General features: G+C 47.1%; 1 protein-coding gene across 1 annotated transcript; it reads right to left on the bottom strand.

The window, feature by feature from the left end:
• Positions 1–12,518: 12,518 nt before the first annotated feature.
• On the bottom strand, positions 12,519–50,627 carry LOC119946662 (ribonuclease P protein subunit p40-like). Its single transcript, XM_038768080.1, is given in 9 exon segments — positions 12,519–12,657; positions 12,736–12,934; positions 24,576–24,637; positions 24,777–24,884; positions 31,203–31,349; positions 44,747–44,831; positions 44,834–44,995; positions 48,980–48,998; positions 50,517–50,627. Coding segments are annotated over 9 exon segments (1,032 nt in total).
• Between the last annotated feature and the right edge of the window lie 21,462 nt (positions 50,628–72,089).

Raw genomic sequence — 72,089 nt, 5'->3', positions numbered from 1 at the left:
CAAGGCTATTCTGAACTGATTACATTCCTCCTCTCCCTCTGTCTGATCCTGCAAGGGTTGGATCCTGCAAGGGTTGGACTGGAAGAAGCTTAGGGACAGTGCTCTGTACAATCAGTCAATCAATCAATCAATGAGAAGCTGCGTGCCCTGGTGGATAAAACAGACCTGGGAGTCAGAAGGGCTTGGGTTCTAATTCTGGTTCTGCCACTTGTCTGCTAGGTTACCTTAGGCAAGTCACTTTAGTTCCTCTTGTGCTCAATAACCTCTTCAGTAAAATGGGGATTAACACAGTGAGCCCTCTGCCTAACGGGGACTGTGTCCAACCTAATTAGCTTGTATCTACGCATGCACTTAGTACAGTGCCTGACACATAGTAAGCACTTAACAAATACCAAAAAAAGGTATTTACTGAGTGTTGACTATGTGCAGAGCACTCTACTACGTTCTTGGTAGAGTACAGTACCACAGAGTTGGTAGACATAACCCCTGCTAACAACAAGCTTTCAGCCTATGATGCTGAGAGTGGAGTGAATTAGGGGTACAAATCCAAGGACAAGGGCAACACAGAAAATGAAGGGAGAGGGAGAAGGAAAAGCCTCATGGAGGAGATTCATTCATTCATTCATTCAATCACTCTTATTTATTGAGCACATACTATGTGCAGAGCACTGTACTAATCGCTTGGGAAGTACAAGCTGGCAACATATAGAGATAGTCCCTATCAATCATCAATCAATCATATTTATTGAGGGCTTACTGTGTGCAGAGCACTGTACTAAGAGCTTGGGAAGCACAAGTTGGCAACACATAGAGATGGTCGCTACCCAACTGTGGGCTCACAGTCTAGAAGGGAGAGACAGAGAACAAAACCAAACATATTAACAAAATAAAATAAATAGAATAGATATGTACAAGTAAAATAAATAAATAAATAGCGTAATAAATATGTACAAACATATATACATATATACAGGTGGTGTGGGGAAGGGAAGGAGGTAAAGCAGGGGGGATCGAGAGGGGGAGGTGGGGGAGACGAAGGAGGGGGCTCAGTCTGGAAAGGCCTCCTGGAGGAGGTGAGCTCTCAGTAGGGCCTTGAAGGGAGGAAGAGAGCTAGCTTGGCGGATTTTGGGAGTGAGGGCATTCCCGGCCAGGGGGATGAAGTGGGCCAGGGGTCAACAGCGGGACAGGCGAGAACGAGGCATGGTGAGGAGATTAGCGGCAGAGGAGCGGAGGGTGCGGGCTGGGCTAGAGAAGGAGAGAAGGGAGGTGAGGTAGGAGGGGGAGAGGTGATGGAGAGCCGTGAAGCCGAGGGTGAGGGTTTTCTGCCTGATGAGTAGGTTGATTGGTAGCCACTGGAGATTTTTGAGGAGTGGAGTAACATGCCCAGAGCGTTTCTGGACAAAGACAATCTGGGCAGCGGTATGAAGTATGAATTGAAGTGGGGAGAGACAAGAGGTTGGGAGATCGGAGAGGAGGCTGATACAGTAGTCCAGACGGGATAGGATGAGAGCTTGAACGAGCAGGGTAGTGGTTTGGATGGAGAGGAAAGGGCAGATCTTGGAAATGTTATGGAGCTGAGACCGGCAGGTTTTGGTGATGGCTTGGATGTGAGGGGTGAACGAGACAGCGGAGTCAAGGATGACACCAAGGTTGCGGGCCTGTGAGACGGGAAGGATGGTAGTGCCATCAACAGTGATGGGAAAGTCAGGGAGAGGGCAGGGTTTGGGAGGGAAGACAAGGAGTTCAGTCTTTGACATGTTGAGTTTTAGGTGGCAGGCAGACATCCAGATGGAGATGTCCTGAAGGCAGGAGGAGATGCGAGCCTGGAGGGAGGGGGAGAGAGCAGGGGCAGAGATGTAGATTTGGGTATCATCAGCGTCGAGATGATAGTTGAAGCCATGGGAGCGAATGAGGTCACCAAGGGAGTGAGTATAGATTGAGATCAGAAGGGGACCAAGAACCAAACCTTGAGGAACCCCCACAGTAAGGGGATGGGATGGGGAGGAGGAGCCTGCAAAAGAGACTGAGAATGAACGACCGGAGAGATAAAAGGAGAACCAGGAGAGGACGGAGTCTGTGAAGCCAAGGTTGGATACCGTGTTGAGGAGAAGGGGGTGGTCCACAGTGTCGAAGGCAGCTGAGAGGTCAAGGAGGATTAGGACAGAGTATGAGCCATTGGATTTGGCAAGCAGGAGGTCATTGGTGACCTCTGAGAGGGCAGTTGCCGTGGAATGTAGGGGATGGAAGCCAGACTGGAGGGGGTCGAGGAGAGAGTTGGTGTTGAGGAATTCGAGGCAGTGCGTGTAGATGACCCGTTCTCTACCCAACAACGGGCTAACAGTCTAGAAGGGGGAAACAGACAACAAAACAAAACATGTGAACAGGTGTCGTCATCACAAATGTGATTTTAATAAGGAGCGAGATTATGGATATGCCAGGGTATCCAGGCCAGATGCAGTACACGGGTGTGGGATGGGCAGCAAAATAGATGAGATTGAGGAACAAATAGTAGATTGGCCTTAGATTGGCAAAGTGAGTGTGCTGGGTTGTAGTGTGAAATCAGTGAGGTAAGACAGAAGGGTGCAAGGTGATTGAGTGCTTTAAGGCCAATTATAAGGTTTCTGTTTGAAATAGAAGTGGGTAGGCAACCACTGGAGGTTCTTGAGGAGTGGGGAAACATGGACTGAACATTTTTTAGAAAAATGGTCTGGACAGCAGAGTGAAGAACAGATTGAAGAAGGGAGAGATAGGAAGCAGGGAGGCTGAGGCTGATGCAGTTAATCAAGGTGGGATAGAGTAAATGCTTGGATCAACATGGTAGCAATTTGGATGGAAAGTAAAGGGTGGATTTTGGTGATGTCCTGAAGGTAGAACCAAAAGGATTTGGTAACAGACTGAATAATAATAGTAATGGCATTTAGTAAGCGCTTACTATGAGCAAAGCACTGTTCTAAGCGCTGGGGAGGTGATCAAGTTGTCTCACGGGGGGCTCACAGTCTTAATCCCCATTTTAGAGATGAGGTAACTGAGGCACAGAGAAGTTAAGTGACTTGCCCAAAGTCACACAGCTGACAAGTGGTGGAGCTGGGATTTGAACCCATGACCTTTGACTCCAAAGCCCGTGCTCTTTGCATTGAGCCACGCTGCTTCTCTATATGTGGATTAAATGAGAAAGATGACTCTCAGCATCAAAGTTACAGGCTTGTGAGCTGGAGAGGATGGTGGTGCTGTCTACAGTGATGGAAAAGTCACAGGAGGGCAGTGTTGGGGTTGGAAGCTAAGGAATTCTGTTTTGAACACATTAAATTTGAGGTGGCAAGAATACAAGCACCAGAAGGAAATTAGAGACTGCAGAGAAGGAGAAAAATCAGGTAGGAGATGTAGATTTAAGAATCATCCTCAACAAATATTACTGCTGGATTGATTTGATGAGTGAGTACCATATCTAAATAACTTTCATTTGGTTGAAAATGAACTGCTTCCATTTTGACTTAGTAGGAAATTGGAGATTTGGAATTGTTCTTCCCAACCAATTGTCCCAGGATTGTGCAGCCTAAGTATCTGTGTGGAGAGTGGGTGGTAACTATAATAATAACAATGATGGCATTTGTTAAGGGCTTACTATGTGCCAAGCAGTGTTCTAAGCGCTGGGGGGGGATACAAGTTATCTTAGTCCCCATTTTACATATGAGGTAACTGAGGCACACAGAAGCTAAGTGACTTGCCCAAAGTCATAAGCTGACAAGTGGAGGAGCTGGGATTAGAACCCATGACCTCTGACTCCCAAGTCTGTGCTCTTCCCACTGAGCCACACTGCTCTGGTAAGAGGTGGGGGGGTGGAGGGCTGGGGGGGGCGGGAGCCTGTTCCAAGCCCTACCCACCAGCCAGCACACGCCACGATTTGAAGGAATGACTGAAGGCCTCAAAAACACAAGCTGGAAGTGTTGATTTTGCTCCCAGCATAAAGCTTCCAGGATTAATCCCAAATATGAACTTTCCATACAAGAAGAAGTGGCTCCCATTTTCTGGGTTACCAGGAACAACAACAGTAATAATAATGATAATAATGATAACGGTGTTTTTTGTTTAACAGTTTGTTCATTATTTGTTAAACAAAACCTCAGTACTGAACTCGTGGAATTCCAGAAAGTTCTGAATGAAAACAGCAGTTGAACAGGGAATTGTTTAGAACCTAGGACTCAGATTCTCTGGCAGCTGAGTAATCTTTCCTCTTGGCAGAAGGACTGCAGTCCACAGCTCCAAGTGCTTGAGCTACAAGCAGCATGATCACTGTAGTTCAACAGTTTTGAAGAGCCACAGACCCTCCCAGCCTCTCTTCTTCACTGGCTTGGCTTTCCGTTTGATTTGGTCGAAGAAAATCTTGGCAACAATAATAATTATAATAATGATGGCATGTTAAGCGCTTACTTTGTGACAAGCACTGTTCTAAGCACTGGGGGGGATACAAGGTAATCAGGTTGTCCCAACTGGGGCTCACAGTCTTAATCCCCATTTCACAGATGAGGGAACTGAGTCCCAGAGAAGTTAAGTGACTTGCCCAAAGTCACACAGCTGACAAGTGGTGGAGCCAGAATTCAAACCCAAAGCCTCTGACTCCCAGGCCCAGGCTCTTTCCACTGAACCACGCTGACTGTAAGTGAGATCTGCTCTGGTGTAAGTTTAACTTGACATTCATTCATTCATTCAATCGTATTTATTGAGCACTTACTGTGTGCAGAGCACTGTACTAAGCGCTTGGGAAGTACAAGTTGGCAACATAAAGAGACAGTCCCTACCCAACAATGGGCTCACAGTCTATAAGGGGGAGACAGAAAACAAAACAAAACATGTGGACAGTATTTTATTCCTTGGTTGGGGAAGTATGATGCCTAAATCAAATGCCTTAAGCCAATTACAGACTTTGGAGAGAGGGTTGAGCCTGCTTAACAGACATTTCAGAAATGCCTATGTTACTTCTTAAATGGGTCATAACATTATCATGTAAGCCTGTCCTTTGGCAGAATGGATTTTGGAGGCATGTCAAGTCTTTAGATCCTTTGGAAAATCTGTTCTGATTCAGCTTTGTTCAGTAGACTTCTTTCTTTGTCTCACTGACTAGATCCTGAAGTGTTTCTTTATCTTGGAATCACACTTTATCACACTTCACCTGTAGTGGTGAGGGGTAAGAAAAACTTATTGCAACCAGTGACTCCAGGTACCATGTTGACTAGTTAACATGGATGTCTGAAGTAGGGGATAAGTTAGTTAGTGTCCTTTCTTCCTGGGGCTAGGGAGAGGGCTCCAACTGGAGAGGTCAAAAATAAATAGACATATATACAGAAATGCTAAGGGGGAGGTAGATATAAATAAGTTTGTATGTTCATCAAAGGAAACTGCCAATTGACATTGCAGAGTTCAGTTCATCTGAAAACATTTAATAGCCCCCTTTTCCTCAGCCCCCCAACCTTCCACATCACCTTAACTTGCTCCCATTGCTGTTCCCTCCCAGACCAGAGCACTTATGTATACATGCATATATCTATAATTCTATTTTATACTGATGCCTGTTTACTTGTTTTGATATCTGTCTTCCCCCTTTTAGACTGTAAGCCCCATATGGGCAGGGATTGTCTCTCTTTATTACTGAATTCTACTTTCCAAGACCGGAAAAGGAGGAGGTGTCGGTTTCCTTCTCGCCCCCCAATGTCGCTTTCGCACTATCCCTCCTCCCCCTTCCCTTTCCTTCCCTTCCTTTGAAGCCCACATTATTCGCCTCTACCACCCCCTCCAGATTCTTGTAGCCGTCATCTACCGCCCTCCGGGCCCCACTTCCAACTTCTTTAACGACTTTGACCCCTTCCTCACATTCCTTCTCTCCTTCTCCATGCCCACTCTGATCCTCGGAGACTTCAATATCCACATGGATATCCCTAACGACTCCTCTGCCTCCCGCCTTCTATCTCTACTTGACGCTGCCAACCTCTTCCTCCACCCCACCTCACCCACTCACCAACTTGGTCATACCCTCGACCTCATCATCTCCTACCGCTGCACTGTGTCCACCCTCACCAACTCTGTGATCCCTCTCTCTGATCATAATCTTCTCACCTGCCTCCTCACTCACACACCTTTCCCCTGTAAATCCGTATTACTCCCTCACAGAGATCTCCGCTCTCTGGACCTCACCCATCTTTCGGAGCGCCTCACACCCCACCTCGCCGCCCTCTCCTCTCTACCCATTCTTGATGATCAGATTACTGCTCTCAACTCTACCCTTTCTACTCAGCTAGACTCGCTCGCTCCCCTTTCCCTTCGCCGCTCTCGCACCACTAACCCACAGCCCTGGATCACTGCCACTGTCCGCCTCCTTCGCTCTTATGCTCGAGCTGCCGAACGCTGCTGGCGAAAGTCTAAACACCATGCCAACCTCGTTCACTTCAAGTTTATCCTTTCCTGCCTTAACTCAGCCCTCTCTTCTGCCAGACAAAACTATTTCTCCTCCCTTATTGACACCCATGCCCATCACCCCCGCCAGCTCTTCCGTACATTCAACTCCCTTCTCAGGCCCCCGGTTCCTCCCCCCTCCTCCTTCCCTCACCCCCAACGATCTGGCCTCCTACTTCATTAACAAAATTAAATCCATCAGGTCCGACCTCCCCAAAGTCTCTTCCCCCCTTTCTCCAACCCCCCGGCTCTCAACACTCTCTGCTACTCTCCCATCCTTCCCAGCGGTATCCTCAGAGGAACTCTCCTCCCTCCTCTCAAGTGCTACTCCGGCCACCTGTGCTTCTGACCCCATTCCCTCTCATCTTATGAAATCTCTCGCTCCATCCCTTTTCCCCTCCTTAACTTCCATCTTCAACCGCTCACTCTCCACTGGTTCCTTCCCCTCTGCCTTCAAACATGCCCATGTCTCTCCCATCCTAAAAAAACCCTCTCTTGACCCCACCTCACCTTCTAGTTATCGTCCCATATCCCTCCTACCATTCCTTTCCAAACTCCTTGAACGAGTTGTCTACACGCGCTGCCTAGAATTCCTCAACAACAACTCTCTCCTCGACCCCCTCCAGTCTGGCTTCCGTCCCCTTCATTCCACGGAAACTGCGCTCTCAAAGGTCACCAATGACCTCCTGCTTGCCAAATCCAACGGCTCATACTCTGTCCTAATCCTCCTCGACCTCTCAGCTGCCTTTGACACTGTGGACCACCCCCTTCTCCTCCATACATTATCTGACCTTGGCTTCACAGACTCCGTCCTCTCCTGGTTCTCCTCTTATCTCTCCGGTCGTTCTTTCTCAGTCTCTTTTGCAGGCTCCTCCTCCCCCTCCCATCCTCTTACGGTGGGGGTTCCCCAAGGTTCAGTGCTTGGTCCCCTTCTGTTCTCAATATACACTCACTCCCTTGGTGACCTCATTCGCTCCCACGGCTTCAACTATCATCTCTACGCTGATGACACCCAGATCTACATCTCTGCCCCTGCTCTCTCCCCCTCCCTCCAGGCTCGCATCTCCTCCTGCCTTCAGGACATCTCCATCTGGATGTCCGCCCGCCACCTAAAGCTCAACATGTCGAAGACTGAGCTCCTTGTCTTCCCTCCCAAACCTTGTCCTCTCCCTGACTTTCCCATCTCTGTTGATGGCACTACCATCCTTCCCGTCTCACAAGTCCGCAAACTTGGTGTCATCCTCGACTCTGCTCTCTCATTCACCCCTCACATCCAAGCCGTCACCAAAACCTGCCGGTCTCAGCTCCGCAACATTGCCAAGATCCGCCCTTTCCTCTCCATCCAAACTGCTACCCTGCTAATTCAAGCTCTCATCCTATCCCGTCTGGACTACTGCACTAGCCTTCTCTCTGATCTCCCATCCTCGTGTCTCTCTCCACTTCAATCCATACTTCATGCTGCTGCCCGGATTATCTTTGTCCAGAAACGCTCTGGACATATTACTCCCCTCCTCAAAAACCTCCAATGGCTACCGATCAATCTGCGCATCAGGCAGAAACTCCTCACCCTGGGCTTCAAGGCTGTCCATCACCTCGCCCCCTCCTACCTCACCTCCCTTCTCTCCTTCTACTGCCCAGCCCGCACCCTCCGCTCCTCCACCACTAATCTCCTCACTGTACCTCGCTCTCGCCTGTCCCGCCATCGACCCCCGGCCCACGTCATCCCCCGGGCCTGGAATGCCCTCCCTCTGCCCATCCGCCAAGCTAGCTCTCTTCCTCCCTTCAAGGCCCTGCTGAGAGCTCACCTCCTCCAGGAGGCCTTCCCAGACTGAGCCCCTTCTTTCCTCTCCCCCTCGGCCCCCTCTCCATCCCCCCGTCTTACCTCCTTCCCTTCCCCACAGCACCTGTATATATGTATATATGGTTGTACATATTTATTACTCTATTTATTTATTTATTTATTTATTTTACTTGTACATTTCTATCCTACTTATTTTATTTTGTTGGTATGTTTGGTTCTGTTCTCTGTCTCCCCCTTTCAGACTGTGAGCCCACTGTTGGGTAGGGACTGTCTCTATGTGATGCCAATTTGTACTTCCCAAGCACTTAGTACAGTGCTCTGCACATAGTAAGCGCTCAATAAATACGATTGATTGATTGATTAGTACACTGCTTTGCACACAGTAAGTGCTCAATAAATGATAGAATGAATGAATGAATAAATAAATCTTGGGTGAGTAGCTTAACTTCTCTGAGCCTGTTACCTCATCTGTAAAATGGGGATTAAGAATTTGAGCCCCACGTGGGCCATGGACTATGTCCACCCTGATTAACTTGCATCTACCTCAGTGCTTAGTACTTTATTACTAAGTTCTAAGTACTAAGTTCTTGGTACTTTCTTCTTCCCAGTCTTCATCCAAACTGCCACCTTGTAGACCACCCTGTCTTTAGCCTTTCCCCTCTTCAGATCATACTCCATTCTGCTGCCTGGATCATTTTTCTAAAATATCACATTTCACACCCCTCTCCACTCAAAAACCTCCAATGGTTCCACTGTCATCTTCCCGTCGAGCAGATATTCCTGGCTAAATAAATATCAATGATTGACTGAGAGCTTACTTTGTGTAGAGCACTGTACTACGTTCTTGAGAGAATACAACACAGTTGGTAGACACTATCTCTGTTCTCAAAGAGCTTTCAGTCTAATGAGGGAGACAGACCTTAAAAAAAATTACAGATAGGAGAAGTGGTAAAGTATACGGTGTTTTGATCCCTTTCTCACATTCCTTCTCTCTCTATCTCTACACTGGTCCTTGGGGACTTCAATATCCATATGGATACTCCTGTCAACCCTTCTACTGTTCACTTTCTATTATTCCTCTACTCCACTGACCCCATGCTTCACCACATCTCAAGAACTTACTAACTTGGACACAAACTAAATTTCATCATCTCTAGTCACCGTGCAATCTTCACCTCTAGTCACCGTGCAGCCTCTACCCTCACCAATTCTGAAATCCCTTTATCCGACCACAACTTCCTTATCTGCCTTCTCTCCCACATACCTCGCCCTGCAAATCTGTGCTGCTTCTGCATAATGATTTCAGCTCTTTTGACTGGAACCAATTTTCTCAAGTCATTGTGTCCCACTTTGTCTCTCCATAACTAAGCTTTCCCTTGGCAACAAAACTGACGCCCTCAACACCACATTCTCTAATGAACTCGTTTCACTTGCTTCCTTACTGGTTGGCCAATTACGTACCACTAACTCATAGCCCTACATCTCTTTCACTGTCCACTTCCTTCACTCCTGTGTACAAGCAGCAGAGTGCTCCCTGGTTGAAGGCCAGGTACCCTCCCAACTTCGTTTATCTCTACAAGGATGCTTGCCGGTTTTAACTCTGTCCACAACATTATTTCTCCATCCTTTGACTCCCATGACCACTCCTCTCTCCAGTTGTTCCAGATGTTTAACCCCTTCCTCAAACGCCCCACTCCCGAACCCCACCATATTTTGCCCCTAATGACCTGAACACATACTCATTAAAAAAACTGAAACCACCAGGCATGATCTCCCTAAAATCTCTCCTGCTCATCTAAAGTCCCTCCTTCCACTGGCCCTTTCTTCAACTCTCCCACCTTTCCCAACAGACCTCAAAAGATCTCCCATTTCTTCTCAAAATCCAGGCCATCCACTTGTGCCCGAACCCATCCCTTCTCTCTTTATCATACGTATGATAAATACGATTGATTGATTTATCAAAATAATTGTCGTCTCCCTTTCCTCCCTGACTGTTACCTTCTATCAACCATATTTACTGAGCACTTAATGTGTGCAGAGCATTGTACTAAGTGCTTTAGGAGAGTATAAGAGTTGGTAAACATGTTCCCTGACAATAAAGAACTTCAACTCTTTCAACTGATTCCTCCCCGACAGCTTTCAAACATGTTCTTGTCTCCCCTACCCTGAAAAAAATCCCTTCCTTGTCTCCACGGCTCCATCCTACCATTCCTCTCCAAACTCCTCAAAAGAGTTGTCTACACCAGCTGCCTCTACTTCCTCTTCTCCAATTCTCTTCAACTCCCTCCGATCTGGCTTCTGCCCCCTTTCTCTATGAAAACCATCCTCTCAAAGGTCACCAAAGGTCACTCAAAGGTCCTTCTTGCAAAAACCATTGGCCTCTACTCTATCCTAATCCTCCTCAACCTCTCAGCTGTCGACAGTTGACTAACTGCTACCCTTGGGAATGCTATCCAACACTGACTTCAATGTCACTGTCCTCTTGTGGTTCTCCTCCTATCTCTCTGGCCACTCTTTCTCAGTCTCTTTTCAAGGGCTTCTCTTCTGGGAGTTCCTCAAGGCTCAGTTTGGGGTTCATTTCTACTTTCCATCTACACCCACCCCTTGCAGAACTCTTGCACTCCCATGGCTTCAACAACCACGTCTAAAGCAGATGATTCCCAAATGTACATCTCCAACCAAGATCTCTCTCCTTCCATGTGATCTTCAATTTCTACCTTCAGGACATCACTGTTTGGATATCACACTGTCATCTCAAATTTAACATATCCAAAACAGATCTCCTCATCTTTCCACCCAAACCTGGTCCTCCCCATGACTTTCTCTTCATTGCAGACAGCACCACCATCCTCACAAGCCTGTAATTTCGACATTATCTTGGATTTACCTCTTTCATTCAACCCACATATTCAATCTGTCACCAAATCTTGTCAGTTCTAACTTTACAACATCACTAAAATTCACCCTTTCCTCTTCATCCAAAATTCTACCATATTGGTCCAAGGACTTATCCTATCTGCCTTAACTACTGCATCAGCTTACCTGCTGACCTGCCTGCCTCCAGTCTCTCCCTAATCCAGGCTATATTATCTCTCTTCTGTCCAGACTGCTTTTCTGAAAAAGGTTCAGTTTGTTTCCCCACTCAAGAACCTCCAGTGGTTGCCTCTCCACTTCTGCATTACACAGAAAGACTTTATCATCAGCTTAAAGCACCTAATCACCTTGTCTCCTACTTCACCTCCAGCCTACTCAGTTTGCTTCTCTAATGCCAACCTACTCAACTGAACCTCAATCTCGTCTATCTTGCTACCAACTCCCTCCCCATTCCTATCAGACAGGCAGTCTCTCTACCCAACACCAAAGCCTTATTAAAAGCATATCTCCCCTAACAGGCCTCTCCCAAGTAAGCTGTCATTTTCTCTTCTCCTGCTCTTTTGAAACACCATTGCACTCGGATTTGCAAATGGGTCTGCACCCTTTATTCACCTCCACCCTCAGACCCACAGCACTTAAGTGCATATCCTTAATTAATTTTTGTATTAATCTGGACTGTTTTTGAAGCAAATGAAGGAAATGATCACTTCTACAGCTCCAAATTGTTGCAAGAGGTCATTTAACACAAAAAAGTGAGAGCTTTGCCTCGAAGAAGTAGCTTTTCTACACCTTACTCCACTGTTGGACTCTCTGCCATTGGGCCTTATTGCCTCAGCCTACCAGTTGGGGGATGGGATTTGCAAGCCCATCAACCAGATTGCTTCTACAGCATGATGTGGTTTGTGACAGGGGAAGAGGGTGGGGGAGTGGAGGGAGCAGCTGTTGGGGAAAGTCAGTGGCTGTTTGCTGGGCCAGGGCAGAGTGCAGCCAGGACTGACTGCTGCCTCCCCACTTCCAAACCCCTAGACATGGGCTCAGCTCCCAAGTGTCCTCAGATGCTTCTTCCCCGCCACAAAAGATCTGGCTTGGTCCTTCCCCTTGTTTTGGGATGCCTATAAGGAGACTCCAATCCCTCCCATGGTTTCTCCCAACATGGGACAAGTCTGCTGGGCAGCAGGCTTCCTCAAAGATGCCTGCAGCTCCTTGGGGCTTCCACAAAGCTGAGCAGATCTGAGGTTCTCTGGGCTGTCCCAGCCAGGGATGGAGTCTCACCATCCTGGCGAGTGTCCAAGGAAGGGTGGCCCAGGCGTAGCAAAGCCCCACCAGTTGGTCCAGGCCTGAAGCAGAACTGAACAGAGAAGGGGCACAATAAAGTCGCTCTCTCCAGCCCTCTCAGCTTTTACAGTAGCTGCTCCAAAAACAGGTATACTGTCTGAAGAAGTATGAGACTGGTGATCATACACAAATGAACCTTCTCTACCTCCATGTTTGGCTGCAAACAGCAATAGGGTAACAACAAACTGAAGGACTGATTGTTCCTAACACAAAAGAAAAACAGGCACATTTGTATCTGCCCTACTGCAGTGAATTAAGAGTAAGCCAATACAGATACCTACATTTTGGTATTATTAAAAATCTTGCCAAGCCAGTCAAAAACTTCCTGTGCACTGCAGGATTCTTCTGGCTTTCCTCTCAGCTCATTACTTTGAAGCACTGGACACCGCAAATCTTTAAGTATACTTAATTTTATTTTTGGCTGGTGTGCCTGAATCTGGTATGTGGAAAAATATGACATCATCATTGATTCTTCTCCACCTAAATAACAAAAAAGTTGTTGGAAAGTTGCAATTCTAAACATACCAAGCACTGGAACATCCTGAAACCTTTCACTTGTGTTTGTGAATGATGGGGAGGGGTGCTGTCTAAGGCAGCACTTCAGTCATTTAGTGCTATTCACTGATCCTCTGTCAACCTAGAAAGATGTTAATCTTCTTTTCTTCCTTTTTCCTTTCTTTCCTTGGAAAGAACTGCGGTTTTAGGTCTAACTGATGGCGGCGGTTGTTCCGGATGGCCACCAAGTCGCCGGGCGACTAAAGAATTAGTCAGACAGCATGTGACTGCTGAAAGTTTTAATAAAGTTTTATTGGTAAGGCTGAAGACCGAACAGGGGGTATTGCACCCGGCGGGCTCATTTCCTTAAGGGAAAAGGCCCCAAAGACTGAATGGGGGTAACGCACCCGGCGGGCTCATTTCCTTAAGGGAAAAGGCCCCAAAGACCGAATAGGGGGTAACACACCCGGCGGGCTCATTTCCTTAAGGGAAAAGGCCCCTAAGACTGCATAGGGGGTAACGCATCCGGCGGACTCATTTCCTTAAGGGAAAAGGCCCCGAGTGCCGATACAGCAGGCTCATATACCGCTGTTGCTGATCACAGTGATTGGTAGATTTGAAAACAGTGGGAACTGGATTGGTGCAGATTTGGTACAGAGCTGGGCGGAGTCTACCTCCTTATTTGGTTCCTGGACCCAGCCAGTGGGCTGCAGGGTCTAAGGCCCATACCAGATATGTCAACAGAACCGTGTACATTCAAACAATATCTGCAACCTTTCCATGGTGCGTGAGGGGGCCCCCATCATTTCCCCCTCAAAGATATATGACCTTTATTCCTAAGGGGTTGCTGAGGGTCGATGGTCCATCTTCTGGAGCAGCTTCATGCTGACAGTGGGGGATGAACTCATAACTAGATGTGTTCAGGGTCGTATGGGTGTACCGCAAACCAGCTGTGAGCCTGATGGTGAGATGGCGGTGGTGTCACAGTCAGGGTGATTTCTCATAAAGCCTGTAAGATGGGGGCAGCATCCCCCTCAGGTTCCTAGTTGACTTCTGTCCCGTGGGTTGGTGCTCTTCCCCGTGGAGCCGGAGGTTGCCAATTCGGTCACAGGTGTATTGTGAGGGAGTGGCCTCCTGGGGAGAATCAGAAAAACCTGGGACAAGAGGTGTCCTCGGTTTTGGTGTGGGCTGCCTGTCCGCGTTTTCAAGGGGTAAGTCCCTAAGGTCTGGTCTGCTAGAGTAACTCTCATCAATTTTGTTTAGGCAATCATGAACTGGGGCTGGCCAGTCCCCTTCCCCATCTTCCGGAAGAGGGAGAAGCGTTGCTGGGTTCAAGGAGTTACAGGTCTTTATGATAACGTCAGGTGTGTCAAGAAGGAGGGCTTGATATTGCAGCAAGTGGCCTCCCATGAGCCAGTGCTTGCCCCTATTTCCTAGAACTGCTAGGACCCAATGTGGGGTATAGACGGTAAGGGTTTAGACCAAAGTCAGGTTTCTGCTCTTCTGTACCGCTACGGCAGTGGCTGCTACCGCATGGAGACATTCTGGCCAAACAGAGGTGACACTATCCAACCACTTGGAAAAATACGCTACCGCCCAAAAGTCTGACCCCAAGGATTGACTTAGAACTGCAGCACAGTGGTGTCGCTGCTCGTCTACATATAAGGCAAAAGGTTTGGCTAGGTCAGGCCAAACAGTTCCTGCTGGTATAAACATGGTGGGGTGGTGGGGGGGAGTTTGGCGACAAGATTTTGAGATGCCATCAGTCACCACCACCCTTACTCCAGGTGGATGGGTAGGACCTCAAAAACTGGGAAGGACAGAATAAGTGGCCCCCGTATCAATAAGAACATTTATAATCTTACCGGACACTTCCACGCTCACCCCGGGTTCGGCCATGGAGATGGTTCCTGCCGGGGCCCGGCCGTTCCCTGGGCCACATCAGTCCAGGCTCTCAGATGTGCCAACAGCCAGGAACTGGCCAGCCTCAGGGTCGGCGCTTGCCTCCAGTAGTGGGCAGTTCTGCTTCCAGTGCCCGTGTCCCCGGCAGAGGGGACACGGTCCAGGTGGCTGGCAGTCGTGACCAGGTCTCCGTGCCTGGGGGCACTTCCGAGCCCAATTGCTAGACTGGTGGCACACAAAACAGGGCTTCCCAGACGCTGGGCCACAGGCAAGCACCGTTGCCGCATCGGGCAACCTTCCAGGGTGGACCGACCCTTCATCAAGGCCGCTACAAGTAACTGGGCCTGCTCTCTGCCCTTCACTTTGGCCCTGTGGTCCTTCTCATCTCAGGCTGCCTGGTCATAGTTGTTAAAACTCTAAAGGCAGCCTCTATCAACTGATTCGTGAGAGTTTGTGGCCCCAACTGCTCCTTCTGTAGTTTTCGGTGGATATCTTCAGCCAATTAATAAAATACAGATTTAGAATGACACTTCCCTCTACCAAGTTGGGATCAAGCTGGGTGTACTTTCGATTAGCCTCCGCCAGCCTGAGTCTAAACATGGCAAGGTTCTCGGTAGAGTCCTGGGTCACAGCTCAGACCTGATCATAGTCAACTTGCTTCCTAATTCCTTTCTCCATGCCCGCCAGTAGGCATGTAATCATATGATCCTGGAGCTGTCTATCAGTACTCTCCCACTGATAACTGCACTCTGGTTTGGAGCGAGGGACAGCTATAAAGCAACAGGTTAAGATCTTCCCATAACAGATCGAACTGCAGGGTCAAACTCCGGAATTCTTCCCGAAAGCACTTGGGGTCTGCAGAATATTGTCCCAATTTCTGTTTTGCCATTTCCAATTCGCTCAAAGAGAAGGAAGCCTGTACCCGCACTATCTTTCCCCTCTCCCCTGTGACCTCCCTCAAGGGGAGTATCCTTTCCCCTCCTTCCAGAGGGGCATAGCGTGTGCTTTCCCAGGTGCTGGAAGGGCTTAGGGCCCTTGAGGAGGTGGACTGGTATGGAGGAGGACGGAACAAAGGGTTGGGCCCTGTAGTGGTGGTGTTTCCCATCCCCTCAGGGGCCTGAGGGGGTGCCGAAGGTACCTGAGATTCCCAGCCAGAGGGAGGGGGAAAGGCATCTTCCCGGGGTCCCCTGCAGAGGAGAGGATCATCCAGTATATCTGAGGAATCAGACCTTAGGGCTGGACCCCCTGGAGGGGCCCAGGAAAAGCACATGTGGCAGTTTTTTTCTTCAGGGCTTTGTGACAAAGCCATAAAAGCTTGGACATACGGGATTTCTGACCATTTCTCTAACCGCCTGCAATATAAGAAGTCCAGCTGGAGAACAGCATGATAATTTAGTGACCCATCAGGAGGGCCAGACCTCCTGATCCTCTAATTTATACTGGGGCCATTTTGTGGTGCACACACAAAAAAATCAGTTACTGGCATTTTAAATCACCCAAACCAAATTTGTCCTTATTAAAACGTTCCTCTTTTTAGGTGATTGAAAAGAAAAAAACTTCCCATAATGGGTGGAAAACGTTCCTTTTTTGAGGTTCTGTGTTTGTTTCAGGTTAAGACCGACCCGGCTGGCCTTTCTTCCGCCCTAGTGAACCTGGGAACTACAGGCTGCGTCCGCGAGAGCAGACAAGAACAATTCCGGTTCTGTGTCTGTCTTGGGCTATGTCCGAGCGCCACATGGCATCCCACTGGCGCTGGAATACCCAGACCGTCTCCTGACGAGAGATCCCAGACCCAGATCCCAGATTTTTTTCCCAGACCGACCCGGTCGGCCTTCCTTCCCCCCTAGTGTACCCAAGAACTACAGGATTCCTCCGCAAGAGCAGACAAGAACAATCCCAGTTCTGTGTCTGTCTCAGATTATGCCCATGCACCGAGTGGCGTCCCACTAGTGCTGTAATGCCTGAACCGTCTCCTGATGACAGGTCCTTTCCCAGACCGACCCGGTCGGCCCTCCTTGCCCCCTCGTGTACCCAGGAACTAGAAGGTGCCTCCGCGAGAGCAGACAAGAACAATTCCGTCTCTGTGCCTATCTTGAGTTATGCCCCAGCGCTGCGTGGCATCCCACTTGCCCAAGCTGTGGTCCCTCCAACTCAAAGTGTCCCCTGATGAGAGGTCCCTTTCCCAGACCGCCTCCTGACAAGAGGTCCTTTTCCCGGACTGCCTCCTGACGAGAGATCCTTTTCCCGGACCGCCTCCTGAGAGAGGTCCTTTTCCCGGACCGACCCGGTCGGTCCTTCCTTCCCCCCAGTGTACCCGGGAACTAGAGGGTGCCTCCGCGAGAACAGACGACAACAATTAAAAAAAAAGAACTCACCACTCCGATGGCTTCAGGCTGTGCTGTGGTAAGCCAGGACGGCAGCAGTTAGATCTACTGGATCTCCCCGTACGGGCCACTAAAATAATAATAATAATAATAATAATAATAATAACAATAATAATAATAATAATAATGGTATTTATTAAGCGCTTACTATGTGCAAAGCACTGTTCTAATCGCTGGGGGCATACAAGGTAATCAGGTTGTCCCACAGGGGGCTCACAGTCTTAATCCCCATTTTACAGATGAGGTAACTGAGGCACAGAGAAGTTAAGTGACTTGCCCAGAGTAACATAGCTGACAATTGGCGGAGCCGGGATTTGAACCCCTGACCTCTGACTCCAAAGCCCGTGCTCTTTCCACTGAGCCACAATGCTTTGGTTGTTCTGGATGGCCACCAAGTCGCTGGGCAACTAAAGAATTAGTCAGACAGCATGTGACTGCTGAAAGTTTTAATAAAGTTTTATTGGTAAGGCTGAAGACCAAATAGGGGGTAATGCAACCGGCAGGCTCATTTCCTTAAGGGAAAAGGCCCCAAAGACTGAATAGGGGGTAATGCCGCCGGCAGACTCATTTCCTTAAGGGAAAAGGCCCCGAGTGTCCGATACAGCGGGCTCATATACCACTGTTGCTGATCACAGTGATTGGTAGATTTGAAAACAGTGGGGACTGGATTGGTGCAGATTTGTTCCAGATTTGGTACAGAGCTGGGCGGAGTCTATCACCTTATTTGGTTTGGTTCCTGGACCCAGCCAGTGGGCTGCAGGGTCTAAGGCCCATACCAGATATGTCAACAGAACCGCGTACGCTCAAACAATATCTTCAACTTTTCCATGGTGCGTGAGGGGGCCCCCATCATAACCACTAATAAGTAGCAACTTCCACTGGCCAAATTACCAGTGTTTACATAATTAGTTTTATCACTGCCTGTGGTTAATATGGGCTAGTTAGCCTGAATAAAATGAAAGCCACACTTCTATGCAAAACAGGACGCCCGGGACTCCGTTACCGAGAGGCCCTCCAGCCATCACACCTCGGGGCTCCCGCTGCTCCCGGAAGGATCCTCTCCTCAGAGCGCCGCCACAGACGCCCGGGACTCTGTTCCCGAGAGGCCCGCCCGCCCGCCATCACACCAAGTGGACCCCGCTGCTCCCGGAAGGATCCTTTCCTCAGAGCGCCGCCATAGACGCCCGGGACTCCATTCCCGAGAGGCCCGCCCGCCATCACACTGCGTGGCCCCCGCTGCTCCCGGAAGGCTCCTCTTCTCAGAGTGCCGCCATAGACGCCCCCTGCTTCTACCCCCCTCCCCCCACTTAAGCGACCTTCCTTATAGTGCTCCCCAACCCCCCTTCCGGGTCCGGTCCTGACTGACTCTCCCCCTCTCTGCCCCCCACCCCGGGAAAAAGGCCCCTTGTTATCACCAAGTTACATTAACGACAACCTCATTCGCACCTACTCAGCCTTTCTGTCCCGGCACCGACCGGGGCCCACGTCCTCCCCCGGACCTGGAATGCCCTCCCTCTAACCATCTGCCAAACTAGCTCTCCTCCTCCCTTCAAGGCCCTACTGAGAGCTCACCTCCTCCAGGAGGCCTTCCCAGACTGAGCCCCTTCCTTCCTCTCCCCCTCGTCCCCCTCTCCATCCCCCGCATCATACCTCTTTCCCTTCCCCACAGCACCTGTATATATGTATATATGTTTGTACATATTTATTACTCTATTTATTTATTTTACTTGTACATATCTATTCTATTTATTTTATTTTGTTAGTATGTTTGGTTTTGTTCTCTGTCTCCCCCTTCTAGACTGTGAGCCCACTGTTGGGTAGGGACTGTCTCTGTATGTTGCCAGCTTGTACTTCCCGAACGCTAAGTACAGTGCTCTGCACAAAGTAAGCGCTCAATAAATACGATTGATTGATTGACTCACTGAACATTGTCAGTGAAGAGACTATGTTTAAAAAACCAAAAACTGAAATGTGGGAAAAGATGCATTTCACCCCCAACGTTTTTCTTCAAAAAGTTGGCGGCGGCCACCTGCGAGTTGGATTCCCGGGGCCTGCGGGGCCGCCAGCCCGGGACCCTGCCCGGCCCCGGCCCCGGCCCCGCCGCCACCACCACCTCCCACCCCCACCGGGGCCCGGGCAGACCCTCGTGACAGATGAAGAAACTGAGGCGAGGTGAAGTGATTTGACCACACAGCAGACAAGTGGTGGAGGCGGGATTAGACGGCCCCTGCGGCGGGGGTGGCGGAGGCGTGTGGTCCTTCCTGGCAACAATGATCGCGGCCCAGAGCCTTCGGTGGTCCGGCCCTGCCCCGCCTCTTCCACCTCCTCCTGCTGTTGGGTTCTGGGGCGGTGACGGCGGCCTCCTGCGAGCTGGACCCCCGGGGCCTGCGGGGCCGCCAGCTCGGGACCCTGCCCGGCCCCGGCCTTGCCGTCGCCGCCTCCCCTGCCCCCACCTCGGGGCCCAAGCAGACCCTCGTTACATACCAGCCCGCACCCTCCGCTCCTCTGCCGCCAATCTCCTCACTGTGCCTCGTTCTCGCCTGTCCCGCCGTCGACTCCCGGCCCACGTCATCACCCTGGCCTGGAATGCCCTCCCTCCGCACATCCGCCAAGCTAGCTTTGCTTCCTCCCCTCAAGGCCTTACTGAGAGCTCACCTCCTCCAGGAGGCCTTCCCAGGCTGAGCCCCCTCCTTCCTCTCCCCCTCCTCCCACTCCCCACCCCCCGCCTTATCTCCTTCCCCTCCCCACACCACCTGTATATATGTATATATGTTTGTACGTATTTATTACTCCATTTATTTATTCATTTATGTATTTATTTGTGCATATTTATTCTATTTATTTTATTTTGTTACTATGTTTTGTTGTCTGTCTCCCCCTTCTAGACTGTGAGCCCACTGTTGGGTAGGGACCGTCTCTATATGTTGCCAACTTGTACTTCCCAAGCACTTAGCACAGTGCTCTGCACACAGTAAGCGCTCAATAAATACGACTGAATGAATGAATGATGCAAATAAAGGTAGAGTGTTTTTACTAAATTATACCTAATTAGATGGATTAGGAAACTACATGGTTCTCTATTGTGAAGTCCTAAGGCTGGAGCCTGGGTGTGTTGTGTGAGGCTGGAATGTTGGAAGAGGGAGCTTGTGTGGGGTCAAAATGAGCCATCCTAGTTTCTGCAGAGAACTGCTAGAGTCACCCTGGTCAGAGTATATGCCAACTCCAAGTACATCCATTCCAGACTGGGGAGGAGTGAAGAGAGGAATGTCCCAACCCAGTTCACCTTATCTCCTCCCTCCTACCCTGTTGGGGGGTGGGGTGAGGGAAGACAGGGAAGGGGATAGAAGCCTGGGATCTGACCCAGAGCCAGGGAGGACTGAGAGAAAGAGGGAATCCACACCAGTTCTTGACCCACATGGGGATCCCAATCTTAAAGGTAAGAAGGTACAGGAATTCCATCCCTATTTTACAGATAATGAAACTTAAGCACAGAGAAGTGACTTGTCCAAAGTCACAAAGCAGGCCAGTGGCAGAGCCACGATTGGAAACTAGGTTGTCTGATTCCCAAACCCATGCTCTTTCTTCTGGTCCTCTGCTTTTCTTCTGGCTGTTTATCCACTGTGAACTAGAAATAGAGTTAGACCCATTGGCTCTTTGGAAAGGGGTAGAAAGGTCCAGCCTGTGTGGCAGGCAGTAGGGAGGAGTGTGACATTTTCCCCAGGGAAGTGATGACCAGAAACTGAGAGATGTCAAGGAAAAGGCTTCCAAATTCTATGCAATGCCAAGCCAGATTTCTGATGCTTTTCCTGGCGCTAGAGAAGCACCGTGGCTTAGTGGATAAAGTAGGGGCCTGGGAGTCAGAAAGACTTGGACTCTAAGCCAGGCTTTGCTAAAATGTCTGCTGGGTGAACTTGGGGAAGTCACGTAAAAATAAAAAAAAATAATAATAATATTTGTTAGGTACTACAATGTGCCAAGCACTGTTGTAAGTGCTGGCGTAGATACAAGATAATCAAGTTGTCCCACGTGGGACTCACAGTCCTTTCCCATTTTACAGATGAGGTAACTGAGGCACATAGAAGTTAAGTGACTTGCCCAAAGTTACAGAGCTGATAGGTGGTGGAGCTGGGATTAAAACCCATGACTTCTGACTCTTTCCACTAAGCCATGCTGCTTCTCTCAACTTCTCAAATTAACTTCACTGACCTCAATTACCTCACCTGTAAAATGGGGATTAAGAGGGTGAGCCCAAGGGGGACAGGAACTGTGTCTAAGCTGAGTAACTTGAAGCTACCCCAGTGCTTAGAACAGCGGTTGGCATATAGTATTTGCTTAACAAGTACAATCATTATTACTTATTATTATTATTCTCTCCCTCATTCATTCACTCAATCGTATTTATTGAGCACTTACTGTGTGCAGACCACTGTACCAAGCACTTGGGAAGTACAAGTTGACAACATATAGAGATGGTCCCTACCCAACAACGGGCTGACAGTCTAGAAGGAATGAATATGATTCATTCAATCATATCTATTGAGCACTTACTGTATGCAAAGTACTGTACTAAGCACTTGGGAGAGTCAAATATAACAACAAAAAGACACACTCCCTGTTCACAATGAACTGAGGGTCTAGAGGGGGAGATAGACATTAATATAAATAAATAAATAGATAAATAAATTACATATGTGCTGTGGGAATGGCTTCTCCTCTTCCACTTGCTCCTTCATTCATTCATTGAGAAGTAGCATGGCTAAATGAACAGAGCAGTCAGAAGGTCATGGGTTCTAATCCCAGTTCTGCCATGTGTTATCTGAGTGACCTTGGACAAGTCACTTGACTTCTCTGGGCCTCAGTTACCTCATCTGTAAAAGGGGATTAAGATTGTGAGCCCAGGGACCGGATTACTGTGTATCTGTTCCAGCACTTAGAACAGTGCTTGGCACCTAGTAAGTGTTTTAACAAGTACCATAACTTTTACTATAATTACTATTATTATTATCATCATTATTTTTATCCTCCCTCCCATCCCTACTTTTTCTAGGACCTTTAGATGCCTAAGGGCTTTGTAGAGCTGTTATGTTTCTGTGCACACCAAGGTAAAAGGTCTGTGAAACTGGTTCAGTTCCTTCTATCAGTATTTCACCCAGAGTCTCTCACACTGGAAATTAATTTCCATGTTGGTTCTGCTACCATGCCTCTCCTGGACAAGAGGAAAAACAAACAAAAACTCCTTACTCTTGGCTTCAAGGCTCTCCACCACCTTGCCCCCTCCTACCTCACCTCCCTTCTCTCCTTCTACAGCCCAGCCCACATCCTCCTCTCCTCTGCTGCTAAACCTCTTCACTGTGCCTTGTTCTCACCTGTCCCGCTGTTGACCCCTGGCCCATGTCCTTCCCCTGGCCTGGAATACCCTCCATCCACACATCTGCAAACTAGCTCTCTTCTGCCCTTCAAAGCCCAACTGAGAGCTCACCTCCTCTAGGAGGCCTTCCCAGACTGAGCCCCCTTTTTCCTCTCCTCCTCCCCATTGCCCCCTGGCCCTACCTCCTTCACTTCCCCACAGCACTTGTATATATTTGTACGTATTTATTACTCTATTTATTTTATTAATGATTTGCATATAGCTATAATTCTATTTATTTTAATGGTTTTGACCCCTGTCTACATGTTTTATTTTGTTGTCTGTCTCCCCCTTCTAGACTGTGAGCCCGTTGTTGGGTAGGGACCATCTCTGTATGTTGCCAACTTGTATGTCCCAAGAGCTTAGTACAGTGTTCACACACAGTAAGCACTCAATAAATATGATTGAATGAATGACTGAATGGAATCCCTAGTGGTAAAAGCCTATGCCCTCAACTAAAAACAAGATCCTTACCAGCTGTCCTTGTACTGCCTTTGTAAGCTTCTTCTTCCACTCTTGTACTCATACTGCTGAGAATACTGGGCAGAAATCCAAAAACTTGGCTGACTTCAGTCATTTTCACTCTAGTGTGCACTGTCTTCTCCTCAACACTACTACTTTACCTTCCTCCTTGACTCCCAGGAACAGTCTTTACCAACTAAACCAAGCCTCTAACTCAATCATCAATGGAATTTATTAAAAATAATGATAGTATTTGTTAAGCGCTTACTATGTTTCAAGCAATGTTGTAAATCCTGGTGTAGGTGCAAGGTAATCAGGTTGTCCCATGTTGGGGTGGAAGCCTTAATCCCCATTTTACAGATGAGGTAACTGAAGCACAGAGAAGTTAAGTGACTTGCCCAAAGTCACACAGCTGACAAGTGGCGGAACTGGGTTGAGAACCCATGACCTCTACTCCCAAGCCCATGCTCTTTCCACTAAGCCATGCTGAACACCTACTGTGTGCAGAACACTATACAAAATCTTTACTGACTCCACCACACTTTCCAGTTCCCTTTCCTGTCCAAATTCCTCAAGAAGCAGACCTAGTGAAAAGAACATGGGACTGGGAGTCTCTAAACCTGAGTTCTAGTCCTGGCTCTGCCACATGGGCGTTTGTGTGTTCTAGAGCAAGTCACTTAACTTCTCTGTGCCTTAGTTTCCTCATCTATAAAATGGGGATTAAACACCTGTTTTCCTGCTCCCTTAGTCTTGGGTGGTCCATGTCTGATCTTCCTGTATTGAAGCTAACAGTACATGTCATAGTAATAATAATTGTAGTATTTGTTAAGCACAGACTCTATATCAAGCACTGTACTAAGTACTTTAGTAGATACATGATAATCAAGTCCACCATAAGGCTCAGGGTTTCAGTAGAATGGAGAAGGGTATTGCCCATTTTGCACACGAAGTGAGGTGACTCGCTCAAGGTCACACGGCAGGTAAGTGGTGGAGCCAAGATTAGCACCCAGGTCTTTAAATTCCAGGCCTGGGCTCTTTTCATTAGGTCATGCTGCTTCAAACACTTAAGTAGTCACTTACAAATACTAAAGTTATTAAAGGCCTATAATAATAATAATAATAAATATTATGGCATTTGTTAAGCACTTACTATATGCCAAGAACTATTCTAAGTGCTGGGATAGATACAAGGTAATCAGGTTGGACACAGTCCCTGTTCCACATAGGGTTCACAGCCTTAATCCCCATTTTACAGATGATGTAACTGAGGACCAGAAGTTAAGTGACTTGCCCAGGGTCACACAGCAGACAATTAGCAGAGCAGAGATTAGAGCACACATCCACTAACTCCCAAGCCTGTGCTCTTGCCACTAGGCCACGCTGCTCCCCATATGTTTCCAGGCACCTAGTACTGGGTTGGACACAAAACCATCAGTGTAATCAAAAGAAATAGAAGATTTCAAATATTCATTATATTTCATGGCTTTTCTCCCAGAATATTGAGATAGGCAGCCTTGAAGTCCAACTTCTTCACTTCACTTGAAGTGACTTCACTTGAAGTCACTTTATAGGGAGACAAAATTAGACTCCCTATAGAAAATTATGGTTTACATGAGAAATATAATACAAAATCATGATAGTTTTCACTTAGTTAAATCTGAGTAAAAGAAACAAAGTCTTCAGCAGTTTTGCATCCTTCAGATTAAAAATATTACCTGTTAGCAGCACAGCAACAGTATTATCCTGTTCAATATTTGTACTGTAAGGGCATAGCATGAACCTGAAATGGAATAGAAGTCCAGAGAGAAGTGGTTATAAAAACTGGTTACAAAATAAGACCCTAGTAGTATTTATCTTGGACTCTACCAAGACTGACAAAACACTTCAGCCTTATTGGACTCCCTAAATGAGGCCCAGCATCCTGGTCCAGCAGGCAACTAAAAAACTGAACCCTTAACTTGGTCACCAACTTTCCAGCTCCCTCACCAAAATTAAAATTAGGGTGAAGAAGGCAGGACTCTGGCCAAAATGCCCCACTGGAAGAAGAGGAGCTAGGGGGACTTGTGAAAGTGACTGTGAGGGAGCTGGGAGCTCAGGACGGGAGACCACTCAACAGCACTTTTTCCGAACAACTCTTCCTGGGTCTCACCTTACACAGCAGAGTCCCTGCACCATCTGTAAGCTCCTTGAGGGCAAGGGTCATCTACATCTATTCTTTGGTATTGAATTCTCCCAAGCACTTAGTATAATGCTCTGCACATAGTTAGCACCCAATTCAGTGGGTTAGCACCACTGAATGCTACTGGAGCAGAGCAGCATGATTCATGGCCTCAGAAGGGGATTACCATTTTATAAATTTCCTCTACCTACACAGGATGGCAATGTGTGGGTGTGATCTTAGACAAGTCACTTAACTTCTTGATGCCTCAGTTTCCTCAACTATAAAATAAGGATTCAGTAACCGCTTTTCCTCATATTTAGATTGTAAGACCTATGTGTCCTGATTACCTTCTATCTATCCAGTGCTTAGTACAGTGGTAAGCATATAGTAAGGGCTTAATAGTTACCACTATTATTATTATTATTATTATTATTATTAGCATGATTTCCAAAGGTTAAGATGTGTAGTCTCTTTAAAATGAGTAAACCAGGTTTTATTTATGTTCTGACAACTGGAGTTTTGAGTAGCTAATCAGTTTGTGAAATAATTGGTTCCAATTTAGAGCTTAAGGAAAAATTACCATTTGTGAACCATCTCCCTGAATGTCACCATTTTTAGTATACCTTGCTCAATAATTATTATTTTAACTCATTATTTAATGTAATGTCATTCTTTCCCTCTAGACTGTAAACTTGTTGTAGGCAAGGAATGTGTTTAACTCTTTTGTACTGTATTATCCCAAGCACTTAGTTAAGTGTTCTGAATATAGTAAGCAAAATATGTTTGTAGAGATTTATTACTCTATTTATTTTACTTGTACATATTTACTATTCTCTTTATTTTGTTAATGATGTGCATCTAGCTTTACTTCTATTTATTCTGATGACGACACCTGTCCACATATTTTGTTTTGTTGTCTGTCTCCCCTTTCTAGACTGTGAGCCCGTTGTTGGGTAGGGACCGTCTCTATATCTTGCCAACTTGTACTCCCCAAGCGCTTAGTACAGTGCTCTGCAAACAGTAACCACTTAATAAATACGATTGAATGAATGAATGATTATCTCACTTCAAGGTGGAGAGGAGTATTCACTTTACTTGTAAACACAAGTAAAATGAAAGTATTTATTTGACTTGTAAACACAAGTAAAATGAAAGTATTTATTTTACTTGTACATGTTTACTATTCTATTTGTTTTGTTAATGATGTGCCTATAGCTATAATTCTATTTGTTCTGGCGGTATTGACACCTGTCTCCACGTTTGATTTTGTTGTCTGTCTCCCCCTTCAATCAATCAATCAATCAATCAATCAATCAATCAATCAATCAATCAAATTTATTGAGCGCTTACTGTGTGCAGAGCACTGTACTAAGCACTTGGGAAGTACAAGTCGGCAACATATACAGTCCCTATCCAACAGTGGGCTCACAGTCTAAAGGGGGGAGACAGAGAACAAAACCAAACATACTAACAAACTAAAATAAATAGAATAGATATGTACAAGTAAAATAAATAAATAGAGTAATAAATATGTACAAACATATGTACATATATACAGGTGCAGTGGGGAAGGGAAGGAGGTAAGATGGGGGATGGAGAGGGGGATGAGGGGGAAAGGAAGGAAGGGGCTCAGTCTGGGAAGGCCTCCTGGAGGAGGTGAGCTCACAGTAGGGCCTTGAAGGGAGGAAGAGAGCTAGATTGGTGGATGGGCAGAGGGAGGGAATTCCAGGCCTGGGGGATGACGTGGGCCGGGGGTCGATGGCGGGACAGGCGAGAACGAGGCACGGTGAGGAGATTAGCAGCAGAGGAGCAGAGGGTATGGGCTGGGCTGTAGAAGGAGAGAAGGGAGGTGAGGTAGGAGTCCAGGGTGAGGAGTTTCTGCCTGATGCACAGATTGATTGGTAGCCACTGGAGATTTTTGAGGAGGGGAGTAACATACCCACAGCGTTTTTGGACAAAGACAATCCGGGCAGCAGCATGAAGTATGGACTGAAGTGGGGAGAGACATGAGGATGGGAGATCAGAGAGAAGGCTGATACAGTAGTCCAGACGGGATAGGATAATCAATCAATCAATCAATCAATCAATCATATTTATTGAGCGCTTACTATGTGCAGAACACTGTACTAAGCGCTTGGGAAGTGCAAATTGGCAACATATACAGACAGTCCCTACCCAACATTGGGCTCACAGTCTAAAAGGGGAGACAGAGAAAAAAAAATACCAAACATACTAACAAAATAAAATAAATAGAATAGATATGTACAAGTAAAATAAATAAATAAATAAATAGAGTAATAAATATGTACAAACATATATACATATATACAGGTGCTGTGGGGAAGGGAAGGAGGTAAGATGGGGGGATGGAGGGGGGACAAGGGGGAGAGGAAGGAAGGGGCTCAGTCTGGGAAGGCCTCCTGGAGGAGGTGAGCTCTCAGCAGGGCCTTGAAGGGAGGAAGAGAGCTAGCTTGGCGGATGGGCAGAGGGAGGGCATTCCAGGCCCGGGGATGACGTGAGCCGGGGGTCGATGGCAGGACAGGCGAGAACGAGGTATGGTGAGGAGATTAGCGGCGGAGGAGCGGAGGATGCGGGCTGGGCTGTAGAAGGAGAGAAGGGAGGTGAGGTAGGAGGGGGCGAGGTGATGGACAGCCTTGAAGCCCAGGGTGAGGAGTTTCTGCCTGATGCACAGATTGATTGGTAGCCACTGGAGATTATTGAGGAGGGGAGTAATATGCCCAGAGCATTTCTGGACAAAGATAAATCCAGGTAGCAGCATGAAGTATGGATTGAAGTGGAGAGAGACACGAGGATGGGAGATCAGAGAGAAGGCTGATGCAGTAGTCCAGACGGGATAGGATGAGAGCTTGAACGAGCAGGGTAGCGGTATGGATGGAGAGGAAAGGGCGGATCTTGGCAATGTTGTGGAGCTGAGACCGGCAGGTTTTGGTGACGGCTTGGATGTGAGGGGTGAATGAGAGCGCTGAGTCGAGGATGACACCAAGGTTGCGGGCTTGTGAGACAGGAAGGATGGTAGTGCCGTCAACAGAGATGGGAAAGTCCGGGAGAGGGCAGGGTTTGGGAGGGAAGACAAGGAGTTCAGTCTTGAACATGTTGAGTTTTAGGTGGCGGGCAGACATCTAGATGGAGATGTCCTGAAGGCAGGTGGAGATGCAAGCCTGGAGAGAGGGGGAGACATATTTATTACTCTATTTTTTTATTTATTTATTTTACTTGTACATATCTATTCTATTCATTTTATTTTGTTCGTATGTTTGGTTTTGTTCTCTGTCTCCCCCCCTTTAGACTGTGAGCCCACTGTTGGGTAGGGACTGCCTCTATATGTTGCCAATTTGTAGTTCCCAAGCGCTTAGTACAGTGCTCTGCACATAGTAAGCGCTCAATAAATACGATTGATGATGATGATAATCTGAGTGTCATCAGCGTAGAGATGATACTTGAAGCCGTGGGAGCTAATGAGGTCACCAAGGGAGTGACCTTCTAGAATGTGAGCCCGTTGTTGGGTAGGGACCGTCTCTTTATGTTGCCAACTTGTACTTCCCAAGCGCTTAGTACAGTGTTCTGCACACAGTAAGTGCTTAATAAATACAATTGAATGAATGAATGAATGAGTGAATGAGTGTAGATGGAGAATAAAAGTGGACCCAGAATTGAAACATGAGGAATGTTCACAGTTAGGGGGTGGGAGTGACAAGTGCAGTTCCTACCTTGCATAAAATAGTGCATCAAACTTAATGGCCTTTGGCTTATCACTTCCTGCAACTGCAGCCAGATTCATTCATTCATTCATTCAATCAATCATATTTACTGAGTGCTTACTGTGTGCACTAAGTGCTTGGGAACTACAAATCGGCAACATAACAAAACAGAAATACCATCAGAATAAATAGAATTATAGCTATACACATCATTAATAAAATAGAACAACAGATAGGTAAAAAATATACAAAGATGAATATTTGTGTAGATATTTGTATAGATAGCCAGATGTACAGATGTACAGATAGGTTCTAAGTGAAGACCAAATGATAATACATATTGTTTTCTTCTTTATATTTTCATGGTGACTGATTCACTAATACTCTGTTGTTTGACTCTGTGTTTGACTCTGTGGGAGCCAGACTTGCAGCTCCCACTGAGCTACTCACAACCCAGATACTGGAAGTGAAACAGGGCCATGCTTTTGCTGTGGCTGGGATGGAAAAAAAAGGTAAGCTAAAGACCCTGGCATTAATTTGACCCCTGGACCCCACTTCTTGAGACTGTTTTTAACATTGACGACCCCAATCTACTTCCTAAACTAACACCCTTAAGAAACAAACATGACCCCCAGCCTTCTGCTTATCACATCCTACCACAGTGGAGGGGTCACCATCTTAGCTATTGGAGAAAAAAGAAAACTGGAGAAGAAAGGAAATTGCACTGTCATCCCAAATTGCCAAAAAAAAACAAACCCAGGCAAATTATTTGGTAGTAACAGATCAGTGCATATCTGGTAGAAGGCCCATGTTACGGTCAACAAGAATAGTGTAAGGAGGTGGAAACGAGACATAGGTTGCTGTTCACTGTCCTCCAAAGGAAACACAAAGAAATCCCAGACCCAAAGAACCCCTTAGGCTGGGGATGCCATGCCGGTCCTGCTCATTAAGGACCTGAACACTGGATGAGTTATCACCTTGTGGTAGGAAAACTCTATGTGTGTTTTGGGTGGGGTATAGCTGTGTTTGTTGCTATAGTTGAATCTTTGATTTTCAATTGACTGCATGATATATATTAAAATATATAGTTTCTAAGTTGTGGTGATCATTCCCACAGGTGACCCCAATATATGAATTTCAGATAAAAAGTTGGCCACTCAGGACTCAACAGGGAGGCAGAGGAGCCCATGGAAGAGACCTCTGAGAATGAACTTGCTAACCATTTAGTAGGTGATAAACACTGTTTTAACACTGGGGTAGATAAACGTTTATCAGATTTGACAGAGTCTCTGTCCTAAATGGGGCTCCATGCTTTAAGTCCCCATTGAACTGAGGCCAATGTCACACAGCAAACCTATTTGGCAGAGCCAGGGCTAGAACCCAGGTCCTTCCGACTCCCAGGCCCATGATCTATCCACTAAGCCATTCTGCTTCACTTAAGGTGTACGTTCAATAAGTTGTTCTGATGCTATTATTTGTAAGTATTTGTAAGTCTGCTTTCCCTATTAAAGAGTAAATTCCTTGTTTCAGAGAACGAATCTTTACTTTTGCTGTACTTTACAAGTCCTTAGTATAGGGGGCATTCAATATATACCATTAATCCTACTATGACACACCCATTTTAAGTGATATTAAATAGAAGTTAGCTACCCTACATTGTAACCTCTCTGATTTTTAAAGTGGATGCATTGGTTCTGAAATACAATGAATGCTTTGACTTAAGACACAGTTTTCAGGAACCATGAGTCCAAGGTACGTCCTGAACTTTGTGGTTTTAATTAGTAACAAAACCATGCTTATAATTTGGGGATTTAATTTCATTCCAACCTACATGTGCCCAAAAATTATTGATTCGTTATCATCATTTTTAGTCATTTTTTAATTGGCTATTAATGTCGTGGATATCTTAATGGACAAAGGAAGCTTTGAGCTCTCTAAATAAATTCAACATCTCCCCAAACACAGTTGTACTTCTTTTTTCATTTTTTTTTGATAAATGTTTTCCCTGGAGTTTCATGCCTATATTGATCAGTCCCAGGAGTCTCCTTGGAAGAGAGGGGATAAAATGAAGGATTACCAGAGAGGGGGGCATTTTGTTACTTCAGGTAATAACAGAGTCGCTATCTCAATGAAAGCACAATATCTGAAGGCAAGTAAACAAGCAATCTAGAAAAACTAAATTTAGTTTCTTCATTTCACCAGCATTCACAGGAATCACTGACCTTTCTTCTCAAAGGTGTTAATAAATTCATGATCAACTAATTTATAAAGAGATAAATTCTTCACCAGGTAATAAGGTTCAGTAACCATGATGATATTTTTCAGCTCTTTTGGTGGTACAGTACATTCAGGAATCAGAAGATACCTATTTGCGTGAAAAATCAAAATAATATTTTTTCCATAGCAAAAAATCCATTAGGGCCATGCCTATCAGTCCCCAGAAGAAACTGGGTTTGTCTGAGTATTTAAAAAGCAGATTTTAAAAAAAATCAAGATTTCTTTTTCCCCATCCAGACTGTAAACTCACTGTGGGCAGGGAATCTGTCTACTAATTAGTTGAAAAGCAGTGTGGCTCAGTGGATAGATCACTGGCTTGGGAGATAGTAGGACCTGGGGTCTGATCCCAGATCTGCCACTTGTCTGCCATGTGATCTTGGGCAAGTCACTTAACTGCATCAGCCTTCTCTCCGATCTCCCATCCTCGTGTCTCTTCCTACTTCAATGCATACTTCATGCTGCTGCCCGGATTGTCTTTGTCCAGAAACGCTCTGGGCATGTTACTCCCCTCCTCAAAAATCTCCAGTGGCTACAAATCAATCTGCACATCAGGCAGAAATTCCTCACCTTGGGCTTCAAGGCTCTCCATCATCTCACCCCCTCCTACCTCACCTCCCTTCTCTCCTTCTACAGCCCACCCCACATCCCCCGCTCCTCTGCCGCTAATCTCCTCACTGTGCCTCGTTCTCGCCCATCCCGCCAGCGACCCCCGGCCCACGTCATCCCCCTGGCCTGGAATGCCCCTCCTCTGCACATCCACCCAGCTAGTTCTCTTCCTCCCCTCAAGACCCCACTGAGAGCTCACCTCCTCCAGGAGGCCTTCCCAGACTGAGCCCCTTCCTTCCTCTCCCCCTTGTCCCCCTCTCCATCCTCCCCATCTTACCTCCTTCCCTTCCCCACAGCACCTGTATATATGTATATATGTTTGTACATATTTATTACTCTATTTATTTATTTATTTTACTTGTACATATCCATTCTATTTATTTTATTTTGTTAGTATGTTTGGTTTTGTTCTTTGTCTCCCCCTTCTAGACTGTGAGCCCACTGTTGGGTAGCGACTGTCTCTATATGTTGCCAACTTGTACTTCCCAAGCGCTTAGTACAGTGCTCTGCACACAGTAAGCGCTCAATAAATACGATTGATTAATTGATTGATTGACAACTTCTCTGGGCCTCAGTTACCTCATCTGTAATATGGGGATTAAGAGTGTGAGTCTCATGTGGGACAAGACTGTCCAACCTGATCAATTTACATCTACTCCAGCACTTAGAAAAGCACAGTCCATACCAAGTGCTTAACAAGTACTGTAATTATTAACTGTTATATTGTATTCCCTTAAGCACTCTGTACACTGTGAGTGATTGATTCTTCCTACTACACTTCTTCATTTAGATAATCAATTGGTGGCATTTGAGTGCCTATTGTGTGCAGAAAACTAGTGAGGTCTTCGGAGAGTACAATGGAGGTTTAAGGCATGGTTTCTGCCCCCAAGAAGCTTAATCAATTGGAGATATTTAAAATTAGTGGAGGCAGAAGAGAAAAATGGAGATGCAACTGAAACCCTTAGTTCCCCCTCGATGACACTGCCGACTTCTCTACTTACAAAACTGAAAGCATTAGGCGTGAGCTCCCAGTAGTCTCCCCTCGCCTTCCCAACTTCCTCCCACCCCCACATCTAGTCTCTCATACTTCTTGGCCTCCACTGCTTTCAAAATCTACCCTCTCTTCCTGTGCCTCTGACCCCAACATCCCTATTCACTTTCTAATAATATTCTTCATGTCCAAAACAAAACACCCCATCCTCCTTCCCAAACTTTCTCCTCCCTGCAGAACTGTCCCATCACTATAGACAACACCAGCACCCTACCTGTCTCACAAGTGCATAATTTTGGTGTTATCCTCAACTCATCATTCTCATTCAACCAATATATTCAGTCTGTCACCAAATCCTGTCAGTTCTTCCTTCACAACGTTTCTAGAATCTACCTCTTCCTCTCCATCCTAACTGCTACCAAGTTGATGTACTTATATCACTTTGTACCTTTGGTAGTCACCTCACTCTCTGCCCCACAGCACTTCTTTATATATCGGTGAATTATTTATATTAATATTGGCCTTCTCCTCTAGACAGTAAGCTCTTTGTGGGAATCAAATGTGTCTACTGACTCTGTTGTATTTTATGCTCCCAAGCGCTTAGTGCAGTAAGTGCACTAGGCCTTCCCTGACTGAGCCAGGCATTCCCAGACTGAGCCCCTCCTTCCCCTCCCCCTCCTCCCCTTCTCCATTCCCCCTGCCTTACCTCTTTCGCCTCCCCACAGTACCTGTATATATGTATATATGTTTGTATGTATTTATTACTCTATTTATTTATTTAATTTGTACATATTTATTCTATTTATTTTATTTTGTTAATATTTTTTGTTTTGTTCTCTGTCTCCCTCTTCTAGACTGTGAGCCCACTGTACGGTAGGGACCGTCTCTACATGTTGCCAACTTGTACTTCCCAAGCGCTTAGTACAGTGCTCTGCACACAGTAAGCACTCAGTAGATACGATTGAATGAATGAATGAATGAATGAACTGGATTGATCCATCTTGACTACTTCATCACCTTCCTAGCTGACCTTCTTGCTCTAGTCTTTTCCTTCTCCATTTCATACTTCACTCAGCTGCCCAAATCAGTATTCTAAAAAAATCATTCTCTGCACTCCTTGAAAACCTCTGTCTCCTTCAGACTCCTCATCATTGACACTCAGTTTTATCACTCCTACTTAACTTCAGTCATTCTCCATTAGAACCCAGCCCACATACTTCACTCCTCTAATGCCAACCTACTTATCTCATTTTCATCTCCCTTGAACTCCCTCCCCCTTCATATCCAACAGACTACCACTCTCCCCATCTCAAATCCCTACTGAAATTATCTCCTCCAAGAAGTCTTCCCTGATTCACCTCTCTTTTCAACATCCTACTCACCCCCCTCCCATCTGTATCATCGATGAACTTAGGTCTGTACCCTTTAAGCACTTTGAAGCTCACACCTCACTCCCACAGCACTTTTGTACATGTCCTTATATGCTGTTGCTTCCCCCACAGGATTGTAAACCCCTACAAGGCAGGGATCATGTCTACCAACTCTACTGTATTGTACTCTTCCAACTACTTAGTTCAGAGCTCTGGACCCTACTGCACCACCAAGCTAAATGCCCCATTTCTCTCCCCCGTTCAGATCTAAACTCCAAGAGAAACAGGGATCCTAGTGGATTGACCACGAGCCTGGGAGTCAGAAGGACCTGGATTCTATCCCATTACTGCCATTTGTCTGCTGTATGACCTTGGGCAAATCACTTAAATAAATTTCCTGTGCCTCAATTACCTCATCTGTAAAATGGGGATAAGACTGTGGGCTCCACTGACATGGACTTTGTCCAATCTTATTAGCTTGTATCTACCCCTGCACTTACTACATTGTGTCTGGCAAGGAAGCAGCGTGGCTTAGTGGAAAGAACACAGGCTTGGGAGGTTCTAATCCCGGCTCCGCCACTTATCAGTTGTAGAACTTTGGGCAAGTCACTTAACTTCTCTGTGCCTCAGTTACTTCATCTGACAAATGGGGATTAAGACTGTAAGCCCCACGTGGAACAACCTGATTACCTTCATTCATTCATTCAATTGTATTTATTGAGCACTTACTGTGTGCACAGCACTGTACTAAGCGCTTAACAAATACCATCATCATTATTATTATTATCTTACCAAATACTACAAAAAACAGAACCAAAAAAACCAACCTCCTCATAAGGGTTGAACACATTTTCTGTATTCACTTCCTCTCCACAAACTCTCTTCTTTGGCCCTCAACAATCCGGTTTCTATATCCTTTATTCGACTACAATTGCCTTCTCCAAGATCATCAACATCATCATTTCCTTCCCAAATCTAAACAACCCCACCTCACCTCCAAAGTACGTTCCCTCTACACAGGTGCTCACACCAGAGCACTGTTGGTAGAAATCCAAGGACCAGGCTTATTTCATGTGTGTCTGTTTACTGTTGTATTGTACTCTCCCGAGTGCTTAGTACAGTGCTCTTTACATTGTATGTGCTCAATAAATACAATTTAGTGAAAATCCACTTCAAGTACATTCTTACCCAGTAGGTCTCTACCTCCACTCTGCTAAGCTAATTGATTCCTATGCCCACTGCCTGCACCAATTACTCCATACTTTAAACTCCCTCCATAACCCCCACATCCCCATCACACTTCTCAGAACCGGTGACCTTGACAACTGCTTTGTTGACAAAGCTAGTATATGCTATCAAGTGTGACCTCTCCCATATTTCCCTTTCACTTCCCCAGTTCCCTCCTACCCCTCCCATCCACTCTCATCAATCCCAGAGGTATCAAAAGATCTCCCCACTGGTTCTGAAATCCATCTCCTCTCCCTGCAACTCCAACCATCCCTGCACACCTTCTAATTTTTGCTCACTTCTTTCCTCCTTGATCACTACCTTCCCCTGCTCATCCTCCACTGGCTCCTTACCCTCTGCTTTCTAACACAACCACCTGCCAAACACACCCAGCTGTTTCCTATCAAAAAAAAAAAAGGATCAGTCCCTCAACTCCATTGCCCCCTCCAGCCTGCATCACCTGCTGTTTCTACTTCCTCTCCACCAAATCTCTCCTTGCTCTCCAATCGGGCTTCCAGTCCTTTCACTCCATCTTTATTAATGATGTGCATATAAGCTATAATTCTATTTATTTAGACGGCTTTGACACCTGTCTACAAGTTTAGTTTTGTTGACTCTCCCCCCCCTTCTAAACTGTGAGCCTGTTGTTGGGTAGGGACCATCTCTATATGTTGCTGACTTGTAATAATAATAATAACGATGGCATTTATTAAGTGCTTACTATTTGCAAAGCACTATTCTAAGCGCTGGGGAGGTTGCAAGGTGATCGGATTGTCCCTCGTGGGGCTCACAGTCTTAATCCCCATTTTACAGATGAGGTAACTAAGGTACAGAGAAGTTAAGTGACTTGCCCAGTCATACAGCTGACATTGGCGGAGCCGGGATTTAAACCCATGACCTCTGACTCCAAAGCCCATGCTCCTTCCACTGAGCCACGCTGCTTCTCTACTTCTCAAGCGCTTAGCACAGTGCTCTGAACACAGTAAGCGCTCAATAAATACGACATTGAATGAATGAATGAACGAATCTTCAAAGCCTTCTGAAATCTCATCTACTCAAGGACACCTTCCTTGATTAACTTCTAATCTCCTCACCCTATTTAGCCCCCTACGGTCATTCCAGTACTTCCACTTCACCTAAGTGTGGTGTCCCAGTCCACCACACCACACTATACCACACAGCAGTTATTTACACATCTTTAAACCCTGTAGCTTCCCTCTATCTGAAATTTATTTTAGTTCCTGACTACATTATAAAATCATCAGTCACCAGAATGTTTACTAACTTCATTGTACTCTCCCAAGTGCTTAGTATAGTGATTGGGACAGAGTAGGTGATACCCAACTACAGTTACTGATTGACTGATGAAATGAAGGCAGAGGGTTTATACAACCAATCTAACTGTTGCAGGGATGCAGCTTGGCCTATGTAAAAGAGTATGGACCTGGGAGAGAGATGCCCTGGGTTCTAACCCCAGCTCCATCACTTTTCTGCTGTGTGACTTTAGGTGATTCACAATTTCTCTATGCCTCAGGTCCCTCATCTGCAAAATGGGGATTCAATACCAAACAAAACTATTTCTCCTTCCTTATTGACACCCATGCCCATCATCCCCATCAGCTCTTCCATACATTCAACTCCCTTCTCAGGCCCCCAGTTCCTCCCCCTCCTCCTTCCCTCATCCCAAACGATCTGGCCTCCTACTTCATTAATAAAATTAAATCCATCAGGTCTGACCTCCCCAAAGTCACTCCCCCCCGTTCTCCAACCCCCCGGCTCTCAACACTCTCTGCTACTCTCCCATCCTTCCCAGCAGTATCCTCAGAGGAGCTCTCCTCCCTCCTCTCAAGTGCTACTCTGGCCACCTGTGCTTCTGACCCCATTCCCTCTCATCTCATGAAATCTCTCGCTCTGTCCCTTCTCCCCTCAACTTCCATCTTCAACCGCTCCCTTTCCACTGGTTCCTTCCCCTCTGCCTTCAAACATGCCCATGTCTCTCCCATCCTAAAAAAAACCCTCTCTTGACCCCACCTCACCTTCTAGTTATCACCCCATCTCCCTCCTACCATTCCTTTCCAAACTCCTTGAACGAGTCATCTACACGCGCTGCCTCGAATTCCTCAACACTAACTCTCTCCTCGACCCCCTCCAATCTTTCTTCTGTCCCCTCCATTCCACGGAAACTGCCCTCTCAAAGGTCACCAATGACCTCCTGCTTGCCAAATCCAATGGCTCCTACTCTATCCTAATCTTCCTCGACCTCTCAGCTGCCCTCGACACTGTGGATCACCCCCTTCTCCTCAACACGCTATCCAACCTTGGTTTCACAGACTCCGTCCTCTCCTGGTTCTCCTCTTATCTCTCTGGTCGTTCATTCTCAGTCTCTTTTGCAGGCTTCTCCTCCCCCTCCCATCCCATCTTTTAGACTGTGAGCCCACTGTTGGGTAGGGACTGTCTCTATATGTTGCCAACTTGTACTTCCCAAGCACTTAGTACAGTGCTCTGCACACAGTAAGGACTCAATAAATACAATTGATATGATTGATGATGATCCCCTTAATGTGGGAGTTCCTCAAGGTTCAGTTCTTGGTCCCCTTCTGTTCTCAATCTACACAAACTCCCTTGGTGACCTCATTCGCTCCCACAGCTTCAAATACCATCTCTACGCTGATGACACCCAAATCTACATCGCTGCCCTGCTCTCTCCCCCTCCCTCCAGGCTCACATCTACTCCTGCCTTCAGGACATCTCCATCTGGATATCTGCCCCCAACCTAAAACTCAACATGTCCAAGACTGAACTCCTTGTCTTCCCTTCCAAACCCTGCCCTCTCCCTGACTTTCCCATCACTGTTGATGGCACTACCATCCTTCCCGTCTCACAGGCCCGCAAACTTGGTGTCATCCTCGACTCCGCTTTCTCGTTCACCCCTCACATCCAAGCCGTCATCAAAACCTGCCTGTCTCAGCTCCGCAACGTTGCCAAGATCCGTCCTTTCCTCTCCAACCAAACCGCTACCCTGCTCGTTCAAGCTCTCATCCTATCCTGTCTGGTCTACTGTATCAACCTCCTCTCTGATCTCCCATCCTCTTGTCTCTCCCCACTTCAGTCCATACTTCATGCTGCTGCCTGGATTGTCTTTGTCCAGAAATGCTCTGGGCATGTTACTCCCCTCCTCAAAAATCTCCAGTGGCTACCAATCAACCTACGCATCGGAGGCAGAAACTCCTCACCCTCGGCTTCAAGGCTCTCCATCACCTCGCCCCCTCCTACCTCACCTCCCTTCTCTCCTTCTACAGCCCAGCCCGCACCATCCACTCCTCTGCCGCTAATCTCCTCATCGGGTATCATTCTCACCTGTCCCGCCGTCGACCCCCGGCCCACGTCATCCCCCGGCCTAGAATGCCCTCCCTCCGCACATCTGCCAAGCTAGCTCTCTTCCTCCCTTCAAGGCCCTACTGAGAGCTCACCTTCTCCAGGAGGCCTTCCCAGACTGAGCCCCCTCCTTCCTCTCCCCCTCCTCACCCTCTCGAACACCCCTGCCTTACCTCCTTCCCTTCTGCACATTACCTGCATATATGTACGTATGTTTGTACATATTTATTACTCTATTTATTTATTTATTTATTTATTTTACTTGTACATATCTATTCTATTTATTTTATTTTGTTAATATGTTTTGTTTTGTTCTCTGTCTCCCCCTTCTAGACTGTAAGCCCACTGTTGGGTAGGGACCGTCTCTATATGCTGCCAACTTGTACTTCCCAAGTGCTTAGTACAGTGCTCTGCGCACAGTAAGCACTCAATAAATACAATTAATTGATTGACTGATTGATTTTCTCCCTCCTATTTAGACTGTGCCCCTTGTGGGATCTTTTACAGTACTTGGCATGTATTGTATTGTGCCAAACACTACAACATTATGCTTAACAAACTCAATACTCACTGGGTCTCATTCTTGCCTGTCTGCCATTGACCCCTGGCCCATGTACTACCTCTGGCCTGGAATGCCCTCCCTCCTCACATCCACCAAACTAGCTATCTTCCCCCCTTCAAAGCCCTACAGAGAGCTCAACTCTTCCAACAGGCCTTCCTAGACTGAACCCCTTTTCCTCTGCTCCTCCTCCCCTCCCCATCGCCCCTACTCCCTGCCTCCGCTTTACTACCTTCTCCGCCCCACAGCACTTGTGTACATTTGTATAAATTTATTATCCTATTTCTTTTACTAATAATGTGTCTATATAATTCTATTTACCTATTTTGATGTTATTGACATTATTGTTTTGCTTTGTTGTCTGTCTCCCCGTTTTAGACTGTGAGCCCATTGTTGGGTAGGGATTGTTTCTATCTGTTGCCAAACTGTACTTTCCAAGTGCTTAGTACAGTGCTCTGCACACATAAGTGCTCAATAAATGACTGAATAAATGAATAATCAATCAATCAATCAATCAATCGTATTTATTGAGCGCTTACTATGTGCAGAGCACTGTACCAAGCGCTTGGGAAGTACAAATTGGGATCACATAGAGACAGTCCCTACCCGATAGTGGGCTCACAGTCTAAAAGGGGGAGACAGAGAACAGAACCAAACATACCAACAAAATAAAATAAGTAGGATAGAAATGTACAAGTAAAATAAATAAATAAATAAACAGAGTAATAAATATGTACAACCATATATACATATATACAGGTGCTGTGGGGAAGGGAAGGAGGTAAGACGGGGATGGAGAGGGGGACGAGGGGGAGGGGAAAGAAGGGGCTCAGTCTGGGAAGGCCTCCTGGAGGAGGTGAGCTCTCAGCAGGGCCTTGAAGGGAGGAAGAGAGCTAGCTTGGCGGATGGGCAGAGGGAGGGCATTCCAGGCCCGGGGGATGACGTGGGCCGGGGGTCGATGGCGGGACAGGCGAGAGCGAGGTACAGTGAGGAGATTAGTGGTGGAGGAGCGGAGGGTGCGGGCTGGGCAGTAGAAGGAGAGAAGGGAGGTGAGGTAGGAGGGGGCGAGGTGATGGAGAGCCTTGAAGCCCAGGGTGAGGAGTTTCTGCCTGATGCGCAGATTGATCGGTAGCCATTGGAGGTTTTTGATGAGGGGCGTGATATGTCCAGAGCGTTTCTGGACAAAGATAATCCGGGCAGCAGCATGAAGTATGGATTGAAGTGGAGAGAGACACGAGGATGGGAGATCAGAGAGAAGGCTAGTGCAGTAGTCCAGACGGGATAGGATGAGAGCTTGAATTAGCAGGGTAGCGGTTTGGATGGAGAGGAAAGGGCGGATCTTGGCAATGTTGCGGAACTGAGACCGGCAGGTTTTGGTGACGGCTTGGATGTGAGGGGTGAATGAGAGAGCCGAGTCGAGGATGACACCAAGGTTGCGGGCTTGTGAGACGGGAAGGATGGTAGTGCCGTCAACAGAGATGGGAAAGTCAGGGAGAGGACAAGGTTTGGGAGGGAAGACAAGGAGCTCAGTCTTCGACATGTTGAGCTTTAGGTGGCGGGCGGACATCCAGATGGAGATGTCCTGAAGGCAGGAGGAGATGCGAGCCTGGAGGGAGGGGGAGAGAGCAGGGGCAGAGATGTAGATCTGGGTGTCATCAGCGTAGAGGTGATAGTTGAAGCCGTGGGAGCGAATGAGGTCACCAAGGGAGTGAGTGTAGATTGAGAACAGAAGGGGACCAAGCACTGAACCTTGGGGAACTCCCACAGTAAGAGGATGGGAGGGGGGAGGAGGAGCCTGCAAAAGAGACTGAGAAAGAACGACCGGAGAGATAAGAGGAGAACCAGGAGAGGACGGAGTCTGTGAAGCCAAGGTCAGATAACGTGTTGAGGAGAAGGGGGTGGTCCACAGTGTCAAAGGCAGCTGAGAGGTCGAGGAGGATTAGGACAGAGTATGAGCCGTTGGATTTGGCAAGCAGGAGGTCACTGGTGACCTTTGAGAGCGCAGTTTCCGTGGAATGAAGGGGACGGAAGCCAGACTGGAGGGGGTCGAGGAGAGAGTTGTTGTTGAGGAATTCTAGGCAGCGCGTGTAGACAACTCGTTCAAGGAGTTTGGAAAGGAATGGTAGGAGGGATATGGGACGATAACTAGAAGGTGAGGTGGGGTCAAGAGAGGGTTTTTTTAGGATGGGAGAGACATGGGCATGTTTGAAGGCAGACGGGAAGGAACCAGTGGAGAGTGAGCGGTTGAAGATGGAAGTTAAGGAGGGGAGAAGGGATGGAGCGAGAGATTTCATAAGATGAGAGGGAATGGGGTCAGAAGCACAGGTGGCCGGAGTAGCACTTGAGAGGAGGGAGGAGAGTTCCTCTGAGGATACCGCTGGGAAGGATGGGAGAGTAGCAGAGAATGTTGAGAGCCTGGGGGTTGGAGAAAGGGGGGAAGAGACTTTGGGGAGGTCGGACCTGATGGATTTAATTTTGTTAATGAAGTAGGAGGCCAGATCGTTGGGGGTGAGGGAAGGAGGAGGGGGAGGAACTGGGGGCCTGAGAAGGGAGTTGAATGTACGGAAGAGCTGGCGGGGGTGATGGGCATGGGTGTCAATAAGGGAGGAGAAATAGTTTTGTCTGGCAGAAGAGAGGGCTGAGTTAAGGCAGGAAAGGATAAACTTGAAGTGAACGAGGTTGGCATGGTGTTTAGACTTTCGCCAGCAGCGTTCAGCAGCTCGAGCATAAGAGCGAAGGAGGCGGACAGTGGCAGTGATCCAGGGCTGTGGGTTAGTGGTGCGAGAGCGGCGAAGGGAAAGGGGAGCGAGCGAGTCTAGCTGAGTAGAAAGGGTAGAGTTGAGAGCAGTAATCTGATCATCAAGACTGGGTAGAGAGGAGAGGGCGGCGAGGTGGGGTGTAACAATAACAATTATTATTATTTGGACGGGGATGGGAGCAGGATGATGGAGAGATAATTAGAAAATGCATTAAGATCTCATATCCACCCGGCATTTATCACGGTATTTCTACATATACCGTGTATGTGCTCTAGTAATAAAAATAATAATTGATAAGTGCTTACTATGTGTCAACCACAAAACTTATGTGCTTAGTTTGTCTTCCCCAGGATACTGCAAGCTCACTGTGGACAGGGATTGTCTGTTTACTACTTGTCCTGTACTCTCCCAAGCGCTCAGTACAGTGCTCTGCACATAATATGTGCTGAATAAATACAGATGAATTAATAAATATACTGTGCATTGGGGAAGATAGTCCCAGCTAGATTGGACATAGTACTTGTCTCACATGGGGCTCATAATCTTAATCCCCATTTAACACACAAGGTACTACTAATAATTAATAATTATGGTATTTGTTAAATGCTTACTCTGTGCCAGGCACTGTTTTAAATCTGGAATGGATAAAAGATACAGTCCCACACAGGGCTCACAGTCTTAATTACCATTTTCTAGTTAAGGTGACTGAGGTGCAGAGAAGTTAAGTGGCTTGCCCAAGGTCACACAGCAGATAAGTGGCAGAACCAGGATTAGAACCTACGATCTTCTGACTTCCAAGCCTGTGCTCAATCCCCTAGGCCATGCTGACTGAGGCACAGAGAAGTTAAGTAACTTGATCAAGGTTACACAGCAGCCAATGGCAGGGACAGGATTAGAACCCAGAACCTTTGGACTCCCAGGTCCGTGCTCTATCCACCATACCAGAAGCAGCGTGGCTTAGTGGAAAGAGCACGGGCTTGGGTGTCAGAGGTCGAGAGTTCTAATCCCACCTTCGCTGTCAGCTATGTGACCTTGGGCAACTCACTTCACGTCTCTGTGCCTCAGTTACCTTATCTGTAAAATAGAGATGAATACTGTGAGCCCCACGTGGGACAATTCATTCATTCATTCATTCATTCATTCATTCAATCATACTAAGCACTTACTGTGTGCAGAACACTGTACTAAGCACTTGGGAAATACAAGTTGGCAACATATAGAGACGGTCCCCTACCCAACAGCAGGCTTACAGTCTAGAAGGGGGAGACAGGCAACAAAACAAAACATATTAACAAAGTAAGATAAATAGAGTAAATATGTACATGTAAAATAAATAAATAAATAGAGTAATAAATATGTACAAACATATATACATATATACAGGTGCTGTGGAGAGGGGAAGGAGGTAAGGCGGGGGGACGGGGAGGGGGAGGAGGGGGAGAAGGAGGGGGAGAAGGAGGGGGCTCCGTCTGGGAAGGCCTCCTGGAGGAGGTGAGCTCTCAGCAGGGCTTTGAAGGGAGGAAGAGAGCTAGCTTGGCGGATGTGCGGAGGGAGGGCATTCCAGGCCAGGGGGAGGACGTGGGCCAGGGGTCGACAGCGGGACAGGTGAGAACGGGGCACAGTGAGGAGACTGGCGGCAGAGGGATGGAAGGTGTGGGCTGGGCTGTAGAAGGAAAGAAGGGAGGTGAGATAGGAGGGGGCGAGCTGGTGGAGAGCCCTGAAGCCGAGGGTGCGGAGTTTTTGCCTGATGCGTAGGTTGATTGGTAGCCACTGGAGATTTTTCTGAGGATCTTGCATCTACCCCATGGCTTAGAACAGTATTAGTACACAGTAAGCGCTTAACAATTATCATCATCATTAGTAGTATACTGCACTGTTTCTCATATAAAGTAACGGGGTGGATATAATACTAGCACTCACAACCTATTTTATCCAGGAGAGGAAACTAGGACTTCAAGAGGTTACGTGATTTGCCCAAACCGGGTCTCCTGTCTTCCAGCTCTGTGGCTTTTCCAGTACGTCTCACCCTGGTAAGGCCGCAGCCTGTCCCTCTGCGCAAGAATAATGTGTTATCTACATGTCCTAGTTTTCCACTGGAAGACATTTAAAACTGCAGACTTGGTATTGCGTAGTAATCGGCAGCAAGTTCAGAAACAATAATAATGCGTTATCTACGTGTCCTAGTTTTCCACTGGAAGACATTTAAAACTGCCGAATTGGCACTGCGTAGTAATCGGTATTAAGTTCAGCAGCGAGTGAGGGTGCTGGGACAGGGGCACGAAGAGACGGCTGGAGCCCATAGCATTATGGGAAATGTAGTACCGGCCCCCAAACGCGTGCGTGCAGGACGGCGCACGCAGATTCCCGGAGCGCGCATGCGGCCTGGCCTTGCCCCGCCGGGGAGCGTCGCCGTAGAGCTATCCCCAAGATGCGTACGGTTTGGAGGGATTTATTCACTCATTCCATTGTATTTATTGAGGGCTTACTGTGCGGGGGGAATTGTATTAAACTCTTGGAAAGTACAATACAGCAAATAAAAGATTGGTAGTTCGGCGACGTAGTGGGCCCGTGGCACCCAGCTCGGCCGGTGGACTCAACCTGTGGTTGTAGTAATGCTTTTCCACTTGCTGCTGGTGCCGGGACTCGTCGTGTCCCAAGTTGGATTTCTCGCACACCATAAGTACCGCGGCGTCTCTCGTAGCCTGCGCAAGACGGACAGGCCCCCCCCGCCCCCCCCCCGCCCTTCGCCGCCACCCGCGCCGGTCGGGGCCGGGCTACCCCTACCTGTCTTCCGGCCGAGCCGCCGGGACACTGAGGCGCCCGCTCTTGTCGGCCCGCCTTCTGCGACTACCGCGCATGCTTAGTGCGGCAGGGAAACCCCCGCTAAACCCACGTGGGCTTCCGCCCTTTTCCCGTAATAATAATGATGGCATTTGTTCAGTGCTTGCTATGTACCAAGCACTGCTCTATGCGCGGGGGTATATACAGGGTGATGAGGTTGTCCCACATGGGGTTCACAGTCTCAATCATATTTTACATATGAGGTAACTGAAGCACAGGGAATTTAAACGCCTTGCCCAAAGTCACACAGCTGGCAAGTGGCGGATCTTGGATTAGAACCCACAACATCAGATTTCCAAACCTGTGGTCTTTCCAAGGCCCCTTCTTCTCCCACTCCCCCAGACTCACCGGAAAATGAGGAGGTGTCGGTTTTCTTCTCGCCCCCCAATGTCGCTTTCGCACTATCCCTCCTCCCTCTTCCCTTTCCTTCCCTTCCTTTGAAGCCCACATTATTCGCCTCTACCACCCCCTCCAGATTCTTGTAGCCATCATCTACCACCCCCCGGCCCCACCTCCAATTTCTTTAACGATTTTGACCCCTTCCTCACCTTCCTTCTCTCCTTTTCCATGCCCACTCTGATCCCCGGAGACTTCAACATCCACATGGATATCCCTGATGACTCCTCTGCTGCCTGCCTTCTATCTCTCCTCGATGCTGCCAACCTCTTGCTCCACCCCACCTCACCCACTCACCAGCTTGGTCATACCCTCGACCTCATCATCTTCTACTGCTGCACTGTGTCCACCCTCACCAACTCTGAAATCCCTCTCTCTGATAATAATCTTCTCACCTGCCTCCTCACTCACACTCCTTTCCCCTGTTAATCCATATTACTCCCTCACAGAGATCTCTGCTCTCTTGACCCCATCCATCTTTCTGAACGCCTCACACCCCACCTTGCCTCCCTCTCCTCTCTACCCAGTCTTGATGATCAGATTACTGCTCTCAACTCTACCCTTTCTACTCAGCTAGACTCACTCGCTCCCCTTTCCCTTCACTGCCTTCGTACCACTAATCCAGAGCCCTGGATCACTGCCACTGTCCACCTCCGTCGCTCTTATGGTCGAGCTGCCGAACGCTGCTGGCAAAAGTCTGAACACCATGCCAACCTCGTTCACTTCAAGTTTGTCCTTTCCTGCTTTAACTCAGCCCTCTCCTCTGCCAGACAAAACTATTTCTCCTCCCTTATTGACACCCATGCCCATCATGCCCGCCAGCTCTTCTGTACATTCAACTCCCTTCTCAGGCCCCCGGTTCCTCCCCCTCCTCCTTCCCTCACCCCCAACGATCTGGGCTCCTACTTCATTAACAAAATTAAATCCATCAGGTCTGACCTCCCCAAAGTCACTCCCCCCTGTTCTCCAACCCCCCGGCTCTCAACACTCTCTGCTACTCTCCCATCCTTCCCAGCAGTATCCTCAGAGGAGCTCTCCTCCCTCCTCTCAAGTGCTACTCTGACCACCTGTGCTTCTGACCCCATTCCCTCTCATCTCATGAAATCTCTCGCTCCGTCCCTTCTCCCCTCCTTAACTTCCATCTTCAACCGCTCACTCTCCACTGGTTCCTTCCCGTCTGCCTTCAAACATGCCCATGTCTCTCCCATCCTAAAAAAACCCTCTCTTGACCCCACCTCACCTTCTAGTTATCGCCCCATCTCCCTCCTACCATTCCTTTCCAAACTCTTTGAACGAGTTGTCTACATGTGCTGCCTCGAATTCCTCAACACCAACTCTCTCCTCGACCCCCTCCAGTCTGGCTTCTGTCCCCTACATTCTACGGAAACTGCACTCTCAAAGGTCACCAATGACCTCCTGCATGCCAAATCCAACGGCTCATACTCTATCCTAATCCTCCTCGATCTCTCAGCTGTCTTCGACACTGTGGACCACCCCCTTCTCCTCAACACGCTATCCGACCTCGGCTTCACAGACTCCGTCCTCTCCTGGTTCTCCTTTTATCTCTCCGGTCGTTCATTCTCAGTCTCTTTTGCAGGCTCCTCCTCCCCCTTCCATCCCTTTACTGTGGGGGTTCCCCAAGGTTCAGTGCTTGGTCCCCTTCTGTTCTCGATCTACACTCACTCCCTTGGTGACCTCATTCACTCCCACGGCTTCAACTATCATCTCTACGCTGATGACACCCAAATCTACATCTCTGCCCCTGCTCTCTCCCCATCTCTCCAAAGTCGCATCTCCTCCTGCCTTCAGGACATCTCCATCTGGATGTCTGCCCGCCACCTAAAACTCAACATGTCCAAGACAGAACTCCTCGTCTTCCCTCCCAAACCCTGCCCTCTCCCTGACTTTCCCATTACTGTTGACGGCACTACCATCCTTCCCATCTCCGCTCTCTCATTCACCCCTCATATTCAAGCCGTCACCAAAACCTGCCGGTCTCAGCTCCGCAACATTGCCAAGATCCGCCCTTTCCTCTCCATCCAAACTGCTACCTTGCTCGTACAAGCTCTCATCATATCCCATCTGGACTACCGCATCAGCCTTCTCTCTGATCTCCCATCCTCGTGTCTCTCCCAACTTCAATCCATACTTCATGCTGCTGCCCGGATTGTCTTTGTCCAGAAACGCTCTGGGCATGTTACTCCCCTCCTCAAAAATCTCCAGTGGCTACCAATCAATCTGCGCATCAGGCAGAAACTCCTCACCCTCGGCTTCAAGGCTCTCCATCACCTCGCCCCCTCCTACCTCACCTCCCTTCTCTCCTTCTACAGCCCACCCCGCACCCTCCGCTCCTCTGCTGCTAATCTCCTCACCATGCCTCGTTCTTGCCTGTCCCGCCATCAACCCCGGGCCCATGTCATCCCCCAGGCCTGGAATGCCCTCCCTCAGCCCATCCACCAAGCTAGCTCTCTTCCTCCCTTCAAGGCCCTACTGAGAGCTCACCTCCTCCAGGAGACCTTCCCAGACTGAGCCTCTTCCTTCCTCTCCCCCTCGTCCCCCTCTCCATTCCCCCCATCTTACCTCCTTCCCTTCCCCACTGCACCTGTATATATGTATATATGTTTGTACATATTTATTACCCTATTTATTTATTTTACTTGTACATATGTATTCTATTTATTTTATTTTGTTAGTATGTTTGGTTTTGTTCTCCGTCTCCCTCTTCTAGACTGTGAGCCCACTGTTGGGTAGGGACTGTCTCTATATGTTGCCAACTTATACTTCCCAAGCGCTTAGTACAGTGTTCTGCACACAGTAAGTGCTCAATAAATACAATTGATAGATTGATTGATTGATTCCACTAAGCCGGTGCTCTGGGTGGGTCACGGATGTTTCTGCCTCAAATAAAAATCCACCCGAAACACCCCCGCCCCCGCCCATGTCCAAGAAAAGTATTACGGCATTTGCTAAGCGTTTACTGTGTGTAAGACACGGTTTTAAGCGATGGGGTAGATAGGAAATGATCAGGTTGTACATAATCCCTGTCCACATGGGGCTCATAGTCATAGGAAGGATTGATTTAATCCCCATTTTACAGATAATAATAATAAGAATACTAAACGCTGGGGTGGTTACAAGGAGATCGATTGGACACAGTCCACGTGGGGTTCACAGTCTCAATCCCCATTTTACAGATAAGGTAACTGAGGCACAGAGACGTTAAGTGAATTGCCCAAAGTCACACTGCAGACCAGGGGCAAAGACAGGATTAGAACCCAAGTCCTCTGACTCTCAGGCCCGTACTCTTTCCATGAGATCATTTTGGCAAAGAAATCACTCGGTGGATCAATGAGGCCTTCCTCCCGTAACTGGGAGGCCTTTTCTTCAACCGTTTTACCTCACATCAATCAAGCTGTAGTGTTTCACACAGTAAGTGCTCAATGAATACTGTTGAATGAACTTATTGTTTGCTAATTCTGTTTTTTAATATTTTCCCAAGCCCTTACAGCTCTGCATCTACAGAGTGCTCAATAAATACTATTGACTGATTGATTTATTTAGTGCATATTCCAACTGAATTAGTAGATGTGATACCTGCCCCTAAGTTTCCAGTCTAGGGCAAAAATACTCAGACTTAACCTAGACCATAAGCCTGGACCAGAAATGTTTTTTCTAGTATTGCTATCAGTGCTTATGCCAACAGGGATCAGTCATTTCATTCATTCATTTATTCAGTCAGTCATATTTATTAGATTAATCATATGCCATTAAACATGAAATGTATTCAGATTTTCTAAGACAGAGAGCTATTTTCTGTGACAGTAATAATACAGGTAAAACAAAATGGGAAGAAAAACCCCTTGACCCTCATGAAAAAAATTCTATAGGTATATAGGTCTTTAGTTAAAAACAGTTCATTAGTGTCATATGATTTAGTTTTTATATTCCAAATCATTATTATGATGAATATGATTGATTTATTCCAAAAATTCATTTCAATCAAGATTTTGTTTGCAATTAAAAGTTGGATTTTATTTTATTTGGTTTTTGCTTCATTTTAGTTCTTGCTGCTGAACTTCCATTAAAGCATTCTTGATTGATAGGGGAGAGTACATGGGAGAGTACAACAGATCTGATCCATGCCCACAAGTGGTTAAACTCCAACAAGGGAGACAGACGTATTATAATTTAGAAGTAGGAAGAAATGCTTAAATAGCAGAGTATGGGAACATCACCAACTACTCTCAAAAGGTCCAATCCCTCTGAAAGCGGGACATATGATCATTGCTCACCTCTCTTCTGCCATGGGTGAGCAAATCCTTGGGAAATCTTCCCCCTTCCCATCCAAGTTCCCAGGGCCCCAGCTCCTGACATGCCTCGTGCACACCAGGCTATGGGGATTTAAGGTGCTGGGCAGAAAGACACAGCATGGCCTTCTGCCATGGGGGTTGGGGGGCAGGAGTGGTGTGGATACAAGACAGGCTGGCCTGGGGTATTTATGGGGCTGATTTGGTGCCCAGCCAAACATTGGTCACATTTTTCAGAATTATGAAACTTTATATTAACCCATTCCCTGAAAATAATAATAATGATATTTGTTAAGCATTTACTGTATGTAAAGCACTGTCCTAAGCACTGGGGTACATACAAGATAATCAGTTCAGGAACAGACCCTGTTCCATGTGGGGCTCCAAGTCGAAGTAGGAGGGAGAACAGGTATTGAGTCCCCATTTTATAAATGAGGAAATTGAAGCACAGAGAAGTGAAGCAACTTGCCCAAGGTCACACAGCAAACAAATGGCAGGGAACCCATGCCCCCGACTCTCTGACCAGTGCCCTGCCAGTGCCGTGCTGCTTCCCAAAAGGTATCAAGAAAGAATACCACTCTTTTTGTGACACGAATGAGTAGGGCTTGAGTCATGGAAGACAAAACTTGAAAGTAAATCAGGCTATAAGACTGTATACACTGACATTGTCACTTTTCTTTTTGTTACAATGAAGTAGCAATACACTGAAACTACAAGGATATTTTATTAAATGTAAATCGTTATATCAATCCCTGATACAAGTCTTAATGAAAGGCCCTGGAAAATAAATACAAAATGTTAGAATTTCTTCTGCAGCCTCTGACTGGATGTGTTTGTTGATTCAGGCCCTGGGATCCTATCAAGGTAAACCTTGCAACAGGAGCCCCTAGTGACTGGTTGGGGAAACAGGCTGAGAAATCCGGGCATCTCTCCATTGTCCCATAAAAATATAAGGATAATAGTCATTATGGTGTTTATTACGTGCCAAACACTATAGTAAGCATTGAAGTAGACACAAGTTTATCAGCTCAGACACAGTCCCTCTCCCATAAGTCTAAGTAGGAGGGGGAACAGGTATTGAGGTCTAGAGAAGGTAATTGACTTACTCCAGGTCAAACAGCAAAGTGCTAGAGTTGGAATTAGAACCCTGGTCATCTGATCCCCATGTCTGTGCTTCTTCTCTGGGCCTCAGAGGCCGAGAGCTGCAGGGGTCAGCAGGAAGACCCGAATGGACTGCCGATGCCGTGAGCTGGTTGGAACACCCAGTACCCACCCTTGCAGTCGATCCCTGGTGAACCCCCAGTGAAATGTGGTGTGGAAGGAGAAGAGCAAGAAGGATGATCTCCACGGGATCCGGCTCACCCCTGAACCTGCCAACTTCCAATTCATACCCATGGACTTAGATTGATAAAGAAGTCACTGTTCTTTCACAACGGGAGTATTGACAGCTTGTTAAATTTAGAACCTCACCAATTAACTAGTTGTACCAAAGTGGTTACTGTGTACTAAGAACTGTACTAAACTCTACAAGATGATGAGGTCCCACTTGGGGCTGGGGGGCTCAAAGTCTAAACAGAAGGGAGAACAGGATTGAATTCCCATTTCACAGGGAACTGAGGCACAGAGAAGTTAAAGGAATTGCTCAAGATCATAAGGCAGTTAAGTGGTGGAGGTGGAATTAGAACCCAGCTCTTCTGACGCCCAAGTGCATGTTCTTTCAACTGGCATACTGCTCCTCCACACTGATTGTGTGTGTGAGGGAGAGAGAATGAGAAAGGGAAGGAGGAAAAAGAAAAATAAGGATGCTGAAGAAATCAGTCAACCCTTAACATATGCTTTCACTGTAATAATAATAATAATAATAATGGCATTTGTTAAGTGCTTACTATGTGCCAAGCATTGTTCTAAGCACTAGGGGAATACAAGGTGATCATGTCCCACGTGGGATTCACAGTCTTAATCCCCATTTTACAGATGAGAGAACTGAGGCACAGAGAAGTTAAGTGACTTACCCAAAGTCACACAGCTGACGATTGGCAGAGCTGGGATTTGAACCCATGGCCTCTGACTCCCAAGCCCGGGCTCTTTCCACTAAGCCATGCTGCTTCTTTCACTATGCTTTTGGAAATAAAATCTGATGACTTCCTAGTGTTGGGAAGCAATGTGGCCTAGTGGAAAGAGCCCTGGTTTAGTAGTCGGAGGAGTTGGGCTCTAATCGTGGTTCTACCAGTTGTCTGCTGTGTGACCTTGGGCAACTCATTCAATTTCTCTGTGACCCAGGGTGACCCTGGGGTATTGGCCATCTCAAGGTCAAATGCTATATCATGGCTGTCTGAGCTAGCAGGCAGAACTTGGAAGTGAGGGTGAGATACCATCCCCTGCAACCAAAACTATTCGATTGACAGCCCAAGCTGGGAATACAGAAAGTGTCCCTCACCCCCATGCCAATCAAATCAGGTATGGAGGAGGGGGGAGGGCAGAGATTGGATAAACTAAGGCCGGAAGCTGGAATGGCCTAGGAGCACATGTGATAAATACCTGCGGCCTCTAGCCCTCTATGTGGAGGATCGAGACTTGCAGCAGATGGCTGCAGGATGCCACTGTTTAGAGCGTGAGAAGCCCACTCTGCCTGCACCGAGTAAGGAGCCATGGGATGGATAGGGGAGTCAGGGTACCGTCCCACTGGACGCTCGTGGAGTTGGAAGCCAGGTGCTTCGCCATGGGAATGTAATGAATGAATGGATTCCTCCCAAGTGGAAAATACTCGTGGGTGGGATCTAGGGGCTTCCCCCCCATGGGTGTGTAACTCAAGTGGATTCCCCCCGAGTGGGAAGTGCACATGAATGCAAACAAACTGTATGGGAATTCTGCCTGGGTGGGACCTGGGGGTTCTGTCACGCGTAAGAAATGATTTCATTTGTGCCTCCTGTTAGGGAAGCTCTATTATTACTAATTGATTCCATTCCTTCCGAAAGGGAAGTTCAATTCATTGCGCCTAAACAATTAAATAATTCAATTCACCTCGCAGAATAAATTTCATATAAAACTCATGCTTTCCATCTCCTCTCTCTCTGTCTCTCTCTCTGTCTCTCTCTCTCTGTCTCTCTCTCTTTGTCTCTCTCTCTGTCTCTCTCTCTCTCTCTGTCTCTCTCTCTCTGTCTCTCTCTCTGTCTCTCTCTCTCTCTCTCTCTCTCGCCGCGTCGATTACCGAATGAACCCGTCCCTGGACGGAGAGGAGAGGAGGGTGAGGGGGGAAGGGAGGGAAGGATCCGGGGTGAGCCAGGGTCGGGCTGGCCAGGGCGGTGGGGCTGGGTCCTGGTGCCCTAAGCGTGCGGGGCTCTGAGGCTATCCCATGGGGGGCCGCGACAGGCCTGCGGCAGGGGGGTTTTGGGGGCTACTTCATTAATAAAATTAAATCCATTAGGTCCGACCTCCCCAAAGTCACTCCCCACCCTTCTCCAACCCCCCGGCTCTCAACACTCTCTGCTACTCTCCCATCCTTCCCAGCAGTGTCCTCAGAGGAGCTCTCCTCCCTCCTCTCAAGTGCTACTCCGGCCACCTGTGCTTCTGACCCCATTCCCTCTCATCTCATGAAATCTCTCGCTCCGTCCCTTCTCCCCTCCTTAACTCCCATCTTCAACCGCTCACTCTCCACTGGTTTCTTCCCCTCTGCCTTCAAACATGCCCATGTCTCTCCCATCCTAAAAAAACCCTCTCTTGGCCCCACCTCACCTTCTAGTTATCACCCCATCTCCCTCCTACCATTTCTTTTCAAACTCCTTGAACGAGTTGTCTACATGCGCTGCCTCGAATTCCTCAACACCAACTTTCTCCTCGACCCCCTCCAGTCTGGCTTCCATCCCCTACATTCCATGGAAACTGCCCTCTCAAAGGTCACCAGTGACCTCCTCCTTGCCAAATCCAAGGGCTCATACTCTGTCCTAATTCTGCTCGACCTCTCAGCTGCCTTCGACACTGTGGACCACCCCCTTCTCCTCAACACGCTATCCAACCTTGGCTTCACAGACTCCGTCCTCTCCTGGTTCTCCTCATCTCCTCGGTCGTTCATTCTCAGTCTCTTTTGCAGGCTCCTCCTCCCCCTCCCATCCCCTTACTGTGGGGGTTCCTCAAGGTTCGGTTCTTGGTCCCCTTCTGTTCTCTATCTATACTCACTCCCTTGGAGACCTCATTCGCTCCCACGGCTTCAACTATCATCTCTATGCTGATGACACCCAAATCTACATTTCTGCCCCTACTCTCTCCCCATCCCTCCAGGTTCGCATCTCCTCCTGCCTTCAGGACATCTCCATCTGGATGTCTGCCCACCACCTAAAACTCAACATGTCCAAGACTGAACTCCTTGTCTTCCCTCCCAAACCCTGCCCTCTCCCTGACTTTCCCATCACCGTTGACAGCACTACCCATCTCACAAGCCCGCAATTTGGTGTCACCCTTGACTCTGCTCTCTCGTTCACCCCTCACATCCAAGCTGTCACCAAATCCTGCTGGTCTCAGCTCTGCAACATTTCCAAGATCCACCCTTTCCTCTCCATCCAAACCATTACCCTGCTCATTCAAGCTCTCATCCTATCCCGTCTGGACTACTGCATCAGCCTTCTCTCTGATCTCCCATCCTCATGTCTCTCCCCACTTCAGTCCATACCTCACGCCGCTGCCCGGATTGTCTTTGTCCAGAAACGCTCTGGGCATATCACTCCCCTCCACAAAAATCTCCAGTGGCTACCAATCAACCTACGCATCAAGCAGAAACTCCTCACCCTCGGCTTCAATGCTCTCCATCATCTTTCCCCCTCTTACCTCACCTACCTTCTCTCCTTCTACAACCCAGCCCGCACCCTCCACTCCTCTGCTGCTAATCTCCTCACCATGCCTTATTCTCGCCTGTCCTGCTGTCGACCCCCGGCCCACATCATCCCCCTGTCTTGGAATGCTCTCCCTCCCCACATCCACCAAGTTAGCTCTCTTCCTCCCTTCAAGGCCCTACTGAGAGCTCACTTCCTCCAGGAGGCCTTCCCAGATTAAGCCCCCTCCTTCCTCTTCTCCTTCTCCCCCTCTCCATTCCCCCCACCTTACCTCCTTCCCTTCCCCACAGCATCTGTATATCTGTATATATATTTGTACATATTTATTACTCTATTTTACTTGTACATATCTATTCTATTTATTTTAATTTGTTAATATGTTTGGTTTTGTTCTCTGTCTCCCCCTTCTAGACTGTGAGCCCACTGTTGGGTAGGGACTGTATATGTTGACAACTTGTACTTCCCAAGTGCTTAGTACAGTGCTCTGCACATAGTAAGCGCTCAATAAATACAATTGATTGATCGATTGATTGGAGCTGCCGAGCTCCCTCGGGCCCCGGGAGCGGCCTTGGAAGGTGGCACGGCAGCGGCGGCGGTGGCAGCCCTGGCAGTGCCCCAGCGCCAGCCTGCAAGCTGAAAGGGAGAATCCGGCACAGCCCGGCCAGCCGCCCCGCAGCCCGAGGGGCGAGGAGGACGAGGACAAGGATGAGGACTCAACCGGTGAAGACGAGGACTGGGTGGGCCCTGGGGGGGCTGATGGGAGAGAGAGAGAGAGAGAGAGAGAGAGAGAGAGTGAGAGAGAGAGAGAGAGAGAGAGAGAGAGAGAGAGAGAGAGAGAGAGAGAGAGAGAGAGAGAGAGAGAGTAAATATTGGTTTCAAACAGGCGATCCAAACCTATGGAGCAGCTCTGGCAGGGAATCTAGAGATGTGCTTGTTTTTCCAGAAACAAAGAGAAGTCTGTCCTAGATTTAAAGAAAATTCCATCTTTTCTGCAGTTCAGTAATGCTTTCCAATTATCACTTTCCTATAGCCCACTCGACTAAAAATTCAAACTGTGGTGTTCGTATTTTGTCGTTTTTATAACTAATATATTTTTGTCTCTGCCAGAATCAGAATAACTCCCCAGAGATTTCTGTAGACACCTGACTAAACATTTTTCACAGTGATAGTTAAATATTGCCCTCATTAATTTTACAGAAAAATGTACTCCCTTTTTTTTACATTAATCCTTTTTTGAAATATTGCAGAAATATGTAAACTAGCAACTTGACCCTAAGAAAGGTAATTATGTCAGACTTTTCCCAGTGCCCATGTTCTAGTTTTGGAAGTCATATTCATTTTATGTAGAAAACAGAAGGATATATTCCTAACTCAGGTAAAACCTTGATTATAGTATCTTCTTATAATGAAAGTAAACAAAGGAACCATCAAATTGGTAGTGTTTCAGGGAGGGAAGTAATAAGATGGATTACACCTTATTCTAACCAAGTATCAGCCTGGTCTTCCTAAGGCAGCAGGAGATGAAGACTGCACCAAGGGGAAGAAAAAATTTGGAGACTAAGGAAGAAAGGACCCAAGACATCCGACCCAAGTCTCCAGGGCTCCTTTGATTCCCACAGGAGTTCAGGTTGTTGCTAAAGTGAACAGGGTAAATAATGATAATAATGATGGTATTTGTTAAGTGCTTACTATGTGCCAAGCACTGTTCTAAGCACTGGGGTAGACACAAGATGATCAGATTGTCCCACATGGGACTCACAGTCTTAATCCCCATTTTACAGATGAGGTAACTGAGGCCCAGAGAAGTTAAGTGACTTGCCCAAAGTCCCACAGCTAACAAGTCTCAGAACCAGGATTAGAACCCATGACCTCTGACTCCCAAGCCCGTGCTCTGTCCACTAAGCCATGCTGCTTCTCTAAGGTAAGCACCCTAACCCTAAGGATCGCCCCATATCCCTCCTACCATTCCTTTCCAAACTCCTTGAACGAGTTGTCTACACGTGCTGCCTCGAATTCCTGAATACCAACTCTCTCCTTGACCCCCTCCAGTCTGGCTTCCGTCCCCTACATTCTACGGAAACTGCCCTCTCAAAGGTCACCAATGACCTCTTGCTTGCAAAATCCAATGGCTCATACTCCATCCTAATCCTCCTCGACCTCTCAGCTGCCTTCGACACTGTGGACCACCCCCTTCTCCTCAACACGCTATCCGACCTTGGCTTCACAGACTCCATCCTCTCCTGGTTCTCCTTTTATCTCTCCGGTCATTCATTCTCAGTCTCTTTTGCAGGCTCCTCCTCCCCCTCCCATCCCTTTACTGTGGGGGTTCCCCAAGGTTCAGTGCTTGGTCCCCTTCTGTTCTAGATCTACATGCACTCCCTTGGTGACCTCATTCACTCCCACGGCTTTAACTATCATCTCTATGCTGATGACACCCTGATCTACATCTCTGCCCCTGCTCTCTCCCCCTCTCTCCAGGCTCGCATCTCCTCCTGCCTTCAGGACATCTCCATCTGGATGTCTGCCCGCCACCTAAAACTCAACATGTCCAAGACTGAACTCCTTGTCTTCCCTCCCAAACCCTGACCTCTCCCGGACTTTCCCATCTCTGTTGACGGCACTACCATCTTTCCCGTCTCACAAGCCCGCAACCTTGGTGTCATCCTCGACTCTGCTCTCGTTCACCCCTCACATCCAAGCTGCACCAAAACCTGCCGGTCTCAGCTCCGCAACATTACCAAGAGCCGCCCTTTCCTCTCCATCCACACCGCTACCCTTCTCGTTCAAGCTCTCATCCTATCCTGTCTGGACTACTGCATCAGCCTTCTCTCTGATCTCCCATCCTCGTGTCTCTCCCCACCTCAATCCATACTTCATGCTGCTGCCTGGATTGTCTTTGTCCAGAAACGCTCTGTGCATGTTACTCCCCTCCTCAAAAATCTCCAGTGGCTACCAATCAATCTGCGCATCAGGCAGAAACTCCTCACCCTGGGCTTCAAGGCTCTCCATCACCCCACCCCCTCCTACCTCACCTCCCTTCTCTCCTTCTACAGCCCACCCCGCACCCTCAGCTCCTCTGCCACTAATCTCCTGTGAGAATCGTTCTAACCTGTCCTGCTATCGACCCCCGGCCCACGTCATCCCCCGGGCCTGGAATGCCCTCCCTCTGCCCATCCACCAAGTTAGCTCTCTTCCTCCCTTCAAGGCCCTACTGAGAGCTCACCTCCTCCAGGAGACCTTCCCAGACTGAGCCCCTTCCTTTCTCTCCCCCTCGTCCCCCATTCATCTCCCCCATCTTACCTCCTTCCCTTCCCCACTGCACCAGTATATATGTATATATGTCTGTACATATTTATTACTCTATTTATTTATTTATTTATTTATTTTACTTGTACATACATATTCTATTTATTTTATTTTATTAGTATGTTTGGTTTTGTTCTCTGTCTCCCCCTTTTAGACTGTGAGCTCACTGTTGGGTAGGGACTGTCTCTATATGTTGCCAACTTGTACTTCCCAAGCGCTTAGTACAGTGCTCTGCACAAAGTAAGCTCTCAATAAATATGATTGATTGATTGAGTGATAAAAGCATCGATTTTCCACCACTCCAGTGTCCCAAATGATACTGTGGATGAAATATGTTTTTTGGATACGACTGTAGGACCCAACCAGGGAATTGATTTGCTCATTGAATTTTCAGATGGAAATAGATCTCCTGATATTAGATAGGACAGGACTAGAGAGGAAAAAATCTAAGTACTTTTGGATCCATGGGGACAATCTGAAGAACTTCTATCTGGACCTACCAGCTTACCTCCCCACCAATGTGCCTCCTTATGGATTTATAATTAAATCCTGAGCCAAGGGAACCCAGCTGGCTCCAGATCTCTCTAGAGTGCCAAAATCTGGCCCCTATTCATGGAATTGGATTTAAAGATATTTTATTCACCATCATCCAGAGTGATTGTATGCATTGCTCATTTAGTGCAGAGCACTGTGGGGAATTACAGAAAATAAAACAGATATGTTCCCTGCCCTTAAGGAATTTACAGTCTACGGCAGAATAGGACAAAATCTAGACATGTGCAGAAAATTTAAGCATGAAAGTAAAATACACAAATATTTGCAAGTTTACTCAAATGAGTACCTTCACACTCAAACATATATAAATACACGTGACGTCCTGAGGAAGTAGAAGTAAGTGGCACGACCAGGGTAAAGGTGAGGTAATCTTGCAAGGCTTTGCTGAGGAGCTGGGGGACTAGAAGAGTTGTGAGAAAGAGAAGGGGAGTGTTAGCAGGATGGATGAAATCCCAGGTGTGGGTAATGGCATGTTTAATGAGAAGTAGAATGACCATTAGTCAGGAATTTGCCTTGTGAAATAAGCAATCATAGTTACTGAGTACATACTGTGTGCAGGGCACTGTACTAAGCACTTGGGCAAATATAACAATATACTAGACACATTCCCTCCCCACAACAAAATTCTAGTCTGGTGGGGACACATGTAATATAAATTATGGGTATGTATAGAAGAGCTGTGAGGCTGGGTGATACAGAATGGAGTGAGAAAAAGAGAAATGAGGGCTTAGTCAGGGAAGGCCTCTTGGAGGAGATGCGCCTTCAGAAAGGCTTTGAGGTGAAGAGAGCAGTTGTCTGTTAGATATGTAAAGTTCCAGTCCGGCAGCAGGATGTGGGCGAGAGGTCTGTGGCAAGATAGACGAGATGGAGGTACAGTGAGTAGGTTGGCATTAGAGGAGGGAAGTGGGTGGGCTGGGTTGTAGTAGAAAAGCATCAAGGTGAGGTTGGAGGGGACAGGGGGATTGTTTTCAAGCCGGCGGTAAGGAGTGCTTTTGATGTGGAGGTGGTTGGACAACCCCTGGAGATTCTTGAGTTGGGAAATATGGACTGAACATTCTTGTAGAAAAATGGTCCAGGCAGCAAAGTGGAGTATGGTCTGGAGTGGGGAGAAACAGGAGGCAGGGAGGTCAGCAAGAAGGCTGATACAGTAAACAAAGTGGAATAGTACAAGTGCTTGGGTTAATGTGGTATTTGTTTGGATAGAGAGGAAAGGATGTATTTTAGAGATGTTGTGAAGCCTTTCAAAATGTGATATTTCAGTGCTTACTGCATGCCAGACACAACAGTAAACACTGGGGTAGATTCATGGTAATTTGTCAGACATAGTCCTTGCCCCACATTGGGCTCAAGTCTAAAAGGGGAGGGATAACAGCTGTTGAATCACCATTCTATGGATGAGGAAAGTGAAGCACAGTGATTTGCAAGTGACTTGCCCCAGGTCACAAAGCAGTCCAGTGGCAGAGCCAGGATGAGAACCCAGGACCTCTGACTACCAAGCCTTTGTTCTTTCCTCTTTACCACACTGCTTTGTGAGTTGCTGTTTTCCCAAGTTCACAAGTTTGTGAGCTCATATAACTTCCTTACTGTACCTCATTCTCGCCTGTCTCACCATCGACCCCTGGCCTGCGTCCTTCCCCTGGCCTGGAATGCCCGCCCTCCTCACATCCACCAAGCTAGCTCACTTCCTCCCTTCAGAGCCCTACTGAGAGTTCACCTCCTGCAAGAGGTCTTCCCAGACTGAGCCCCCTTTTCCCTCTCCTCCTCCCCATTCCCCCGCCCTACCTCCTTCCCCTCCCCACTGCACTTGTATATATTTGTACAGATTTATTACTGTATTCATTGTACTTGTACATATTTACTATTCTATTTATTTTGTTAATGATGCGCATGTAGCTTTAATTCTATTCGTTTTGACGATTTGACACCTGTCTACATGTTATGTTTTGTTCATCAATCATATTTATTGAGCGCTTACTATGTGCAGAGCGCTGTACTAAGCACTTGGGAAGTACAAATTGGCAACACATAGAGACAGTCCCTACCCAACGGTGGGCTCACAGTCTAAAAGGGGGAGACAGAGAACAAAACCAAACATACTAACAAAATAAAATAAATAGAATAGCTATGTACAAGTAAAATAAATAAATAAATAATAGTCTTATAGTCTTTGAGGCTCCAATCTACCCAACTGCACAACGATATGAAGATAAGGATAATATAATCATAGATAATAATAATGGTTGTGGTATTTGTTAAGCTCTATTGGAAAAAGCCCAGGCTTGGGAGTCAGAGGATGTGGGTTCTAATCCCGGCTCTGCCACTTGCCTGCTGTGTGACCTGAGCAAGTCACTTAACTTCTCTGTGCTTCAGTTACCTCATCTGTAAAATGGGGATTGAAAAATGTGAGACCCACTTGGGTCAATCTGATTACCCTGTATCTACCCCAGGGCTTAGAACAGTGCTTGGCACATAGTTAATGCTTAATCAATCAATCAATCAATCGTATTTATTGAGCGCTTACTATGTGCAGAGCACTGTACTAAGCGCTTGGGAAGTACAAATTGGCATCACATAGAGACAGTCCCTACCCAACAGTGGGCTCACAGTCTAAAAGGGGGAGACAGAGAACAGAACCAAACATACCAACAAAATAAAATAAGTAGGATAGAAATGTACAAGTAAAATAAATAAATAAATAAATAAATAGAGTAATAAATATGTACAACCATATATACATATATACAGGTGCTGTGGGGAAGGGAAGGAGGTAAGACGGGGGGATGGAGAGGGGAATGAGGGGAGAGGAAAGAAGGGGCTCAGTCTGGGAAGGCCTCCTGGAGGAGGTGAGCTCTCAGCAGGGCCTTGAAGGGAGGAAGAGAGCTAGCTTGGCGGAGGGGCAGAGGGAGGGCATTCCAGGCCCGGGGGATGACGTGGGCCGGGGGTCGATGGCGGGACAGGCGAGAGCGAGGTACGGTGAGGAGATTAGTGGTGGAGGAGCGGAGGGTTCGGGCTGGGCAGTAGAAGGAGAGAAGGGAGGTGAGGTAGGAGGGGGCGAGGTGATGGAGAGCCTTGAAGCCCAGGGTGAGGAGTTTCTGCTTGATGCGCAGATTGATCGGTAGCCATTGGAGGTTTTTGAGGAGGGGAGTAATATGTCCAGAGCGTTTCTGGACAAAGATAATCCGGGCAGCAGCATGAAGTATGGATTGAAGTGGAGAGAGACACGAGGATGGGAGATCAGAGAGAAGGCTAGTGCAGTAGTCCAGACGGGATAGGATGAGAGCTTGAATGAGCAGGGTAGCAGTTTGGATGGAGAGGAAAGGGCGGATCTTGGCAATGTTGCGGAGCTGAGACCGGCAGGTTTTGGTGACGGCTTGGATGTGAGGGGTGAATGAGAGAGCGGAGTCGAGGATGACACCGAGGTTGCGGGCTTGTGAGACGGGAAGGATGGTAGTGCCGTCAACAGAGATGGGAAAGTTAGGGAGAGGACAAGGTTTGGGAGGGAAGACAAGTTTTGTTGTCTGTCTCCCCCTTTTAGAATGTGATCCCATTGTTGTGTAGGGACCATCTCTGTATGTTGCCGACTTGTACTTCCCAAGCGCTTAATACAGTGCTCTGCACACCGTAAGTACTCAATAAATACGATTGAATGAATGAATGAATAATTGCATATCAATATTTTAACCGTCAATTTATTCTAAAAATATCCCAAATTTCAGACCCAGTTAAATGACACTCTAAGTGCTGGTGTTAATTGATGTTGCGTGTGTTGTATGTTGATTTAAGATTTGCATTTGAATAAATAATAATTCTCAGAACAGGGCCAGCTTGAGACATTTGGTCACCCAAGGCAAGGAGATATTTGTGACACTTACCTTTCCTCCCACCCCCTCTGCAGTTTTCTAAAACATCATTGTCATTTGCTTCTCTGTGCCTCAGTTAACCTCATCTGTAAAATGGGGGCTAAGACTGTGGGCCCCACGTGGGACAACTTGATCACCTTGTGGCCTTTCCAGTGCTTAGAACAGTGCTTGGCACATAGTAAGCGCTTATTAAATGCCATTATTATTATTATTATTAAATACCGTTAAACACATCAAAATAGTGTTTAGTACTGAGCTCCACACACAGTGAGTGCTCAATAAACACAAATCCAACTGATTGATTGCCACTGGCCCCAAGTTCATGGTCTGACTGGACACTCCTCAAGGGCAGGTGGCGTGTTTACCGACGGACTTGTCCTCTCCCGAGGGTTTAGTTCAGGCCTCCGCTCCTTGCTGGCGCTCAATAGATACCATTGCTCAAAAAATACTGGTGGAACTTTCCAGCCAAATAATAATGATGGCATTTATTACAAGGTAATCAGGTTGTCCCACGAGGGGGCTCACAGTCTTCATCCCCATTTTCCAGATGAGGTAACTGAGGCACATAGAAGTTAGGTGAGCTTCTCAGAGGTGGTGACCTTGTACCACAGGATGAACGAGGCAGTGTGGTCTAAGGCTAAGATATTTATTATTCTATTTATTTTATTTTGTTAACATGTTTTGTTTTGTTGTCTGCCTCCCTTTTCTAGATTGCAAGCCCACTGTTGGGTATGGACTGTCTCTATATGTTGCCAGCTTGTACTTCCCAAGTGCTTAGTACAGTGCTCTGCACACAGTAAGTGCTCAATAAATACAATTGATTGATTGATTGATTTGCTGTGTGCCCCACAGTGTAACATAGGGACTGCATTCATGTCTTAGTGTCTCCCCCAACTTCAGTGCAGAGCCATCATATCCCTCTCCAGGTTCCCCTTAACCCACGTAGTATTATGCCCTGACCCTGTGAGGTACCTTGTGTACCAAGCGCTTAGTATAGTGCTCTGGTCACAGCAAACGCTTAATAAATTCCATTGATTGGTTGTCCCAATCTGTCCCTCTCTGAAGGAAAAGATGGGTTTCAAAATTATGAATTTCATTTTGGTGGGCAAACATCAAGCTTTCTGCCCAATTGAAGAAACCCTAAATGAAAATAAAGCTTCTTTGATGAGGTTGGTAGAAACTGGTATTTAAGTTCAGGAATAGATGGAGGATAATCAGATTGGATACAATCCCTGGCCCATACAGGGCTCATAGTCTAAAGGGGAGGGAGAACAGGTATGGACTCCCCATTTTACAGAGAAGTAATGACTTGCCCAAGGTCACACAACAGGAAAGTGGCAAAGCTGAGCTAGAATCTGGGTCTCCTGACTTCCTGTGCTCTTTTCCCCAAAGTCACATTCATTCATTCATTCATTCATTCATTCATTCATTCATTCATTCATTCATTCATTCATTCATTCATTCATTCAATCGTATTTATTGAGGGCTTACTGTACTAAGTGCTTGGGAAGTACAAGTTGGCAACATATAGAAACGGTCCCTACCCAACAACGGGCTCACAGTCTAGAAGGGGGAGACAGACAACAAAACAAAATATATGACAAAATAAAATAAATAGAATAGTAAATATGTACAAGTAAAATAAATAGAGTAATCGATCTGTGAAAACATATATACAGGTGCTGTGGTGAGGGGAAGGAGGTAGGGTGTGGGGGATGGGGAGGGGGAGAAGAAGGAGGGGGCTTAGTCTGGGAAGGCATCCTGGAGGAGATGAGCTCTCAGCAGGGCTTTGAAGGGAGGAAGAGAGCTAGCTTGGTGGATGTGCAGAGGGAGGGCATTCCAGGCCAGGGGAAGGATGTGGGCCGGAGGTCGACAGTGGGACAGGCGAGAATGAGATACAGTGAGGATGTTAGTGGCAGAGGAGCAGAGGGTGTGGGCTGGGCTGTAGAAGGAAAGAAGGGAGGTGTGGTAGGAGGGGGTAAGGTGATGGAGAGCCTTGAAGCCAAGAGTGAGGAGTTTTTGCCTTATGCATAGGCTGACTGGTAGCCACTGGACATATTTGAGGAGATGCCCTCAAGTAACATTTAAGATTGACAAGCACTACAGGTGTTTTTATTCCACTCAGACAGCTGGAAAAAAATTTTAATAAGCATCATTGATGGCAGGGAGAATGTCTGCCAGCTCTGTACTTTGATAAGCACTTCATACTCTGCACACAGCAAGCGCTCAGTAAATGCCATTGATGAAGTTGTTTGGCTGGCCACTTGAGTTCCAGGAGAGTACTGGGAGGGAGAAGTAGCTAGCCCAGTGGTTCTCAGCTTGCCTTTCCCTTCCCTGCAGCTCTGGAATTGGGTTCAGTTGTGGTCTAATTTGCCTTATGGTGTCCAGGCTTGGAGGTGGGTGAAGATTCTAGGCTCTAGCCATTGGTTGACTCCTGGCAGACAGGTTTCTGTTTCACAGGCCAGGGAGATTGGGAGACAAAAACCATCCCAATCTACCCTTTAGTCCCCTCAGTAAATGGGTTTTAGCAAAGCATTTGGTCATGGCTCCTGGGAAGACAACTGCTGAGAGCAGACACAAAGCCAAGAGTTTCTGAAAAACTTTTGGGAAACTTTGTAAAAGAATAAGTGAAATTACTTTTACATAACCATCTTAGCCCTTATTCAATAAGAAAAATGGGTTTCCACATAATTTTCCTCAATTGTCATGTTTTGGCTAGAGCCAAACACCTTATTTGTGTGGTGTATTTGAAAGGGTCTCAGTATTTTTTTTATGGTACTTAAGCACTTTCTAAGTTCCATGCACTATACTAAGTGCTGGGGTAGGTACCGATAATCAGGTTGGACACAGTCCCTGCCCCACATGGGACCCATGTCTTAATTCCCATTTTATAGATGAGGCAACTGAGGTACAGGGAAGTTGAACGATTTGCCCAGGGTCATATGGCAGAGAAGTGGTGGAGCCAGGATTAGAACCCAGTTCCCCTGACTCCCAGGCTTGGGCTTTTTCCCCTAAGCCAAGTTGCTTCTCGGTAATTGCCCTTTACTCTCGAGTTAATAGGATTGTAGAAGTGGGTACTCATTGGAGCGGTATACATTTAGGCAAGCTAAAGGATTAAAGCCATCTTTACTTTCTTTCATAGTGTTTCTCCTCTATTTTGCAAAGCTTAGTTATTTGACCGTGGCTGTGAGAACAGCCTATTTTGGCAAGGAGTAACTGAATGACATTTCAGCTGAGTAGAAGTTGAGAGAACTAGTGAAGAATACCTGCCAAAATAACTCCCGAGTGCATTTTAAATAACCAGTGTGAGGCCTTTATGTGACTAGAAAGAATATTGGCTTCCTTTCACTGGTAAGGACAAATCATTCTGGAATAAGTCATTTGAAAAAACCTAATCAGAGAGATTTCTCCTGCTGACAGTGTTTACCTGTGTCATTAATACTGTCAGTGCTGCTCATCCTGATCCTTTAACAGTTGAGCTGAAACCACTTGGAGAGGAAAGCAAACAACTGCACAGGGGAAAACACTATAATGCAAATCCCAAGCAGTTCTGGATACCCTTCTATTCTCTATCTACACCCACTCCCTTGAAGAACTCATTCGCTCCCATGGCTTCAACTACCACCTCTGTGCGGATGATACCCAAATCTACATCTTCAGCCCTGATCCCTATCCCTCTCCCTCTCTCCAGTCTCACATTTCCTGCCTTCAAGGCATCTCTACTTGGATGTCTTCCTATCACTTCAAATTTATCATGTCCAAAACAGAGCTCCTCATCTTCCCACCCAAACCCTGACCTCCCCCTGACTTTCCCATTACTGTAGATGGCACCACCCTCCTTCCTGTCTCACAAGCCCATAACCTTGGCATTATCCTTGACTACTCTCTGTCATTCAATGCACATTTTAAATCCATCACTAAACCCTTTCAGTCCCACCTTCACAACATTGCTAAAATCCGCCCTTTCCTTTCCATCCAAACTGCTACCATGTTAATACAGTCACTCATCCTAAACCACCTGGATTATTGCATCAGCCTCTTTGCTGACCTCCCAGCCTCCTGTCTCTCACCACTCCAATCCATACTTCCTTCTGCCGCCTGGATCATTTTTCTACAGAAACGTCCAGGACCTGTCCCCCTGGCTCCTCAAAATTCCCCATCCACCTCAGTATCAAACAAAAACACACATAGTAGGTGTTCAATAACTGTGATTGAATGAATGAATGAAGAACATGACTGGAGCCAGATGGAGTTAAAGGGCAACGAGCTTCATAAATGTGGCCCAGTTTGGCTTTATTGTGGCCCCATGGGTTCCAGCAGTTTGGAAATTTTGCAAGCCCCTGGGGAAGGCTGGCTGGGGGAACACTTCTGCTCAGTTTTGCTCTTTGGATTGCTGATAGCAGGCTGGGTCAGGCATGGACAGGAACTGGGCTGTTTAGACCCTGGATTTCCAGCTTCCATCAGAAGAGTTGTACTCTAACAATCATCATCATCATCAATCGCATTTATTGAGTGCTTACTATGTGCAGAGCACTGTATTAAGCACTTGGGAAGTACAAGTTGGCAACATATAGAGACAATCCCTACCCAACAGAGGGCTCACAGTCTAGAAGGGGGAGACAGAGAACAAAACCAAACATACTAACAAAATAAAATAAATAGAATAGATATGTACAAATAAAATAAGTAAATAAATAAATAGAGTAACAAATATGTACAAACATATATACATATAAACAGGTGTTGTGGGGAAGGGAAGGAGGTTAGATGGGGGATGGAGAGAGGAATGGGGAGGAGATGAAGGAAGGGGCTCAGTCTGGGAAGGCCTCCTGGAGTAGGTGAGCTCTCAGTAGGGCCTTGAAAGGAGGAAGAGAGCTAGCTTGGCGGATGGGCAGAGGGAGGGCTTTCTAGGCCCGGGGGACGATGTGGGCCAGGGGTCGATGGCGGGACAGGGGAGAACGAGGTACGGTGAGGAGACTAGCGACAGAGGAGTGGAGGGTGTGGGGTGGGCTGTAGAAGGAGAGAAGGGAGGTGAGGTAGGAGGGGGTGGTGTGATGGAGAGCCTTGAAGCCCAAGGTGAGGAGTTTCTGCCTGATGCGCAGATTGATTGGTAGCCACTGGAGATTTTTGAGGAGGGGCGTAACATGCCCAGAGTGTTTCTGGACAGACAATCCGGGCAGCAGCGTGAAGTATGGATTGAAGTGGGGAGAGACACGAGAATGAGAGATCAGAGAGAAGGCTGATGCAGTAGTCCAGACAGGATAGAATGAGAGCTTGAACGAGAAGGGTAGCGGTGTGGATGGAGAGGAAAGGGCGGCTCTTGGTAATGTTGCGGAGCTGAGACCGGCAGGTTTTGGTGACAGCTTGGATGTGAGGGGTGAACGAGAGCAGAGTCGAGGATGACACCAAGGTTGCGGGCTTGTGAGATGGGAAGGATGGTAGTGCCGTCAACAGAGATGGGAAAGTCAGGGAGAGGGCAGGGTTTGGGAGGGAAGACAAGGAGTTCAGTGTTGGACATGTTGGGTTTTAGGTGGCGGGCAGACATCCAGATGGAGATGTCTTGAAGGCAGGAGGAGATGCGAGCCTGGAGAGAGGGGGAGAGAGCAGGGGCAGAGATGTAGATCTGGGTGTCATCAATGTAGAGACAATAGTTGAAGCCATGGGAGCGAATGAGGTCACCAAGGGAGTGCGTATAGATCGAGAACAGAAGGGGACCAAGCACTGAACCTTGGGGAACCCACACAGTAAGGGAATGGGATGGGGAGGAGGAGCCTGCAAAAGAGACTGAGAATGAACGACCGGAGAGATAAGAGGAGAACCAGGAGAGGACGGAGTCTGTGAAGCCAAGGTCAGATAGCGCGTTGAGGAGAAGGGGATACCAAGCGTTTTGCACATAGTTTTGCACAGCATTTTGCACACAGTAAGCACTCAGTAACTACCATTGATTGGATGGCGTTACAAGAGTGTAGGGTGTGCTAACTCTCACTTGATATTCACCCCACCCTCAGCACTTAGGCACATATCGTTTCACTCCACCATTCTCCCATCTGTAATTTGTTTTAATGACTGCCTCCCCTTCCAGATTCTAAAGTTTTTTAATGGCACTTGCTAAGTGCCTGCTGTATGCCAAGTACTGTTCTAAGTGCTGGGGTAAGTACAAGTTTATCAGGTTGGGAACAGTCTCTGCCCACATGTGGCTTACTGTCTAGATGGAAGAGGGTAGGATTTAATCCCCATTTTATAGATGAGGTAACTGAGGCCCAGAAAAGTTAAGTGACTTGTGCAAGATCATGCAGCAGACAAGCAGCAGAGGCAGGATTAGAACCCAGGCCCTCTGACTCCCAGGCCTGGACTCTTTAATAACAACAACAATAACAATAATAATAGTGATCTCTAAGTGCTTACTATGTGGCAGGCAGTGTGCACTAAGTGCTGGGGTAGATGCAATCAACTCTGTTTGGACACAGTCACTGTCCCACATAGAGCTCACAGTTTTAAACCTCATTTTACAGATGAGGTAAGTGAGGCACAGAGTAGTGAAGTGACTTGCCCAAGGTCACACAGCAAGCAAGTGGCAGAGCAGAATTAGAACTCATGTCCTCCTGACTCAGGCCCATGCTCTACACTAGGCCATGGCTCATGTCTATTAACTCTATTGTAATGCACTTTCCCAAGTGCTTAGTACAGTGCCCTGAAGAAAGAAACTGCCAATAAATACCATTCATTGATCTTTTTATTTTAAAAAAGAATTGTATACATAGTCTTGGCTTTTACACAATCAGGTGAGCCCTGAGGGATCCCCCCCACCTTACCTCCTTCCCTTCCCCACAGCACCTGTACATATGTATATATGATTGTACATATTTATTACTCTATTTATTTATTTATTTTACTTATACATATCTATTCTATTTATTTTATTTTGTTAATATGTTTGGTTTTGTTCTCTGTCTCCCCCTTCTAGACTGTGAGCCCACTGTTAGGTAGGGAAGGGACCGTCTCTATATGTTGCCAACTTGTACTTCCCAAGTGCTTAGTACAGTGCTCTGCACACAGGAAGTGCTTAATAAATATGATTGATTGATTGATTAATTCTGACCAGAAAGAGAGATTCAGGAGAAGAGTAATATTTTTAAATGTTTGGTGTTTTTTTTCTTTCAGTTGCCTCTTGAGGATTTGTGGTTTCACCTCCTTCCAAGACATTGGTGGGAAAAGGCTTCCATGTTGGATGTAGTGGTATCCCTGTGTCAGGAAATAAGTAATCACTGTAAAAGATTGTTTGTTTAATTTTTAAGTTTCTAACTCTTAGAAAATTGCCTAGTGACACGAATAATTGTTTGGAAATGTTTTAATCACTAGAGACCTGTGCTTAAGTTTTCTACATCTTTAAGTTTAAGTACAATACATCTATTATGCACCAGGCTTCAATCAGTCAATGGTATTTATTGAGAAGTTTTGTGTCAAGTATCCAGAATAGAATAGAATAGTACAATAGAATTAGTAGACATGATTCCTGCCCTTAAGGAGTTTACTTACAATCTAGAACACTAAAATAAATTATTTTATGCTTTTCCCATCCCTAATCTATTTTAATGTCTGTCCTCCCTTTCCCCAACTTTGCAGACTGTAAACTCCTTCTGGGCAGGGATCTCATTTACCAGTTTTGTTGTACTGTACTTTCTCAATGCTCTGCACACAGTAAGTGCTCAGTAAATACTGTTGACTCCTACCTGATTTACAGGTAGGAATGGAAAAATGTGCACAAAGTGCCACAGGGGGGAATGAGCCTCGAAGTTCCTAGGAGACATGGAAGTGGTGAAGCAGCAGTAGAGGGAGAGAGAAGGTGGGAAGAGATGAGAGACTCATCAGAGAAGGTCTTCTGGAGGAGATGTGATGTTGGAAGGGCCTGGAAGATGGGAAGATGGTGGCCTGCTGCATGCGAAGGGGGAGGGAGTAACTAGGCATAAGAAAGGACAGAAGGAAGAAGTGGGGGCAGTGAGAAGTGGGGGGCAACCTGAGTAGGCCAGCTTGACAGGAACAAAACTGGGAGAGCTGGACTAGGGTGGGAGAGGAGTGAGGATAATTAGTAAAGGGAAGGGAAAGGATTGACTGCCTTGAAAGCATCAGTCAGGACTTTATGCTTGATGCAGAGAAGAATGGGATACCATTGGGAGTGGGGAAATGCCCGCAGGATGGTGCTTTAGAAAATGATTTGGGCTACAAAGTGAAGTCTGGACTGGAGACATTGGAGGCTGTGAGTAGCCCAGATGGGGTAGAACAAGTGCTTGGACCAGTGTGGCAACAATTTAGGTGGAGACCAAGGGGTGGATTTTGGAGGTGTGGAGGATTTGAGTCCTCTCTCTCCTTCAACCTGCATAATAAGTCGATCTCCAAATCCTGTCTGAAGAGAACCAACTTTGTGATAAACTTGTCCAGCACTCTAAGGCTTCAGCTTTTAAATTCAATTAAGTCATATTTACTGAATGCTTACTGTGTGCATAGCACTGTACTTTTATATATATATTTGTATATATAAATATATATAAAAGCTTTATATCATCATCATCATCATCAATCGTATTTATTGAGCACTTACTGTGTGCAGAGCACTGTACTAAGCGCTTGGGAAGTACAAATTGGCAACATCTAGAGACAGTCCCTACCCAACAATGGGATCACAGTCTAAAAGGGGGAGACAGAGAACAAAACCAAACATACTAACAAAATAAAATAAATAGAATAGCTATGTACAAGTAAAATAAATAAATAAACAAATAAATAGAGCAATAAATATGTACAAATATATACATATATACAGGTGCTGTGGGGAAAGGAAGGAGGTAAGATGGGGGCATGGAGGGGGGATGAGGGGGAGAGGAAGGAAGGGGCTCAGTCTGGGAAGGCCTCTTGGAGGAGGTGAGCTCTCAGTAGGGCCTTGAAGGGAGGAAGAGAGCTAGCTTGGTAGATGGGCAGAGGGAGGGCATTCCAGGCCCGGTGGATGACGTGGGCCGGGGGTCAATGGCAGGACAGACGAGAACGAGGTAAGGTGAGGAGATTAGCAGCGGAGGAGCGGGGGGTGCGGGCTGGGCAGTAGAAGGAGAGAAAGGAGGTGAGGTAGGAGAGGGCGAGGTGATGGAAAGCCTTGAAGCCCAAGGTGAGGAGTTTCTGCCTGATGCGCAGATTGATTGGTAGCCACTGGAGATTTTTGAGGAGGGGAGTAATATGCCCAGAGCGTTTCTGGACAAAGATAATCCGGGCAGCAGCATGAAGTATGGATTGAAGTGGAGAGAGACACGAGGATGGGAGGTCAGAGAGAAGGCTGATGCAGTAGTCCAGACGGGATAGGATGAGAGCTTGAATGAGCAGGGTAGCGGTATGGATGGAGAGGAAAGGGCGGATCTCGGCAATGTTGCGGAGCTGAGACTGGCAGGCTTTGATGACAGCTTGGATATGAGGGGTGAATGAGAGAGCGGAGTCCAGGATGACACCAAGGTTGCGGGCTTGTGAGACGGGAAGGATGGTAGTGCCATCAACAGAGATGGGAAAGTCAGGGAGAGGGCAAGGTTTGGGAGGGAAGACAAGGAGTTCAGTCTTCGACATGTTGAGCTTTAGGTGGTGGACAGACATCCAGATGGAGATGTCCTGAAGGCAGGAGGAGATGCGAGCCTGGAGAGAGGGGGAGAGAGCAGGGGCAGAGATGTAGATCTGGGTGTCATGAGCGTAGAGATGATAGTTGAAGCCATGGGAGCGAATGAGGTCACCAAGGGAGTGCGTGTAGATTGAGAACAGAAGGGGACCAAGCACTGAACCTTGGGGAACCCCCACAGTAAGAGGATAGGAGGGGGAGGAGGAG

Source organism: Tachyglossus aculeatus, chromosome Y2 (assembly GCF_015852505.1).
Source record: "Tachyglossus aculeatus isolate mTacAcu1 chromosome Y2, mTacAcu1.pri, whole genome shotgun sequence".
In the NCBI taxonomy this organism is placed as follows: domain Eukaryota; kingdom Metazoa; phylum Chordata; class Mammalia; order Monotremata; family Tachyglossidae; genus Tachyglossus; species Tachyglossus aculeatus.
Note: the sequence above shows the minus strand (reverse complement) of the source record. Positions and strands in the feature narration are given on the sequence as shown.